This window comes from Pristis pectinata, chromosome 37, assembly GCF_009764475.1.
Source record: "Pristis pectinata isolate sPriPec2 chromosome 37, sPriPec2.1.pri, whole genome shotgun sequence".
Taxonomy (NCBI): domain Eukaryota; kingdom Metazoa; phylum Chordata; class Chondrichthyes; order Rhinopristiformes; family Pristidae; genus Pristis; species Pristis pectinata.
This window is the reverse complement of record NC_067440.1, coordinates 2,582,984-2,655,072: the sequence shown is the minus strand read 5'-3', so window position 1 is coordinate 2,655,072 and position 72,089 is coordinate 2,582,984.

Below are 72,089 nucleotides of genomic sequence, written 5' to 3'. Positions count from 1 at the left end.
TTGGATTACTAAAGATGGAGTCTGGCCATTTAACTGCTTCCGCTTACCGTATGATTGCCTCTGTCACATTAATGGCCAAATGATCCATTTAGCTTAAATGAAAGGATCCAATAACCCCAAATAACTTTTCAATGGTTGCTCAAACTATGTCATCTTGCAGCTGGGAAAAAATTAGGAGTGGTACTGTTGATCGGCTTAAATTTGAAAATATTTAGAGTCAATTTATTCAATATTTTCAGATGATATAGATCCCTTTTCAAGAACTTTCCAATTTAGAGAAACTGAGTTTTGACATAATATTGCTCTGTTTCTATTGAGAAATTTCAGTCCGCTTTTTTTTTCTTTTTTTTGTCTTTTTTTTCTGTAATATGCTTCGGGTTTGGTTTGGTATATTATTTATGTTTTTAAGTCATTTATTTTTTTTCTTTTCTTTTTATATACAGTAAATCCTTTTCATTCCTTTCTTTTATATTACATTCATTTACTAAGAGATCGTGCGATATATATATATTTTTATTATTTTATTAATTCGTTTATGATCATCTATGACATGATGGTTCTCTTGATCTCTTTGTATTTCGTACAACATCGATGTTATACATTCATCGGTACTAATTTGGAAACTAATAAAAAGACTGAAAAAGAAAGAACAATGTTTAATCTCCAGATCGTAAGAGAAAAAGTGAGCTGCAAATTGCAGGCCCGGCACCGTCAGCTGAGAGTGTAGTTCGCGCACACTGTGAGCAGTTGGGTGAAAGAAATAGTCATCGATTAATATCGCACGAAATCAGACCATACGGCCCAATTCTTCCGTACCGACGAATTTGCTGAACTGAGTTCGATTCATTTGCCGGTGTTTGTCCCATAGCCCTCAAAACCTCCGATTTATGCAACGTTCCTAATGTCTTTTCAATTCCGTAATTGTGTCTACCTCTGCCATGTTCTCTGGCAGCTCGGTCTGCACATTCACCACCCTCGGTGTTAAATCGCTCAGGAATCCGTCAGAGCAACAGAATTTCACGAACACAGACCACTGCATATACAGAACATAATGTTTATTACATGTGGGCACTTGCGGAGGGAAGGTCATATCTTAATACCCATACTGGTAATGAATGCAGGACACGATGATCTGCGATGTAAACGCCACAAAAATTCAATGTGATAGTTAGTTCGGAACATAACAAGAAAACACCAGATTTAGTAACTAGATACAGAGTCTCACCAGGAACGCTCACAACTGAGAGAACCGGGTAATAAATCTCCTGCATATTCAGAATGACCCGAAGTGTCAGGTGCTCAACTGAATGAGCTCTGTCCATCCTCTCAGCTCAAGTCTGGTGCTTACTCCTGGAGACCGCGGGCATCTGCGGCTGGGGCTGAAGTGAAGGTACTTATGTAACTCTGGAAAAATCTCTGCTGGCATCATTCGTGTATCACGAGGGTTTGATTAATTGCAGTGACTGAAGAGATATATTCGGTTAATTCCTGTGCACAGCCCAGTGTTGTAACAGCCCAGGTTATATTTAGCCAGGGATTGCACAATGGAAAGGAATGCTTCCCAAACCCAGGGTAGATCTGGAGTTCGGCTCCATTGAACCATAGAACCATAGAACCATACAGCACAAAACAGGCCCTTCGGCCCACCGTGTTGTGCCGTCCATCAGACCACCCTCACACTACCTAACCCATCCTCCCGAATTCCCTCCATATGCCTATCCAACAAGCTCTTGAACCTGTTCAATGTATCTGCCTCCACCACCACCCCAGGCAGTGCATTCCATGCACCAACCACTCTTTGGGTGAGAAACATCCCTCTGACATCTCCCCTGAACCTCCCACCCATAACCTTAAAGCCATGACCTCTCGTCTTGAGCATTGGTGCCCTGGGAAGGAGGCGCTGACTGTCTACTCTATCTATTCCTCTCCATATTTTATATACCTCTATCATGTCTCATCTCATCATCCTCCTTTCCAGTGAATAAAGCCCTAGCACATTAAGCCTCTCCTCATATTCAATACACTCGAATCCAGGCAGCATCCTGGTAAATCTCCTCTGCACCCTCTCCAATGCCTCCACATCCTTCCTATAATGAGGCGAGCAGAACTGAACACAGTACTCTAAGTATGGCCTAACTAGAGTTTTGTAAAGCTGAATCATAACCTCGCGGCACTTAAACTCAATCCCGCGATTTATGAAAGCCAACATCCCATCGGCTTCTTAACTGCTATTTCCACCTGTGAGGCAACTTTCAATGAACTGTGAATATGAACCCCCAGATTCTTCTGCTCCTCCACACTGCCAAGAACCTGCCGTTTACACTGTACTCTGCCCTGGAGTTTGTCAATCCGAAGTGTACCACCTCACACTTCTCCGGATTGAACTCCATCTGCCACTTGTCAGCCCAGGTCTACATCCTATCAATATCCCTCTGTAAGCTCCGACATCCCTCCACACCATCCACAACACCGCCTATCTTAGTGTCGTCCGCAAACTTACTAACCCAACCCTCCACCCCCTCATCTAAGTCATCCATAAATATCACAAAAAGTAGAGGTCCTAGAAACGATCCCTGCGGGACAGCACTAGTCACTGCCTTCCAATCCTAGCGCACTCCTTCCACCACAACCCTCTGCTTTCTACATGCAATCCAATTCCTAATCCACACAGCGAAGCTTCCTTGGATACCTTGGCCTCTGACCTTCTGAAGAAGCCTACCATGAGGAACCTTATCAAATGCCTTACTAAAATTCATGTAAACCATATCCACCACACTGCCCTCATCAATCTTCCTGGTCACCTCCTGTTAGGGACGCAGTGAAAGTCCCTTTAAGATAGAGAGTGTGTGTGTATGTGTGTGTGGGGCGTGCTTACGTCAATAGAAGATAAAGGACGTAATGACGTTGTTGAAGAAGAAGAAGCAGAAGAAGGAGAGAGAGAGAAGGGAGAGAGACACCAGCCTGCTTGTTTTCTCTATCGATGGATGAGAAACAATAACTGTGTTTGCCACTGAAATCCATGTATGGAAGTTGGAAGTAATCCGGTGGAGTTCACTTTGTTGCTGACCTGTAGAAGGAAACAGGTATTTGTGTGTGGACGACCACGGTTCGGATGCTTTTCGGGGTGAGGAAAGTCACTACGAGTAAACACTGAAGTGTCGTTTGGGTTCCATCGTGGAACATTTGGATTTCGTATGTACTCTCTCTATGTTTTTCTACATCTACATCTTATCTTCAGACAACGGTGGTGTTGAAGAAGCCCTTGCTCATGTTTCACCTTATGGCTTGCGGAACTGAACTTTAAGAAACCATTCAGGAACTGGGAGTTTTGGACTTTGTCACACACACAACGAAGAGTTTAGTTTTGGGTTAACGTTCGAGGTTTAACATTCCTTGAATTCTAACATACTAACACTTTTACTTTTATTTACGTATTATCATAAGTAGTGATTAATAAATAGTTTTTAACACTGAATCATGCTCAGTGTGTTTCTTTTGTTGCTGGTTCGTGACAAAATTTGGGGCTCGTCCGTGATAGTTCCCAAGGTTAACGAGATTCGTACGGGATAGTTCCCAAGGTAACGAGTGTCGTCGGGATTGTACCCCAGATTGACGAGATTTATTCGGGATTCAATCCAAAGATTTTTGAGGGAGGTCTGATAAATTCTTTTTAATTGGCTTGTGTGTGTGGAAACCAGCAGCAATGGATATTAAGGCATTTTTGGAGGTCACCAACCAAAAGGGATTGGAGGGTGGCGCGAAACAAGGATGATTTGATAAAGATTGCTACAAGGCTAAACCTTACAGAAGTAAAGCAGTCTATGAGAAAGGCAGATATTCAGGAGACTGATAGCTGGCCCATTATGTGGAAAAGAAGGTGTTTTGAGAAGGAAGTGTTAAAACAGTTTCCTGGCAGTGAAATAGCAATTTCTGAGGCACAGGTGCAGCTGGCAAAGATAGAGGCTGAACGAGAGCAAAACTCAGTTAAAGATAGAGGCCGAACGAGAGAAATTAGAGGCCGAACAAAAGATAACTCAGATGAGATAGAGGCTGATCTAGCAATGAAGAGGATGGAGCTGGATAACGAGGAGAAAAGAGGCAGCATGAGTTACAAATGGAAGCGTAGGAGTTCGGAATCTGATTCTGATCATGGTTTTTCAGCCAGCAGGGAGGTTCGATTAGTCCCTCCGTTGGAAGAGATCAGGTTGATCAGTATTTCCAACATTTTGAAAAGGTTGCTGTGAGTTCAAACTGGCCAAGGAAAGGATGGCTCTTATGGTACAGAGTGTGATTAAAGGTAAAGCTCAAAAAGCTTATTCTGCTTGTCTGTTGAGGATGCAGCTGATTATACCAAGGTAAAACAAGCTATTTTGAAGGCTTATGAATTGGTCCCTGAGGCTTATAGACAAAAATTCCAGAGACTTGAGAAATCTTCAGATCAGACTTATATGGAATTTGCCAATGGAAAGAGAATATGTTTTGAACGATGGTGCCTGGCTAAAAATGTAGATGGGGATTATGATAAATTGACAGAATTGATACTAGTGGAAGACTTTAAAAGATGTGTTCCCAGCTGAATTAACAACATATTTAAATGAAAAGGCAGTGGAAACTTTACAAGAAACTGCTAGGATGGCAGATGATTATGCTTTAACCCATAAATCCAAATGGGGACAACCTAAAACCTTTCAAAAGAGTTACAAAGACAATCCAGGTAAACCGGAGATTAAATTGGGAGGTAATCAAAAAGGAAAAGATGAAAACAAGCCAGGGCTGGAGAAACCTGTTGAGCGTACTTGTTATTACTGTAGGAATCCTGGCCACGTGATATCTAATTGTGCCCTTTTGAAGAAAAAGAAGGAAGCTGGGCCCAATGCTTGCTTTCAGGCAATTAAAAATCAAAAAGGTTCAGGAGATGCTCTTAAAGACCAGTCCTTGCAAGAGGGAAAAGCGGAAAAGTTGGAGGAGGTGAGAAAGGAATTCCGTTCGTATGTATCAGAGGGTTTTGTTTCACTGAATGATGAGTCACCCCAGGTGCCAGTGAAAATTCTTAGAGATACTGGGGCTAGTCAATCTCTCTTGCTGGACAGTGTTTTAAATTTTGGTGAAGAAAGTGACACTGGTGAGGTAAATCTAGTGCGACGCGTTACAGGTGAGACCATGTCAATCCCTTTTCGCAGGGTGATTTTAAAGTCAAAGTTCGTAGAAGGACCAGTCGAGATAGGGATAAGACCTAGTTTGCCAGTGGAAGGAGTTTCTTTGTTATGGGAAATGATCTTGCAAATGGAGAAAGTGATCCTGTGGTACGGTTAACAACCAAACCAAGTATTGATGAGTCTGAGAATGATCCAGATGTTTACCCATCATGTGCGGTGACTCGAGCTAGAGCTAGAGAATTAGCCAATACAGACAGTCCGGTGCAGTCTGATGTGGTTCCTTGTGACAGTCCTAAACAGGAAGAAAATTATGATTCCTTATCTGAGACTTTTCTGTCTTCACTGGAGGATCAACATCCTTATAGTGAGCCTGAATTTAAAGATTTGTCTTTGTCGAGGAAGGATTTTATGGTGGAACGGACAAAGGACCCTGAGTTGACAGAATTGAAAGAAAAAGCTCTCTCATGTGAGGAGATTGAAAAAGTGCCAACTGGATACTATGTCAAAAATGGAGTGTTAATGAGGAAATGGAGACCTCCTCATGTTCCTGTTACTGAGGAATGGGAAGTTATTCATCAGGTTGTTGTTCCAAAAGTTTATAGGGATGAGATTTTAAACCTGGCCCACAGTATGCCTTTGGGTGGTCATTTTGGTGTGAATAAAACTGTAGGGAAGATCTTGAAACAATTCTATTGGCCTGGTTTGAGAAAAGATGTGGTGATGTTTTGTCGAACCTGCCACACATGTCAGATGGTAGGTAAACCAAATCAAAAAACCCCTGTGGCTCCTTTGAAACCAATTCCTGCTTTTGGTGAACCCTTTTCGAAGGTGATTGTGGACCGTGTTGGTCCATTACCAAAGTCTAAGACTGGAAATCAGTATTGTTAACCATCATGTGTGTCACTTTCTAGATTTCCAGAGGCAATACCCCTTAGAAATATTAAGGCCAAGACGGTGTCAAAGGCTCTTGTAAAATTTTTTACCTTGTTTGGTTTGCCAAAAGAAATCCAATCTGATCAAGGTAGTAATTTTATGTCAAAAATTTTTCAAAAAATAGTCTATGAGCTGGGAGCAAAGCAGATTGTATCATCTGCATATCACCCAGAATCTCAAGGAGCTCTGGAGAGATTCATTCTACTCTCAAAAATATGCTGAAGACTTATTGCTTTGAAAACACCAAGGATTGGGACGAAGGTATCCATTTACTTTTGTTTGCCGTTAGAGAATCGATCCAGGAGTCAATTGAATTTAGTCCGTTTGAGCTTGTGTTTGGACATCGGGTGAGAGGACCTTTGGAGTTGTTAAGAGAGCAATGGGTTAATGAGGAAGTTCACTTGAGTCTGTTGGACTATGTCCAAAAATTTAAAACTCGGTTGGAGAGAGTCTGCCAGCTAGCGAGAGAGAATTTGAAAAGAATCCAGATAAGAATGAAGACATATTTTGATAGATGTGCTCGGCCTAGGACATTCGCAGTGGGGCAAAAGGTGTTGGTATTTTTCCCTAGCCAAAATAATCCCTTGCAAGCTCGTTTTTCTGGACCCTATGTTATTGAATCTCGAGTGACTGATCTAACATATATAATCAAAACACCAGATAGACGCAAGAAAACACAACTCTGTCATGTAAACATGCTAAAACCTTATTATGAGAGGGATTCAGTTGTGGCCTTGGTGGATGGTGTAAAGGTTGTTTCTAGAATGCCTGATGTTGATGTTGAGAAGGCCAATTTAGACATAATATTGTTCCATCGAAACTAAAAACCAAAATATCCTGGAGAACCTTGAAACGAAGTTGGACCATTTACAAGTTTCACAAAAACAACAGACGAGAGAATTAATTTTAAAATTTAAAAATCTGTTCCCAGATGTTCCAAACAGAACATCGATAATTACCCATGATGTTGATGTTGGGGATGCAAAACCAATCAAACAACACCCATATCGAATGAATGTGGAAAAAAGTAAACTTGTTGATCAGGAAATAAAATACATGTTGGAAAATGATATTATTAGACATTCTACTTCAAATTGGAGTTCGCCCTGTGTTATTGTACCTAAACCTGATGGAACTGTTAGATTTTGCACAGATTACAGGAAAGTGAATGCTGTAACAAAGTCAGATGCTTACCCTATTCCTAGGGTGGATATTTGCATAGACAGAGTGGGAAAGGAAAAATTTCTTACAAAGATTGACCTATTAAAAGGGTACTTGTGTGTTCCATTAACAGAAAGAGGAAGGGAAATTTCAGCCTTTGTAACCCCTTCTGGATTGTATGAATACAATGTTTTGCCATTTGGAATGAAAAATGCTCCGGCAACATTTCAAAGAATGATTAATTCAGTGATTCATCGGTTAAAACATACAGATGCCTACATTGACGACTTAGTGACTGGGAATGATACATAGGAGGATCACATCTCTGCGTTAGAAAGGTTGTTTGAAAGACTTTCCAAGGCTAACCTTACAGTTAACTTGGCTAAAAGTGAATTTGGCCATGCCACTGTGACGTATCTTGGTTATGTTGTAGGTCAAGACAAGCACGCTCCTGTTCAGGCAAATGTTCAAGCAATATCTGAGTTCCCTATTCCCACAGGTACGAGGACTGTTAGAAGATTTTTGGGAATGGTTGGATATTATCGAAAATTTTGTAAAAATTTTGCTGATATTGCTCTTCCCCTAACTAATCTTCTGAAGAAGGGAGTAAAGTTTGTTTGGACAGATTCTTGTCAAGAAGCATTTAAGAAGATGAAAGCCATTTTATGCTACCATCCTGTGCTCAGAACACCTGACTTTGAAAAGCCATTTTCATTAGCAGTAGATGCCAGTGATGAAGCTGCAGGAGCTGTGTTGTTGCAGAAGGGTGACCTTGATGATATTGACCATCCTGTAGCTTACTTTTCAAAGAAATTTAATGAGCATCAAAAGAATTATTCCACCATAGAGAAAGAATTACTGTCGCTTGTTTTAGCCTTGCAACATTTCAGTGTATATGTTTGCACCGCTCAGAAACCATTGACTGTATATACCGATCATAACCCATTGGTGTTTCTGAGCCGAGTCAAAAACAAAAACAGAAGGCTGTTAAACTGGAGTTTAATTTTGAAAGAGTTTGATCTTATGATAACTCACATTAAAGGCAAAGATAATGTGATTGCTGATTGTCTTTCTCGATGTTAAATGGGAAACATGTATCTGTACTAATCTGATAGTCTGTAGTTGTATAGCATGATAATTATTAACATTACTAACTGTATGCGCGGTTGAAATTTTCTTGGGAAAATTTTTTTTAGGTGGGAGGTGTTATGGACTCAGTGAAAGTCCCTTTAAGATAGAGAGTGTGTGTGTATGTGTGTGTGGGGCGTGCTTACGTCAATAGAAGATAAAGGACGTAATGACGTTGTTGAAGAAGAAGAAGCAGAAGAAGGAGAGAGAGAGAAGGGAGAGAGACACCAGCCTGCTTGTTTTCTCTATCGATGGATGAGAAACAATAACTATGTTTGCCACTGAAATCCATGTATGGAAGTTGGAAGTAATCCGGTGGAGTTCACTTTGTTGCTGACCTGTAGAAGGAAACAGGTATTTGTGTGTGGACGACCACGGTTCGGATGCTTTTCGGGGTGAGGAAGTCACTACCGAGTAAACACTGAAGTGTCGTTTGGGTTCCATCGTGGAACATTTGGATTTCTTATGTACTCTCTCTATGTTTTTCTACATCTACATCTTATCTTCAGACAACGGTGGTTGTTGAAGAAGCCCTTGCTCATGTTTCACCTTATGGCTTGCGGAACTGAACTTTAAGAACCATTCAGGAACTGGGAGTTTTGGACTTTGTCACACACACACACGAAGAGTTTAGTTTTGGGTTAACGTTCGAGGTTAACATTTTTGAATTCTAACATACTAACATTTTTACTTTTATTTTACGTATTATCATAAGTAGTGATTAATAAAATAGTTTTTAACACTGAATCATGCTCAGTGTGTTTCTTTTGTTGCTGGTTCGTGACACCTCCTCAAAGAACTCTATCAGGCTTGTGAGGCAAGATCTTCCCTTCACAAAGCCGTGCTGGCTGTCCCTAAGCAGTCCATGATTCTCCAGGTGTTCTTAAATCCTATCCTCGAGAATCCTTCCTAACAGGTTACCCACCACAGACGTTAGACTTACCGGTCTATAATTTCCTGCCCTATCCCTATTAACTTTTTTGAACAGGGGGACCACATTCGCAACCCTCCAATCCTCCGGCACCGCCCCCGTATACAACGAGGACTCAAAGATCCTTACCAGCGGTTCAGCAATCTCCTCCCTAGCCTCTCGAAGCAGCCTGGGGAAAATCCCGTCAGGCCCCGGAGATTTATCTGTCTTAATATTATTTAACAATTTCAACACATCCTCTCTCTTGATATCCACAACCTCGAGAACATTACCCCTACCAGCACTCCCTTTTTGCATCATCAAGACCCCTCTCCCTGGTGAATACCGAAGAGAAGTACGCATTCAGAACTTCTCCCACTTCTGCCGCCTCCAGGCAAATTCTCCCACCTTTGTCCTTAATCGGACCTACCTTCACCCTCGCCATCCTCCTACCCTTCACGTACTTGAAAAAGGGGTTGGGATTTTCCTTAACCCTACTAGCGAAAGCCTTTTCATGTCCCCTTTTTGCTCTCATCAGCCCTTTCTTAAGTTCCTTCCTCTCTACCCTATATTCCTCACGGGCCCTGTCTGAGCCTTGCTGCTTATACCTCACGTATGCTACCTTCTTCTCCCTAACAAGTCGTTCCACCTCTCTCGTCACCCACGTTTCCTTCACCCTGCCATTCCTTCTCTGCCTCACCGGGACATATTTATCCCTAACATCCTGCATAAGATCCCTGAATATCGACCACATCCCCATGAAACATTTTCCGTCAAAAAGGACATCCCAATTTACACTCCCAAGTTCTCTCCTTATAGCCTCGTAGTTAGCCCTTCCCCAATTGAAAAAACCTCTTGTCCTCTCTGCACCTTCCCTGTCCATGACAATTTTAAAGGTAATGGAACAATGGTCACTGTCCCCCAAATGCTCACCCACCAATACATCCTTCACCTGTCCCGGGTTATTTCCTAAAACTAGATCTAACATGGCATTCCCTCTAGTCGGCCTGTCAACATACTGCGTCAGGAATCCCTCCTGGACACACTTAACAAATTCCGTCCCATCTAAACCTTTGGCACTGAGCAGGTTCCAGTCTATATTTGGGAAGTTGAAGTCTCCCATTATAATAACCCTCTTATTTCTTCTCCTCTCCAAACACTGCCTGCCAATCTGCTCCTCTATATCTGTACTGCTACCGGGGGGCCCATAGAATTCTCCTAGTAGAGTAACTGCTTCTTTCTTGTTCCTTAACTCCACCCATACGGACTCTAGAGTTGATCCTTCTTCAACATCCATCTTTTCCACAGCCGTAACAGTGTCCCTGAGCAGTATCGATATAAAAACATATTTATTTGAGGATTCCCATTTGTTGTGAGATGCCTTGGGCTTCGACTATACCAAAGAATTCCTCTGCAATACTCCAAGAGGATGTAAACATCAGTTCGATAAAATTTAATGTATGTATTTAGAATATCATAACATTTACAGTAAATACCGTCTGGCACATCTATCTCTGCGTTCATTGTGATATCAATTGGATGCATTCTCTTACACTGCATCAATACCACTCCCGATCCCTCCTGGAACAATGCACCCGCTATGTGTTTGAGAGGCTGTTACACATTGCCTAACCCCTCAGTGTCCATTGTAAACAGAACCCTACGCTGTGTTCCTTTCCATGAAGCCCTTGCGGTGTGTGCACCAAGTATCCCTCAGCATGTACTCCTGCAGTCTGGCAAGAGCCTGTTGGCAGCTTTCCCTTACGGGCATCTCCCGACACTGGAAGGCCAACCAGTTTTTGGCAACTCTCACTGCCATCCCAGCGAGTACTTGGTGATTGTTGGTGAGCTTTAGAAATAGGACATTCTGCCAAATGGTTTGTACAGTCCGCTAGGGGAACCACTCGAGGATTCATAGTGTCATCCTCACACCGGCCCTGCAGGACGTTCGCTGCGGACAACTGCACGATGGGTATGGCCGGGAGAAACATTTCCATTGAAGACAGGTAGTGCATCAAAGTCCATCTGAGTGGGACATTGCATGACGACGAATCCAGGCCCGTCCTTCACAACCCCGGGGACAGGGAGAACCTTAGTACCAAGTTACACTTGGTGTTTGCATTCTCTGGCTTTACACACCCTGATGCAGCCACAAAGCGGATCATCACGATAATGGTGTTGTTGGGTCCCCCATTCCCTGGTGACTTGTCCGTAGTTACCATCAGAACCTCTCCACCTTGGATCCCCATGGGAACCAGAAGATGGTTGAGGTGAATACCACGGAAGAGGAGCATGGAGTGGGCCACACCTGTACCAAGTGCAGCAGCACCCAGAGCACCTCACAAATGATGACTAGGTTCTTGCCCAACATCGAGAGGGAAGGTTGCTACCACGTTGCTGTATTTGTTTTACCCTGGCTATCCACTCCAGCTGATGCTTGCATCTCCAAACCAGATCCCCAGCACCTTCAGGTATTCGGGAGGTGGTGACGGTGAAAGGAGTAGAGGATCAGTGGGTGCATTTGCCAAAGTGCAGGGCCTCTCTCCTTATGCGGTTGATACAATCGCATGGTAGGCTGGTTCAGAGGTTGAGGCACATGGGGTCCAAGGCGAGCTAGTTAATTCCATCTCAGATTGACTGGGTGAAAGGAACCAATGGGTATGTGTGGAGGGACACTTTTCTGGTAGGCAGTCCCCTACCAGTGCTGGACTTCAGGGATCGGTGCTGGGATCTTTGTTGTTTGTGATATATGTTAACAATTTGTATGTGAAGTACGGAGCTATGAATGATAATTTTGTAGATGACATTTAAATTGGTGGGTAGTGGACAGCGAGGATTTGTCTAAGGTTACAGCCGCATATAGATCACATGGAACGTTGGTCGGAGCCCTGGAAGATGGAATTTAATACAGACGTGTGAAATGATGCGCTTTCAGAAGTCAAATGTGGGTAGGACAAATAAAATAAATGGGAGAGTGATGACCAGAGACATCTGTATCAAGTCCATAGTTCCCTGAAAGTGGAAACACAGATCGATAGGGTGGTGAATAAGGAATGTGGCCTGCCTGCCTTCATAGGTCGGCGCATAGAATAGTTGTGATGTTACCTTGTTGCTTCAAAACACTGATTAGTCCTGATTCGTGCAGTTCGGGTCACCACACGATAGTAAGTATGTAATTACTATGGAGTGAGTGCAGAGGAGATCCACTGGGATGTTTCCTGGAATGGAGGCATCTGGTTCTCTGGAGAGATTAGATCGGCAGTGCTTGCTTTCCCTCGGTTGGGCTGTCAAAACCCAGAGGGCTTAATTTTACGATAAGAGGAAGAAGTTTTAAAGGGTATCTGAGTGGTTGGTTAATCAAACAGGAGGCTGTGAATATCGGGAACGTGCTGCCAGAGGAGACGACAGAGTCAAATACAATCGCTGTGTTTAGAAGGCATTTAAGACAGGCATTTGAACAGGCAAGGCGTTAAAGGGTAGTCAGAGACAAACGAGACTGCAGATGGTGGAATCTTGAACCCGGAGTCCAGATGAAGGGTCTCGACCAAAATGTCGACTGATGAGGCTTTGCAGGTTAATCTGAGAACTAAGAAGGGGATGATCATCTTCTTGAGATTGCACCTTCGGCCCCCAAGTAGTTCTGGGGATTAGTGGAACAAATGATCAAGTAGATTAGGGAGAGTTGTAAAAATATTAGGGTTGTCCTTGCAGGAGATTTTAATCTTCCCAACATTTACTGGGATTGCCGTTGAGTTAAAGGTCCAGATGGAGTGCGATTTATTCAGTGTGTTCAAGAAAGTTTCCTCAGGCAGTACATGGAGGGCCCTGCCAGGGAGGGTGCAAAGCTTGATCTACTCATCGGTGATAAAAGTTCAACCTGGAACAGTATGATGTGTTACACTTTGGAATATCGTATTTGATGGCAGAATACAAGGTCAATTGCGGGACTCTTAGCAGTGTGGAGGAACAGATGAATCTTTGGGTCCACGCCCATGGATACCTCAAGGTTGATGCTCAGTTCAGTAGGGTTGTTAAGAAAGCTTATGTTGTGTTCGCCTTCATTAGTCGGGGTATTGAGTTCAAGAGCCACCAAGTAAAGTTCCAGGTCTGATAGAACTCTTGTTGGACCACACTTGGAATATCATGTTTATGCGGGAGGAAAGGGTTAGATAGTGTGAGGTTGGCTTGATGGACGGCACAGCATGGTGGGCCGAAGGGCCTGTTTTGTGCTGCTTAGTTCTATGGTTCTATGGTTCTATGCTATTTCTGGTTGTCTCATTAGAGGAAAGATATGGAAGCTTTAGAAGGGGTGCAGAGGAGATTTACCAGGATGTTGCCTGAATTGGAGAGCATGTCTTATGAGGATAGTTTGAGTGAGTTAGGGTTTTTTCTTTGCAGAGAAGGAGGATGAGAAGTTGCATGATAAAGATCTACAAGATGAAAGGAGGCACAGATCGAGTGGACAGTCAGAGACTTTTTCCCAGGAAGAAAATGGTTCACAGGAGGGGGCATAATTTTAAGGTGATTGGAGCAAGGTATAAGGGAGATGTCAGGGGTAAGTTATTTGCACCGGGATTGGTTACGCGTGGAACGGGCTGTCGACCGACGTTGGTGAGGGCAAATACATTAGGGACATTTAAGAGACTCTCAGACACATGAGTGACAGGAAAAATAGGGAGCTATGTGGGAGCAAGGGTCTGATAGATCTTAGATCAGGACAAATTTCGCCACAACATCGTGGGCCGAAGGGCCTGTACTGTACTGTAATGTTCTATGTTCCATGTATTCCTGGGAAAAAAAAGGAAAGGCAAGCGACTGAGTTCACGATAGGGGAGCACAGTAGTCCAGTGACCGTAGTGCCATTGGTTAAACTAGTTATGGTAAGGGACAGAACTGTCGGCCGGTTCAAGTTCTGAATTGGGGCTAGTTATGAGACAGAAGCTTGCAAAAGTTTATTGAGTTAGGTTGTTTGCAGATAGAGGGATGTCTGGTAAGTGGGAGGCTTTTAAAATTGAGATAGCAAGAGTTCAAGAACTACGTGTTCCTGTTAAAATAAAAGGCAGACCTGCTAGGAGTTGGGAACCCTGGTGGGCAAGGGATATTGTAACTCTGGTCAAGAAAAAGATGGAGGCTTGTGTCAGACGCAGGAAACTGGCGTCAAGTGAATCACTGGAGGATGCTGGAGTGTACTGAAGAAGGAAATTAGGAGGAAAAAGATGGGACATGAGATGGCTTTGGCAGAAAATATTAAGAAGAATCCTAAGAGACTTTAAGGGAAAATGAATGATTAGGGAGAAAATCGGGTCCAAGACAGAAATCTATGTGCGGAACCACTGGAAATGGGCAGATTATTTCTCCTTTGTTTCTACCTTGGAGAAAGATGTGATGGTTGGGAACGTGGCAAAGTTAATGGAGATCTATTGGGAACAGTCCATAGAAGAGGTGTTGTATGTGTTTCGATGTATGAAGGTTGACATATCTCCAAGTCAGGACGAGGTATATCTAGAACACTATGGGAACCTAGAGAAGAAATTGCAGGAGCCCTGGCTGAGGTATTTTCAACATCGCTATCCTATGGTCAGGTGCCAGAAGATTGGAGGATTGGAGCACTGAAGAGGAAGGGTTGTGAGGATAGACCTGGTTTTTACAGACCCCTTAGCCTAACATCCATAGCAGGTAAGATGCTGGAAACCATTCTGAGGCATAAGATATCCTTACATTAGGAAAGACTGGGGTTGATTATGAGTAGCCAGCATGGCTTTGTGTACGGGAGATGTTGTCTTATGAATCTGAGTAAGTTTTGTGATGATGAAAAAGGTCAAAGAGGGAAGGGTGGTAGATGTAGTATATATGGATTTCAATCAGGCTTTTAACAAGGTTCCGCATGGTGGGCTGCTCAGGAATGTTGGGTCGTATGGCATACAAAGAGAGCTAGCAAACTGGATACAAAATTGGCTGGATAGTGGGAAACAGAGTGTCTTGATGGAAGGATGTTTCTCAGACTGGAGGGCTGTGATTTCTGTTGTGCCCCAGGGGTCGGTGCTGGTACCAGTTTTAGTTGTCATCTATATTAATGACTTGGATGAGAATATATGAGGAATAATTAGTAAGTTTGCAGATGGCACTAAAACAGGTGGTGTCACAGACAGTGAAGAGGAGTATGAAGAATTGCTGCAGGATCTTGATCGGCTGGGTAGGTGGGCTGAGGAACGGCAAATGGAATTTACTTCAGATAAGCGTGAGGTGTTGCATTTAGAAGGACAAGTCAAGGTAGAGTTTTAAATTGAATGGAAGAGCCCTGTACACTGTTGTAGAACAAGTAGCCTTGGAGAACAGGTGCATAGTTCCCTTAAAGTGGAACTGTGCTTTTATTGCCAGGTCACTAAAGAAATCTTTTGACACGCTGACCTCATCAGTCAGAGCACTGAACATAGAAGTTGGGAGGTTACGTTTCAATTGTGCATGATGTTGGTGAGACTGCACTTGGAGTTTTGTGTTTAGTTTTGATCATCCTGTTGTCGGAAGGATGTGATTAAACTGGAAATAGTGCAAAAAATATTTACAAGGATATTGCCAGTCCTCAAAGGACTGAGTTATAGGGAGATGTTAGATAGGCTCGGCCTTTACTCCTCGGAGCATGGGAGACTGAGGTGAGATCTCATAGAGCTATATAAAATCAAAAGCAGCATAGATAGGGTGAGAAATCGTATATCCAGGCTTGGGGAATTGAAAAAAGAGAGGACAGAGTTTTCAGAGTAGAGGTGAAAGGTTTAATAAGAACATGAGGAGGGTGGTAGATATATGGAACCAGCTGCCAGAAGAAGTGGGTGAAGCAGGTAACTCAGAAACATTGAACAAGTTTGTGGACAGGTATATGGAGGCCAAGAGTGCAGAGGGATATGGGCCAAGTGCTGGGGATTTGGATTCGCTTGATTCTACATCTTAGTCAGCATGGACAGGTATGGGCCGTAGGGTCTTTTTCCGTGCTTTACAACTCTATGACTCTATTAATGACCCCACTAAAGACAGCAGATCCAGATCCTGTAACTTAGACAATGCTGCTCCTTCCTCTGCTGGTGAAGGGGTGGGGTTGGGTCGGGACTAGTGGGGGTAAGCCGCAGCCCAATTACAGTTAATTCTCCCGGGAGGGAAACTGTGGTTTCCATCCCTATCATCCTTCCAACGAGTTTCGATATGGTTCCATCCCTTACGCCATGGTTCCATCCCTTATGCCATGGAAAGAAGCAATGCAGCCCATAGACTTATCCTATTCTCCCTCCCTTCTAATCAATTCCCCCAGATTCTCTCCTTCACACTGGGTAATTTACAGCGACCGATTAACTCACTGACCTCGAACGTCGTTGGGATGTTGGAGGGAACCGGATCACCCGCGGGAAACCCATGGGGAGAACGTGCAAACTCCACACAGACAGCGCCGGAGGTCGGGATTGAACCTGGGACTCGAGATCTGTGAGGCAGCTGTGCCACTGAACTGTCCATGGTGCACAAGTTTTGAGGGAGGTGCTTCGGAATGTCATTCCCAACAGACAGAGTTGGGATGACCTTCCTGTCAACAGACAGGGTTGAACTGACGCTCCACAGAGCAGCTGATAGGAGACCTCTCCAGGAGCAACTCACTGGGGGAGGACAGTTGAACGATGCTGTCCCTCAGGGCTGTCCTTGGTGTTCGGGAGATCATCTCCATGCAGATCTTGCTCGAATGTCTGCTGAGCATGGAAGTGTCCCTCTCATGAAACAGCAGGTACCCTGTGGCCTAAGAAAGGTAGTAGGCTGGTTCCCCAACTGACCACGGGTCCAGGTCTTTTTTTCCGGGCCTCGGCACCAAATTGGCCCAACCTGACTGAACTTCCGCCGTCCTGAGATGGTCCATTCTATAAAATTCCTGAACCTAATCCATCATTACCAGAGGCAAGATCCAACAGTACTTCTGTTGGATTTGGAGGTCAGTATGAACAATGTGGGCCGAAGGGCCTGATTCTGTGCTGTCTGACTGTATGAAATGCCATACCAGGACACTGCAAACCGTTCTGGGACCTGGGACTGACTTGTGTGCACCACTGCCAAATGAGTCATTCTGGCAAAAGCACGCCGTGCTGTCCCAACTCTACACAGGGGGTTCCTGCATGGATTGTTCCTGTCAACCCTCGGCTTCCTCGCCCTCATCTCCCACCCGCACAAGCTATGGCAGGCTGAATCACCATCAGAAGGTGAGGGATTCCCTGGTGAGGATCTCTGAACGTGGGTGTCCTTTGCACTGTGATCTAAGGTGGAGAGCTTTGCACAGAGCTGTCTCAGACAGGTCCACGGACTCGCAACGTTCCTGGGCGAGGCCGTGTCCCACTTATAGCAGGATCCCGGGAAGTGGCAGGACCTCTTACACACCGTGGACAGCTGGTACAATGGTCAGGGATGGTGTATGTACGGATAATCAGAGGACCCCGCGCCGCTCCTGAGACTACGCTCGGTGACCAAACTTGGCTCCCGTTGGTGGGTCGTTGCGAGTTCCAGCCCGAATAACCGCTTGCCTTGGTTCCCTTGCCTGAGTACAGAGGTGTCCAGGATCCTTGGGGGAGTCGGGGTGATCGGAGAGGATGGGGGCTGGACTGCATCCTGTACACTTGTGAAGAACATTTAAGTTTAGTTTGTCCTGTGTTGTATTTAAATAAAGGCGTGCTGAGTTATTCATAAAAAGGAACTGGATTTGACATAGTAAAATTGTCCACACTGTTCCACCAAAAAACACCAGTGCTTTAAGTCATCTTTTCTGTGTGCATTTCTATACAACTGTGCATGATGTGGGTGTATGACTTTGTGTACGAGTATACTGGTATGTGTGTGTGAACAGGGTTATAGCTGGGTATTTGCATGTAGAGGTGTGTGTCACTGCACGTTTGTCTGTATAGATGTGTTCTCCTGTATGCAAGTGTGTCTGGTGTGCACATACAGGTGCGTATGTTTACAGGTGCATGTGTGTCCCTCTACAGGCGTGTGCCTGTCCATGTATCAACGTATTCATGCATGAGTATTGTGCGCATGTGAGCACTGCTGTCTGTGTGCCTGCATGAATATTCACACAAGGTGGTAGGTCATTTGGTTCCACTGTGAATTTAGATACAACCAATGAAATTGGATACAACCAGATGCAGGAAGATCTGAGCCACAGCTTCACGGAAGTGCATAGGACGAGATGTTTTGCCCCGTTGTCCACACCGGCCAGTAACAAGGAACTAAGGGCACACTCCCTCCAAACTTGCTTTCAGTCTGCAGCCCTGCAGGTTTCAATATGTCAAGCGTTCACCCAGTGTGAGCCTTTCTTCAGAGTGCTGAGGGCTTCTGCCCGACTGACCTTCCCGACTGAGCTCCAGACTCCTATCATCCTCTGGTGAAAAGCCTCACTTGATCCCCATTGAATCTGTGCCCAAATATTGACCTCTCTGCTAATGGAAGCAGCTCCCACCTGTTCACCCTGCTCTATACTTTATACACTTGAATTCAATCTCCCATTAGCCTCTCTTTCGATTGGAGGGCTTGAGTTATAAGGACAGATTGGATAGGCTAGACTTTTTGCCCAGGAGTGAAAGAGGCCGAGAGGGGTCATGATAGGTGCACAGGTACATAAACGTATGAGGCATAGATAGAGTAAAAAAAAACATATGTCCATTGCCTATGGTAAGCGTGTCTTAAAACAATAGGGCAAAGGCTTAAGTTGAAAATAGGGGCGGTTTAAAGGGGATATGAGGGGTAAATTTTTCACACGAAGGGTCGTCAATATCTGGAATGAGCTGTCAGAGGAGGTGGTGGATGCCGGAAGAGTAACAACACTTGAGAGGCGTCTGGACAGGTACTTGAATAAGCAGGGCATAGGGGGAAGTGAAACTAATTCAGGCAAGTGGGATTAGAATAGGTAGGCATGATAGTTGGCATAGACACAATGGGCCGAAGGGCCTGTTTTTATGCTGTATAAAAACTATGACTTTATGCCTTTGGAAGAAAAGCCTAGTGTGTCTTCCCTCAGAAATACCCACTCCCGGTATATTCTCGTGAAGCTTCTTCGTTGGAGATGGTGAATCCTCCCATGGTGCGCTGATCAGAGGCACGGTACTCTAAGCAGGGCATGAATCGTGCCTTACACATAGAACAGTACAGCAGAACAGGTGCTTCGGCCCACAATGTCTGTGCCGACCATATGCCAATTTAAACTAATAACTATCTGTCTGCACCCGGTATTTATTCCTCCTGCGTCTGCCTAAATGTTTCCTAAACATCACCGTCATATCTGCTTCAATCATCTTGGTGTTGCAGGCACCCACCACTCTCTGTGTAAATAACTTGCCCCACAGATCTGCTCCAAACCCCCTTCCCTCACATCTTACACCTATGCCCTTGATTAGTGCACGGACTGTGCAGGACCTCCCTGTCCTCGTGTCCCATGTCTTGATCAATAAAGAGAAGTTTTCCACGTGTTCTTCTCAACCACCTCAGCTAACCCTCCTAGCACCTTCAGGGATGTGCGGGTAAGTACGCCCTGAGTAACAACACTGTGGGATTGTGCTCAAATGCCCTCAGGGAGAAGTGTTTTTAATTTCTGATGAACCAACTTCGACCAGGATTGATGAAAAATTCTATCCCAGCATACCTCGAGAAACCTTGAGACCTTATTTTCTTTCAAAGGAACATCAACAAAACACAGTCTGTGAAATGAAGAATCTCCAGAAAAACTTGTTTCCTTTCGGAAATAGATTATCCCAAAGACACAATTTACGTTTACTCCATGGAGACTGTCCCTAGATAAAAGCACTCCAAGTGCTGTTAAACCCAAAGCTCTTCTTCATGGAACTTAGTACAGTGCAACACAGCAGCAGGTCCTTCAGCCCACAATGTTGAGCCGAACTAATTAAATTAGTAATTAAAATGTTTAACTAATCACTTCTGCCTGCACAAGGTCCATATCCATCTATTCTCTGCACATGTGCCTCTCTAAGAGCCTCTTAAATACCTCTTATCGTATCTTCCTCCACTACCAACGCTGACAGTGCATACCAGGAACCATCCGCTCTCTCTGTAAAAAGATTGCGCCGCACACCTTCTCTGAACTTTCACCTATCTCATCTTAAATGCATGCCCTCTAGTATTAGATATTTTGACCCTGGGAAAAAGATATTGGCAGTCTACACCTCTCATAATCTTATAAACCTCTATCAGGTCTCCCCTCAGCCTTCGCCGCTCCAGAGATGACAACCCAAGCAACCTCATAGAAACAATTTTGCAGTTCAGGAATAATTGCATTAACATGCATGGACTAAGAAGTTAATGAACTGAGTACAGATTGGAGAATCAAACATCAATTGTTACAGGTGTGATTACTTTGGATAAACAAGGGGTGAGCGGTGGTTCTGGACCAGGACCCTGGACTCAGGTTTGATCACCCTTTTTGGATGGACGACTTCACCGGATGACCAGGGTGCATTAGGTCCAGATTAGTGATTAAATACATGGGAACTGTTAGAATTAAGAGTTAAAAGCTGTGCTAAGGTTGATAGAATACAAAGGGTTGGATCCTGCATGCTACTTCATGATGGTTTGTGGCATTTCCTCTCATCATCCTGTATCATTTAATTATTTTGTAATATTTATGTGTTTCATGGATTATAGTAAAAGGGCAATACAGCACAGATACAGGCTCTTCGGCCCAATCAGTCCATTCCGACCACGGTACCGAACCAGCTATTCCCAATTTCCTGCCTTCGGCCAATATCCCTACAAGACCCGCCTCTCCATCTTCCTATCCAAGTGTTTCTTAAATGATACTCTTGTTCCTGCCTCACCCACTTCCTCTGGCAGCTCGTTCCATACACTCACCACCCTCTGCGTGAAGAAGTTACCCCTCAGGTCCCTTTTTATAGCTTTTCCCTCTCACCCTAAAACTATGCCCTATAGTTTTGGACGCCTCTACTCTGTCAATTGAGACGGTTACCATCTGCCGTATCTGTGCCTCTCATAACTTCAAACACTTCGAGGGTCGCCCCTCTTCCTCCTATGTTCCAAAGAATAAAGACCTAGCCGGACCAACCTCTCCTTATAACTCAGTCCCTCCAGTCCTGGCAACATCCTTACAAATCTTCTCTGCACTCTTGCGAAATTAACCACGTCTTTCCTATAACAAGGTGACCAAAACTGTACACTGATGTTAAAGTTCGGCCTCACCAACGACTTATACAACTGCAACATACTGACCTAACGTATTGGTCAGTCATATTGTTACTTAGTTTCAATGATTTTTAAGAGATCTGGTAACCCCATTCCCCAAATAATTTTCCCTGTCAGCTCCCCTCCCCACGTTCCGATATATTCCTCCAGACTCTATCGTTCACCAAACGGGAGGTGGTTCAGTGGCCAGTTAGCCCAGCGACACTGCACGCCGTTGGAATGTGGGAGGAAACTGGAGCAGCCGGGAGAAACCCTCAGGGTCACAGGGAGAACGTGCAAACGCCACACACTCATACAGCACCGGAGATCGGGATCAAACCGTGGCCACTGGAGCTTTGAGGCAGCAATGCTAATAACTGTGCCACTGTGCTTTCTGAGGGTTTACCTACAGATTTATACCAATTATCTTTGATGCCTTCTACGAATGCATTACCTCTCAACAGAATCCATTTCCCATTTTTATCCAGGTTAAACCTATTCATGACCAGCTTTCAACCTGTTGCATCAATATAAATGTTTGGACGTTATGCTGTAACTTTACAAAACACTAGCTGGACTGCACATGGCGTATTGTGTGCAGTTCTGGTTGCCACAAAGTGGAATGCGGTTGCCCAAAGAGAACACAAAGGAGATCTACCAGAATTTTTCCGGATTGTAAGACGTTAGTTATGGGGAGAGATTGGACAGGCTGGAGTGAATGCAGCTGAGGAATGTCCTGATATGGGAATACAAAACAATAAGAGGCATATATAGGGTAGATATAATCTTTTTCTCATTGTGGAATCAAAATAAGAAGTCACAGAAGTCAAAGAAGCTTTGATGGGCATCTGAGGGGTAGGTTTTTTTTACACAGAGTATACTTTATATCTTGAACTCGCTGCTAGAGGACGTCGTGGAATCAGATCCAATCACAATGTCAAAGAGGCATTTTGACAGATACATAAATAGTCATGGTTTGGAATTTATGGACCTAATGTGGGCATGCGGGATGTGTCGAAGGGCAAACAGGGCGGCATAAATATGATGGGCTGAAGGTCCTGTTTCTCTGCCTCTATGATTCGGTGAACAATGGTCTTCTTTACTTCATAGAAAACAGACATCAATACGTTCAACAGGGTCAGTAGTTCCACTGGAGAAGATATTCAAAGGGGGATGCAAGAAATGTGGGCTAATCGCCATCAGTCCAAGCACGATTTCAGGAAAGGACATTTACCCAGTTTGCAGAGAGAATGTGGAATTTCCTTGGGAAGGAGTTGCCGTGACATGAAGACAGATGGGAGGAAAGGCTGGATAAACATGCGGAACAAAGGGATATATAGATGTAGTGGATAGAGTAAAGGTTAGAGAAGGCCAGTAAGAGCATGAACTGGCACCGTGCAACAGTAATGTCTCTTGTACACACTTAGGCCATTGTACATACAGCACAGGACAGTCCCTTTGCCCTATTAATTAAACCAATGACTCCCAATTAATCTAATCTTTCAATTCCACACCTTGACCAAATCCCTTATTTCCTTGTATGTTCATGTACCTCCAATGCTGTCTGCCTTCACCATCGCGTCTGGAAGTGCATTCCAGACACCCACCACTCTCTTGTGTCAAAAACAACTTGTCTCGCACATCTCCTCTGTCCTCTCCCCCTCTCATATCCAAGGTGAAACACTCCAAGGCTCTTCACGGGTGCAAAACCTGGCTAAGAGTGTCGTTTCAGCTCTCAGCGCAGGTGCGCAACACTTGTTGATGTTTGGAGTTGCTGCCTATCAACAGTAGAGAGGGGTAGAGAGGCAGAGAGGCTTCCGGAGGGAATTCCAAGCTCTGCCCTCGGACGCCGCTAAGTAAATTCTGGGATGATTTGGATCCGTTAACTGTTTGAGTACTGAAATCTCCGAGAGTAGAAGAGATCACAGATAAAGGGAGGGGATTGCTTTGAAAAGAAAGATGAGCACTTGAAAACTGAAGCATTCCTCTACCAAATGCACAGTGTTGAATGGTTAGCTTCTGTGTAGGCCTTTGCATTTAAATAGACCAGCCGGTGACATGAACTGAGAAAGTATTGGGACACAATGTCGGAGCTGCTGAATCTCACAATGGCCTTTATTGCCCCATGACTTGATCGAGGTATACAAGATGACAAGAGGCATAGATCAAGAGGACGGTCAGAGACTTTTCCCAGGGCGAGAACGGCTAACGCGAGGGGGCATAATTTTAAGGTATAAGGGGGATGTCAGAGGTAAGATTTTTTTACACAGAAGGTTGGGTGCGTGGAAAGCACTGCCTGCAGACGTTGTGGGGGCAGATACATCAGGGATATTTAAGAGACTCTTAGATAGATACATGAATAATAGAGAAATGGAGGGCAATGTGGAAGGGTGAGATAGATCTTAGAACAGGATAAAATGTCGACACAACATCGCAGGCCGAAGGGACTGTGCTATGCTGCAATATTATATGTTCTATGTCGGCAGTTCCAGTGACTTGAATGAACCATTCCCCAAATATTTGCTCCTGGAAATGTAACCCATTCGGGAACTCAAAGCTTTCACCCGGTCGTCTCACCGTCCACAATTGTGGAATCACGACGGCTGCTGACCTGGAACTCCACCTCCCATACACACAGCGCCAAAACATTGTAAAGATATCACTGGGTGCTTATCAGAGTGCATAATCAGGAGGAGATATCGGGCGGGGCAGCACGGTTACTGAGAGAGAGTCGAAGCAGCATTTTAAACGAAAGAATTAAGGTTGGGGCAGGCTGACGAGCTTGGATTCCTTTAGTATCAGTCACATTTCATGCACCTGGGTTAAATATAAACACTCTTCCAGCTTGTTCTGTGTTACTTGACTCTCCATTCTCACTGTATCATAGTGATTTCTGAAATCGCCTCGTGGATCATCAGCCATAATATATTTAGGGGGTGGGAGAACGTGGCATCAGCTGGCACTCACTGCCAACCTTCCCATTTGCCACAAGAATATGAACCCGTCCGTGCTCCCAGTGCCCCAAGGGATGGCTTTCCAACCTGTCCCGGCGACATCAAGCCAGGCCAGGGTAAGGAAGGTGAGGTCCCTTCCCTACGGAGTTAGTTTTTCCCACACCTCGCTTCAGTGATGTTTTGTTGGCCGAAGAGCATCCCCGTTCCCTTCCCTTTGCCTTCGTAAAGTTGCCCTCATCGTCAGTATCCGCATGCCCTTTGCTTTGACTTTAGAATTGGGAATATCTAATGGATTTGACCACAGGATCTTGGATTCCTCCCACACGGACCTTTGACCGAATGTTACTTATCGCCCAGTCAGACTTTGACGTGATATAAATAATTAGGAGACATCGTTCTTGGAATAACGGAGGCTTGACTCAGCCGTGTTGTCTCAAAGATGCAGCGGAGGTGCCTGCAGAAGTTTTCTACTGGTGACCGAGGGGAAGAGCTTGGCGCCCAACAGGTCATTTTTACTGCAGCTCGGATATCACCATGCGAAGACTTTTCTCCCTCGTGCTGTTGCCAAGGTTTGAGTTGAGGTTGTAAGCCATGATCCGAGCTCGGCCGTACTGCAAGGGCTTGATATTCCAATCCTGTGTCAGACCTACGTCTACAGGGCTTCTCCCGTCGAGGCACAGGTCCATCAGCTTTTTCCGTTTGTTCTGCAGGATCTGGACGTCCTTCCGGATTCTCTGCCGGATGTATTGTTCCATCTTCTTCCGGAACGACTTGTTTACGTGCGAGTAGAGTCTCCAGTCCAGCGAGTTCCAAGCTTTGCCTCGATCAGCGACTTGATCGGACAGTTTCTTTACCGGGACATTGCTCCTTAAGTTCAGCTTGAAGGAAACAACGTCATCAAATTCCCAGCAAAGCGCGTCTTTCAATAAGATCTCCGACTCGTCAAAGTACTCAGAGATGAGGATGAGATGGAAAGTGTTCCCGATCTCATTCAAGACTAGATCCACCTACTGCTTGGAGCCTTTCACGTTGTGATCGAAGCCAAAGTCAAACCACATGAGGTTCCTGGCGTAGTGACTGCCTCGATCCTTGGCGGAGTAGTACATCCAGGGCTCGCTCAGGAACTGCTCCAGCGACTCCACCTTCTTAAAGGTCATGCTCGACCCTTCGTAATAGGTGAAGGACGACTCCACAAGGTCACCGGGTTCTGCAAGATGGAGAAATAAAAGGTCCCCTTTGCCATAATCACCTCAACCTGGAACAACAAACAGACATTAAGTTAGCGATCCACTTCCTCAAGCAGAGGACGATACAGAAGAAAATAAAACGTCCAGAACCATAAGCACACCCGTTACCTTGTTGTCCTCTCTGGCCTGTTTTCGTCATGTAGTTCCATGCAAGAACAAAGATAAACACACAGGAAATACTACAGATGCTGTAATACGGAGCAACATACGCACCAAATGCTGGAGGAACTCAGCAGGTCAGGCAGCGTCTACGGAAGGGAATGTGTGTGTGTTTTGTGTGTGTTTTTGCGTGTTTTTTTGTATGGGCATGTGTACGTGTTTTGTGTGTGTGTTTGTGTTTTGTACGGGCATGTGTTGTGTGTGTATTCTGTGTGTGCTCATGCATGTGTGTGTTTTGTGTGTGCGCACATGTGTGTGTTTTGTTTGCACATGTGTATGCGTGTACGCATTTGTGTGCGCGCATGTGCACGTGGATGTGTGCATGCATGTATGTTTACGTGTGTGCACCTGTGTGCGTATGTACACGTGTGTGTGTATTATGGGTGTACAGATTCATGAACACAGGAGAATGAGATCCTGTGTAGCAGTGAAACAAAGAGGAACAAGAGTGTGAGGGGAGAGGAGAGGAAAAACGCGAGAAAAACAAAGGGAGATAACGACTTGGTGGAACAGGCAAAAAGTAAGAGACAGAGCATCTCACAGTAGTTACAGCTCAGGCCATTTGTTCCATCGAATCTATACTGACTAGGTAAGAGCAATCCAGATCGTCCCATTCCCCGCCCTCTCCTCACACCCTCCCTACGCTCCTGTAAATTCCTTCCTGGCAGATCCTCGTCCAACTCCCTTTCAAACACTACAGTTGAATCCACCTTCAGTTCCAACCCCCTACCCCCCCCCCCCCCCCCGCCAACTGTGCATCGCAGACCCCACCGTGGACCTCTCTCCTAGGGTCACCGTTGATGTTCACTTTCGTCCCCCTCCCCAACAGGAAGACGTCCTGCTGTTCCGCTTTGAAATCGTTCACGCTTTTAAATAATTCCAACTGACCCCATCACAACTTCTTCTGTTCCCAGGAGAAGCAAATCACCTTCTGCTAAACTCTCCACATAATAACTCAAGTCTCTCACCACTGGCATCTCTCCAACATCTTTCCATCTTTCCTCATATCCGGTCTCAGAACTGGACACAATCCTCCACTTGTGGCTGAAGCCGTGCTCTCCAACGCCCCATCGTCTCTTCCTTGCTTTTAGACTCTGCCTGTACAAGGCCCAGGTTTCTCTGCTTTCCACATGACTTATGCAGCTTTTAATAAACTCTGCACAATTAACCTACAATCTCCCTGCTCCAGCATCCCGTATACAATCGTACCCTCTAGCTCATTTTGCACTGACTAATTCTTCTGACCAAAATGTAATGATTTTCACTCATCAACATTAAACGTCGTCCATCTTCTTCCCCATCAGCCCATGCACACTTCACTCGGGTCTCTCACTATCCTTCCCACAGTTCACTGTGCATGAAGTTTTTCCGAGCTGTACTGCAGCCTTCTCCTTTCTCTTTAAGGATAAGGCTGCAATAACAGGTCGGCAAAACAATAGCCAGACTGAAACGTTGACCCTGTATCCCTTTTCGCAGATGTTGCCTGACCTGAGAATTTCCAACACTCCCTGTTTCTATTTATCCCTGAGGAAGGAACAGTGATGTGTGCGTGGAAAATGCTGCCGGCAGGAATGGTGGAACCAGATACCAAGATGCTGTTAGACAGACGTGCGAATACCCAGGGAATGGAGGGATATGGATTATGTACAGGCAGATGGGATGATTTTCATTTGTCATCAGACCATGGGAAAAAGGGCCTATTCTTATGCTGTACTATTCTATGAGAAACAAAGACAGGGTAGACGATCAGAATCTTTTCCCCAGGGTAGAAATATCGAGTGCTAGAGGACGTGCATTTAAGGTGAAAAGGGTAAAGTTTAATGGAGATGTGTGAGGCAAGTATATTTTTCACACAGAGAGTAGTGGGTCCCTGGAACGGGCTGCAACGGGTGGTGGTGGAAGTAGATATACGTGGAGTTTAAGACACTGTTAGATAGACATGAATATAGGGGCAGGCACGGTTTTGCAGTAGTTTGTGCGACGCTATTTTAGCGCCAGCACCCTGGGTTCAATTCTGGCCACTGCCTGTAAGGAGTTGGTACGCTCTCCCCGTGTCTGCATTTGTTTCCTCCGGGTGCTCCGGTTTCCTCCCACATTCCAAAGACATACAGGTTAATAAGTCGTGAGCTTGCTATGTTGGCGCCGGCAGCGTAGCGACAATTGAGGGCTGCCACCACTCCCCACCCAGAACACTCCACGCTAAAAAGATGCATTTGACTGTGTGTATCGATGTATATGTGACTAACAAATATATATGTCTTATATGCAGGGAATGGAGGGATATGGACCATCTGCAGGCAGAAGGGATTCAGGTTAATTCAGCACCATGATCAGTACAGACATGGTGGGCCAAAGGGCCTGTTCCTGTGCTGTACTGCTGTATGTACGATGTTCCATGTCCAGTCAGGGGTCTGCACCATATTAGAGAACCCACGGTTGGTTCAGCCTTACCTGCAGCCGGCAGAATCTCATGTGGTTGCAAATGACGTGGTATTCCTGTACCTTGAGGGGACTGTAAAATTTAATCTTTCTCGCACTGAAGTGGAGGTGGTATCCGAACTGGTAGGAGGTGGACAACGCGAAGGTTAAGTTCCTCGCCTCACCGAAGCGGTACAGCATGTCCAGGATAGTGCTGCCAGCTGTCCTGTGCGTCTTGAGGAACATCACGTGCGTCTTCGGCTGACAGGTGTCCTCCAGCGCCCTGACCTCGCGGCTGGTCACTAGTACAACCCGGGGCAGCTCCACGTCCTGGGTTCCTATCCTGGAGAGCAAGGGGAAAAGGTCGCAGTCGTTACTTTGGCCGCTTCTCCGCCTCGTTCTTCTTCTGGCCCTCACTCCCTCGCATGTCGATGGAATCGGCCTTCATCCCGTCAACTGATTCACATTCGCTGGATTCACAGCGCACAGAGTGGAGAACCTCCAACACCTGGTCAGCACTCCCACGGCTCTGGAGACCCAGTTCGATCCCGACCTCCGGCACTCTGTGTGTGTGTGTGTGTGTGTGTGTGTGTGTGTGTGTGTGTGTGTGTGTGTGTGTGTGTGTGTGTGTGTGTGTGTATTCATGTGCATGAGTGTATGTATGTGTACGTGTGTGCATGTGCGTGCGTGTGTGTGCACCTATGTGTGTGCGCATGTGTGCGCGTGGTGTTTGCACCTTCTCTCTGCGACCGGATCCTCCAGTTCCTTCCCACATCCCAACGACATGCGGTGTCTGTGTGTTAATCGGCCCCCAGTGTGTGGGTGAGGGGGAGAATATCGGGGGGGGGGGGGGAAGGTGGAGTTGAGAGGAATGTGGGGAGAATTAAATTTGAAGGATAGGATTAGTGTAAAAATAGGTATTTGATGGTTCACATCAACAATGGACTGAAGAGCCTGTGTCCGTGCTGCATTTCTCTGTGACTCTAATTCCCTCCCCTGTCCCTCCGAAGCATTTGAAAGTCTACCCAGCAAATTGGACACCTGGTGTCCAGTACAGTTGAGGGGGTTACTTTTCTCTCACTGAGAGTAGTCATTGGCCAGCCCTTGAAAGGGACCATTCCAGAGTTGGCCACGTTAGCTGGTTAGGGAGCCTTACCACACCAGACCTCAAGAGAACCAATTTCCTGAGGCACACGAACAAAGCAAATGAACAAGTCTCACCTTTGTTGACAATAAAACTTAACTTAACGATGGACCGCTGGAATCTAGAAACCCCAGGTTCAAACATCAACCTCTGGAGCATCTCTCAGGCAGAGCTCTGTACCCTTGGAGCATGTCGTGGATGGAGGTGGGATCCCTGTGCTGACGGACTTGGACGATTTTGTTAGATTCTTCTCTAAATCCATCTACAAATTTGCAGGTGATACCACCGTAGTGGGCCGAATCTCAAATAACGATGAATCGGAGTACAGGAAGGAGATAGAGAGCTAAGTGACATTGTGTCATGACAACCGCTCCCTTAATGCCAGCAAAACAAGAGTGCTTGTAATTGACTTCAGGAAGGGAGCAGGGTACATGCTCCTGTTTAAATCAACGGTGCTGAGGTCGAGAGGGTTGAGAGTTTCTAGTTCCAAGGCGTGAGCATCACCAATAGACTGTCCTGGTCCAACCACGTAGACATCACAGCCAAGAAAGCTCACTAGGATCTCTACTTCGAGAGGCTAAAGAAATACAACATGTCCCCTTTGACCTCACCAATTTTAATAAATGCACCATAAAAAACATCCTATCTGGATGCATCACGGCTTGGTACGGCAACTGCTCTGTCCGTGACTGCAAGAAACTGCAGAGTCATGGGCACAGCTCAGCACATCACAGAAACCAACCTCCCCTCCATGGACTCTGTTTCTACCTCTCTCTGCATTGGTAAAGTAACCGGCATAATCCAAGACCCCTCTCACCCCAAACTCTCTCTTCTCCCCTCTCCCATCGGGCAGATGATACAAAAGCCTGAAAGCACATACCACCAGTCTCAAGGATAGCTTCTATCCTACTGTTGTAAGACTATTGAATGATTCCCTAGTACAATAAGTTAGACTCTTAACCTCACAATCTACCTCATTCTGGCCTTGCACATTATTGTCTTCCTGAACTGCACTTTCTCTATAACTGTGTTTTATTCTACACTCTGTTATTGATTTAATTTGTATTTTCTCAATGCGCCGTTGAAATGAATTGATCTGTACAAAAGGTATGCAAGACAAGTTTTTTTCACTGTACCTCAGCGCATGTGACAATAATAAACCAAATTTCAAATTTGAGCAGGAACGGCCAATTTATGAGAAAGCTTAGCACAGGGGCAGGACAGGTGTGAGGAAGGTCTGATAGACTAGACTGTGAGTATAATTCTTTTAGTTTTCAAATAGTTATGGAAAAACATCCACAGGTTAAAATCCAAAATTGAGGCAAGGCTAACTTGGATGGCATTAGACAGGAACTTGCAAATGCTGTTTGGGAAAGAGGCTGCCCACAGGTAATGGGACGTCTGGCAAATGCGAGGCTATTGAAAGTGAGATCGGGATATCCTGTTCCCATTAGAGTGAAGGGCAAGGCTGGCAGTGTTAGGGAACCCAGGTTGACTCTGGATATTGCAGCTCTGGTCCGGAAAAAGAATGAGGCATATGTCGGGTATAGGCTGATGAGGAGGGTGAGAGATATTGGAGTATACTTGGCAGATAAAATAAAGCAGAATCTTAAAAGATTCTGTATGTTTAACAAGAGCAAAAGAATAGCTAGATACAGGAAAGGTCCCATAAGGATCAGCGTGGTGTTAATATGTGGAGCCACAAGAGATGGGCAAAGTCTTAAATGAATATTTCTCATCTTTATTTACAATGGTAAAGGTAATGGAAGCTGGGGAATTCAGGGAGGAGAACAGTGTTGTCCTGAAACATCTTGATACTACAAAGGAGGAGGTTGTGATTGTCTTGCGGAGGCTAAGTCACTGGGGACTGACTATTTGATTTCTGGAATGTTGTGGGAAGCAAGGAAAGAAATTGCTGGAGCCCCGGCAGGGATTTTTGTTTCTTCCTTAGTCACGGGTGGGGTAACAGAAGACTAGAGAGCGATTAAAGCCTTTATTTAAGCAGGGCTGCAAGGACAAGCCAGGGAACTACAGCCCAGTGAGCCAAACATCAGTGGTGGGAAAGTTACTGGAGGGAATTCTGAAAAACAGGATATACCTGCACTTTGTAAAGGCGAGCGCTGATTAGGGCCAGTCAGCAATGCTTTGTGCGTCTGAGATAGCGTCTCACAAATGTGATTGAGGCTTTTCAAGAGGTGACCAAGAGGGTTGACGAGGGCAGGGTGACAAATGTTGTCCACATGGACTTCAGCAAGGCATTTGACAAGGTCCCGCATAGTAGGCTGACCTGGAAGGTTAGAACACGTGGGATTTGGGTGAGCTAGCCAGTTGGATAGAAAAGTTTTCCTGGTGGTAGGTGTCAGAAGGAGGTAGTGGAGAGGTGTTTTTCAGATTGCAGGCCAGTGACCAGTGGTGTCCCGCAGGGATCGGTGCTGGGTCCCCTGTTGTTTGTCATCTATGTTAATAATTTGGATGAGTATGAAGGTGGCATGATTTGTAAGTTTGCAGATGGCACCAAAGTTGGTGGTGTGTTGGCCCGTCTCAGGTTACAACAGGATATTGATCAACCTGGAAAGTGGGCCAGAGAATGTCAGCTGGAATTTAACTCAGACAAGAGTGAAGTGATGCACTTTGGGAAGTTAAACCTGGGCAGGACATACACAGTAAAATAACAGGGCCCTGGAGAGTGTTGTCGAACAGAGAACTAGGGGTCCAGGTTTTGGTTCTGGTATTGGTTTATTATTGTCACCTGTACCGGGATGCAGTGAAAAACTTCTCAAGCATATCGTTCATACAAATCAATTCATTACACAGTGTATTGAGGTAGTACAGGGTAAAAACAATAACAGAATACAGAGTAAAGTGTCACAGCTACAGGGAAGTCCATTGCAGGTAGGCAGTAAATTGCAAGATCAAACAAGTCCATCTCATCGTATAAGGGAAACGTACGTAGTAACCTGAAGGTGGTGACACAGGCAGAAAGGCTGGTGAAGAAGGCGTCTGGCACGCTGGCCTTCATCAGTCAGAGCACTGAGTACAGGAGTTCGGACATAGTTTTACAGCAGTATAAGATGTTGGTGAGACCTCGCCTGGAGTATTGTGTGCAGTTCTGGTTGCCACAGTATCGGGAGGAAGTGATTAAACTAGAGGGGGTGCAGAAAAAAAATCACAAGGATGTTGCCGAGGCTGGAGGGTTTGAGTTATAAAGATCACTGGATAGGCCGGGACTGTTTTCCTGGAGCGAAGGAGGCTGAGGGGTGACCTGACAGAGGTTTATAAAATCATCAGAGGCATAGGTAAGGTGATTGTTTACAGTCTTTTCCCCAGGGTCGGGAAGTCTAAAACTAAAGGACATAGGTCGAAGGTGAGAAGGGAAAGATTTAAAAGGGGCCTGAGGGGGCAACTTTTTCACACAGGAAGTGGCTGGGATATGGAAAAATCTACCAGAGGAAGTGGTAGAGGCGTGTACAATTAAAACATTTAAAAGTCACTTGGACAGGTACACGGACAGGAAAGATTTCAAGGGATTTGGGCAAATGGGATTAGCATGGATGGGAACTTGGTTGCCATGGACGAGTTGGGCCCAAGGGCCTGTTTCCGTGCTGTCTTACTCTGTGACTCTATGAACCTGCCAGCCCAGAAAGGAGTGCTCGGACCCTTCCAGCCCAGCCAAAACCCCTCATCCCAAATCTCATGTCCTTACAGCCCTTGGGTCTGGGTCTGTATACTTTGTAGTTTAGAAGCATGAGAGGTGGCCTCACTGAAACACGGAAGATCCAAAAGGGCGTGGCAAGGTCGACATGGAGATGTTTTGATCGGTGGGAGAGTCCAAGGAAATTAATGTTGCAATAAACACAAGGAAACAGGAATAGGAGTCAGCCACTGGGTCCCTCAAGCCTGCCTACCATTCTTGGCTGATCTACCCAAGGCATCATTTCTTCTGTACCAGTTACCCACAGCCCATCTTTCAGAAAAGTATCCCCCTTCACTTTAAATTCTTCCAACGATCCGGCCTCCACAACCCTCTGGGGCAGAGAATTGGTATTGGTATTGGTTTATTCTTATCACTTGTCCCGAGGTACAGTGAAAAACTTGTCTTGCGTACCAAGCGTACAGGTTAATTCATTCCACATTGAGTAGGTAGAGAGCATTGAGATAAAAGCATACAGGTAAAAACAATAACAGTACAGAGTAAAGTTTCACAGCTGCAGAGAAAGTGCAGCGCAACAACGAGCAAGGGATCGTGAGATCCTAGTCCATCTCATCATATCAGGTAACCGTTCTATAGTCTTATCACAGTGGAATAGAAGCTGTCCTTAAGTCTGGTGGTACGTGCACTCAGGCTCCTCTGTCTTCTACCTGATGGAAGAGGAGAGAAGAGAGAATACCCAAGTGGGTGGGGTCCTTGATTATGCTGGCTGCTTCGCCAAAGCAGCGAGAGGTAAAGACTCTAAGGAGGGGAGGCTGGAATTCCAGTGATTCACCAGCAGGTGAGAAGAACTTTCTAACGCCTCAGATTTCAATCAGCAGACCCTCATCCTGACACTATGTCCCCTCCTTCCAGATCCTCCCCCTCGTCAAAATATCCCGAGTAAATCTTGGGTATTACAGACATGGGGTCTCTCGTTTATAATGGTGGACTGAGGGGTGAGTGTTGGAGACAAGGGCACCGTGGAGAGTGGCCTTATGCTTCCAATGAAAGGATTCCCCAAATTGAATGAGGGAACAGCCAGAGGATCTGTTAAAGTTGTATAGGTGTTTCAGGAATGACATGGGGGGGAGGGGTGCAAATGATATCCTGGAGGGATTGCCTAATGAGGCTACATGAGCAGAACAAAGGAATAAGAAAATAATGATTACTTTGATGGGGTTATAAGATGGGCCTCCCTATAGGATGATACAGCACAGAACCCCAACTGGTCCATGCCATCCAAGATGCCCATCCAAATTAGTCCCATTCTCCAGTGTTTGGTATTGGTATTGGTTTATTATTGTCACTTCTACCGAGGTACAGTGAAAAACTTGTCTTGCATACCGATCGTACAGGTCAATTCATTACACAGTGCAGTTACATTGAGTTAGTACAGAGTTCATTGATGTGGTACAGATAAAAACAATAACAGTACAGAGTAAAGTGTCACTGCTATGTTTGACCCTCGAAATATCCCTCGAAACTTGTCCCATCCATGTACCTGTCCAAATGTCTTTTAAATGTTGTTAAGGTACCTGCCTCGAACACTTCCTCTGGCAGCTCGTTCCTTATACGGACCACCGTTTGGGTGAAAAGGTAGCCCCTCAGGTTCCTTTATTCAATCTCTTCTATCTCACCTTAAACCTATGCCCTCTAGTTTTAGATTCCCTTTCCCTGCGAAGAAGACTGTGTGCATTCCCCCCATCTATGACCCTGATGATGTTATTTTAATAGTAGTCAGGAATTAGGAGAACAGATAGTTCGGCCGATCGCAGAAGGGTGTAAAATCAATAGATTCATAATGTCTCAGAGCAACACAGCACGGATACAGGCCCTACGACCCAACCAGTCCATGCCGACCATGGTGCCCACCCAGTTAGTCCCAATTGCCTGCCTTCCGCCCATATCCCTCCAAGTCCCGACCCTCCATGTACCTATCCAAGTGTTTCTTAAATGATACTGTTGTACCCGCTTCACCCACTTCCTCTGGCAGCTCGTTCCATACACTCACCAGCCTTTCCGTGGAAAAAGTTGCCTCTCAGCTCCCCTTTAAAACCTTTCCCCCTCACCCTAAACCCATGCCTGTTACCGTCGACCTTATCTATGCCCCTCGTAATTTTCAGCACTTATATAAGGTCGCCCCTCGTCTCCCACGTTCCAAGGAATAAAGACCCAGCCTTCCCCACCTCTCAGTATAACTCAGGCCCTCTTGTCCTGGCAACATCCTCGTAAATCTTTTCTGTGCTCTTTCCAGTTTAACCACATCTTTCCTACTACAACATGTAGCAATGGGGGATTTTAACTTTCCCAATATTTACTGGGATTGGCTTAGTGCGAGAGGTTTAGATGGGGTTAAATTTGTAAAAGAATCCAAGAGGGTTTTATGAAGCAGTATGTCGAAAGTCCTAACCGGGAGGGGGCTGTGCTCCACCTTATCTTGTGAAAACGAGGATTGTCAAGTGATGGAATAGTTCTTGCAGAAACCCTTTGCGGTCTGTAACCATTCAGCGAGCTTGAAAGTAGCAGTGGAACAAGGTAAGGATGGTCCTCGAGAGTGTAACCCAAAATGGGGTAAGGCAGGTTTCAATGGGCAGGACCTGGAAGAAGTAGATTAGCAGCTGCGGAAGGGGTAAACAACATCCGATAAGTGGGATGCATTTAAAAGTGAGATAGTAAGAGTTCAGAGTTAACATGTCCCTGTAAGGGTAAGAAGCAAAGATGGCAAGTTTAGGGACATCTGTTAATAAAGGAAATTGATCAGGAAAAATGAAAGCTTGATCAGGGAAAAGAAGGAAGAATATGTCCTTCATGGGAAGCTGGTATTTCAGAAGTCACTTGAGGTTTACAGGCGATATGAGAGACAAATTGGCAAGTAGGATGAAGGTGACACTTCACCTCTGTTTTGTACTGTTATTGTTTTTACCTGTACCACATCAATGGACTCTGTACTAACTCAACGTTACTGCACTGTGTAATGTATTGACCTGTACGACCGGTATGCAAGAAAGGTTTTTCACTGTACCTCGGTACAAGTGACAATAATAAACATATACAAATACCGAAATGTTAAAATCTTTTATAAGTGTGTTAGCTGCAAGAAGATCACTGAGGAAAGAGTCAGTGCCTTGAGGGACCAGAGGGGAGCCAAGGGATATGAGTGAGGTACGAAATGAACACTTCTCATGGGTATTCACTAGTGTGACGGATGGGATGGCAATTTAGGAGAGGAATACACTGATAGTCTGGAACATGTCTGTGTCAGGAAGGAGGATGTGTTGGAAATACTGGAGCACTTAGAGTGGATAAATCCCCAGGATTTACTGGGATCTCTCCCAAGATGCTAACGGAAGCAAGGGAGGAGATTTCTGGTGCTCTGTAAGAGATTCTTGCATCTTGGTAGCCACGGGTGATGTACCAGAAGGCTGGAGAATAGCCAATGTTCTTAATCAAATAGGGCAGTAGGGATAAGCCTGGGAACTACAGGCCAGTGCCTCTTAATCAGTGGTAGAGAAGGTTGGAGAAGATTCTGCGGGACAGGATTTATGTTTACTTGATTTTAAGTCAGCACGGTTTTGTGCAGGGAAGATTATGTCTCACAAATATGATTGAGTTCTTTGAGGTGTAAACTAAGAAAAGCTAGGAGTGAACATCACCAATAGTCTGTCCTGGTCCAACCATGTAGACATCACGGCGAAGAAAGCTAACCAGCGCCTCTACTTCTTCAGAAGGCTAAAGAAATACAATATGTCCCCATTGACACTCACCAATTTCTATCAATGAATCAGAGAAAGCATACTGTCCAGATGCATAACAGCTTGGTACAACAACTGCTCTGCCCGTGACCGCAAGAAACTGCAGGGAGTTGTGGACACAGCCCAGCGCATCAGGGAAACCAACTTCCCCTCCATGGACTCTGTCTACACTCCTCGCCGCCTCAGTACACCAGCCAAAATAATCAAAGACCCCTCCCAACCCGGACCCCTTCTCCCCCCTCCCATCGGGCAGGAGATACAAAAGCCTGAAACCACGTACCACCAGGCTCAATGACAGCATCTATCCTACCGTTATAAGACTATTGAACAGTCCCCTAGTATGATAAGATAGACTATTGATTTCACAATCTACCTCGTTATGACCTGGCACCTTATTGTCTGCCTGCACTGCACTTTCTCTGTAGCTGTAACACTATATTCTGCATATTGTTATTCTTTTCCTTTGTACTACCTCGACGCACTGTGTAATGAGCTGATCTGCATGGATGGTATGCAAAACAAAGTTTTTCACTGTCCGTCAGTACACGTGACAATAATAAACAAATTTACCAAGTTATTTACCAATTTGTGTGGAGTTTGCACCTTCTCCCTGTGACTGTGTGGGTCTCCCCCGGGTGCTCCGGTTTCCTCCCACATCCCAACGACATGCGGGTCAGTAAGTAAACCAGTTGTTGAATAAATTGTCCCTTTTATGTGGATCAGGGGTAGAATTTGGGGTGGGGGTGGGTGGAGTTGATGGGAATATTGGGTGAATAGGTGACAGGGAAATGTGGAATGGGACTGATGGGAGCAGGTAATGGGGCAGATAGTAGGAAATGGATGAATAGACCCTGTCAGCTGGATTTCAAGCAGAGGCTGTGACATGATGTGACTCAGTCAGTTGGCCTTCTGTCCGAATGGAGTCAACCTCATCAGTTTGACAACAGTCGCCGTAATTCTCCTAGTCAGCCGGACTGCAGTCGGAGGTACTGACACGGTCAGCCAGGCGTCAGAGGGGGTTTTGCACCACGACAGTTAAACTGTTGCTGGAGCAACTGACCTCTCAGTTGGACTGCGGTCAGGGGTACTCTTGCAGTCAGACGGACTGCAGTCAGGGGTACTGTTGCAGTCAGTCGGACTGCAATCGGGGTACCGGTGCAGTGAGTCGGACTGCAATCGGGGTACCGATGCAGTCAGTCGGACTGCAATCAGGGGTACCGATGCAGTCAGTCGGACTACCGTCGGAGGCACTGATGCTATCAGTCAGAATGCAATCACAGGCACTCCCGAAGAGGGCAGTCGGAGCTACTGGCACAGTCAGTTGGACTGCAATAACAGGAACTCTCCCACAGTCAGACTTCCAAGTTGGATACTCTGACACAGTCAGTCGGATACTGACCAAGACAGTTGGCCGTCAGTTCTTGGAACTGACTCAGTCGTTGGACTACAAGCAGAGGAAGCGTCAAACTTAGTCAAATTTAAGTAACCACATGAGCACGCACTGACTGTCTCAGGAACAGAACAGCTACAGCTGCATTAGCGAAATAATTTAAATGATTTGTAATTGTGGAGAAATTGTTGATATTGTGTAGGTGCAGGACTGAGCTTTTTAATGATGTAATTCTCATTCTGTGCCTTGTAAATTGGAAATTCGAACTTGTGTAAGGGGCAGAGTTATTGGGAACGTGAAATGATCCACCTTAGAACAGAAAATTGAAAGGCGGACCATTACGTAAATGGGGAGAGATCCGGAAATGTTGTGGGAGAGCGAGAACACCCTATTGAGACAAAAGGATCAGCCGGGATCAGACTGATTCGTGGAGCAAGCACAAGGTTCCAAACTCTGCTAAATTTTCTGAAGGACAAGCTGACAGCGTTGGAGGTGATACATTGGAAAGGACAGTGGATCGGTTTACCAACGAAAAATAACTTGTCATTTTCGGATTGCAGCCTTACAACCATTTTGCAATCTACATTAACAATGCAAACCCAAGGACCTTGTGCAACACACAAAAACACTGGAGGAACTCAGCGGTCAGGCAGCATCCGCGGAGGGAAATGGATAGTCGGCGTATCGGGTCGAGACCCTTCTCCTGGACTCAGCAATAACCCAGTGTGCTGTAGACCAAATTCCCGAAGATGCATCGAGAGAAATCAGACAGAAGGAGTAGGATAACCGTTCTATGTTCCATTTGATATGTGTCCTTTCACACAGGGGTCAGAGCACATCCGTCGGTTTATTCTGGTGAAGGAACTGCCACGCAACAGGGCTGCAAGAGCAGACTAATCTTTTCTTGTCAGTCATGCCCAGGGTCTGGATGGCAAGCCCGACAACCATGAGGATAGTTACAACCATCCACAGGATGTTCAACGTGCACCATTGGAATATTCTCGGCTTCCTGCAGGAAAGAAACGCAGCGTGAGAAACCTCCAAAGCAGACCAAATGCCAGCGTCACTCCCGACTGAAAAGAGGAAGCTCTATGTATCGATGTGTTCATTGACAAGGCCCAGCATTTCGAAACATAGAAACCCTACACCATAATACAGGTTCTTCGGCCCACATAGCTGTGCCGAACACGTCCCTTACTTAAAAATTACTAGGCTTACCTAGAGCCCTCAATTTTTCTGAGCTCCATGTACCTATCCAAAAGTCTCTTAAACGACCCCACCATATCCGCCTCCACCAACGTTGCCGGCTGCCAATTCCACGCACTCACTACTGAGTAAAAATCTTACCCCTGACATCTCCTCTGTACGTGCTCCTCAGCACCAGAAACCTGTGTCCTCTTGTGGCAACCATTTCAGTCCTGTTAAAATGCCTCTGACCATCGACACGATAAATGCCTCTCATCATCTGATACATATCTATCAGGTCACCTCTCATCCTCCGTCAATCCAAGGAGAAAAGACCGAGTTCACTCAACCTGTTTTCATAACGTATGATTCCCAATCAAGGCAACAACCTTGTTGATCTCTTCATCACTTCTGCACCTTTTATGTGGCTTCCACATGCTTCCTGTAGTGAGGTGACCAGAACTGAGCAGGTACAGGGCAAAGAGCCGCAGATAAAAAAGAAAGGTTAACAAACAAAGAAAGGACAACAGTGAAACAGATGGGATTTCACTGCAGTAGAACAGATAATAGGAGGAATGAGGCCATTCGGCCCCTCCAGCCCAGTCAGCCATTCAACAAGTTCATGGCTGATCTTCCCCCTCAGGTCCATGCTCCACACAGATTATAAATAGACAATAACTGCGGTCTTACATTGACTATGGCGATTTGTTTCAGTCAGCATTCGGTACAATTCCTTTCACCTAAATTGTAATGCGCACAAGGAAAATAGCTTCATGCCCACAATCATTCGGGGAAATTGGATCAAAACTCGAGGGCTCAGGTTTCAAGTGAGAGGGGAAATATTTAAAAAGGGAGCTGATTGGCAAGTTTCTCACACAGAGGGTGGTGCGTAAATGGAACGAGATGCCAGAGGATGTGGTAGGTGCCGGATAATTACACCATTTAAAGGACATATGGACAGGCACAAAGATAGGAAAGATTTAGAGCGATACGTGCCAAACACAGGTAAATGGGACGAGCTCAGTCAGGAACTTGATCAGAATGTGGAGCTGGCCGAAGGGCCTGTGTAACTGCTTTGTTACTTTCCATGACTCTATGAACTCTCAATGCTTAAGTTTTTGGATGTGGGAGGATACTGGAGCACCTGGGGGAAATGCACACAGTCACAGGGAGAAGGTGCAAAGTCCACACAGACAACGCCGTTGGTCATAAACGAACCTGGATCGCTGGGGCTGAAAGGCAGCACCTGCACCAGCTGCGCCATTGTGCTCCCCTGAATTCGACACAGTGTTTGTCACCCTGACGTGATTTGAACTCGCCACCATCAAGTACCCATCTGAACTTATCCCATTTATCCAGCACATGGTCCGCAGCCTTCTACACCTTGGCCATTCAAATACTCGTCCATATGCCTTTCAAATGTTGCCTCTACCTTTCAAGATTCCTTTATAGTGGCTCTGCCTCCACCACCCCCTCAAGCATTGTGTTCCAGATTTCAACCACCCTCTGGATGAAGAACATCCTCCTTAAGACCTCCTCTGAACCTCACCTAAAACCCATGTCCTCTAGACTTCCACGCCTCAGCCCACGAACAATGTTCTTACTGTCTAATCCAACTGTGCCTCTCATAATTCTCTATACTTCTCTCAGGTTTCCTCTGCCTCCTCGCTCCAAAGAAATCAAACCTAGACTGTCCTGTTGTTGTAAGACAAGTTCGTAAGGGCAAGGACTCTGGTACAGTCTTTAGAGTTAAAATGATTTATTTATAAAAGACAAACGCGGGACAGGATAACGGCAGCAATACACACACGCACATGGGTGATCGCGAACGTGGGGGGGGGCGGGGAATCGAAACAAGGGTGATATGCACGCACGCACACACAACAAACTGGGTACAAACAAATCAAGGAAGAAACAATACCGCACCTGCCACACTCCTTGACTTAGTGCAAACATCGGCTCTATATTAGAGGGATATTCTAACTCACTACTCTTAAGCAGTGCACAGCTTACCTCAGCGTCCCTCGGAGACAACAAAAAGGGATAATCAAGCACATGCCGCACACCTTATAGTGCTGGAGGGCTGGGGGTTCCGGCCCATGTCGTTCAAAAGGACAAATGGCCCGGTGCCAGCAAGGACAAGGGTGCTTAAAAGGACCAATGATTCAGCTGTGCACTTGATACGTGGGATGGGGACAAACCTTGATTGACAGTGGCGTACTTCCGAACAACTAGGCGCAGTGCTATCATCCGACAGGTGGGGGCAGTGTTGTTATGGCGTAGTGTTGTCTCGTGACAGCAACGACCTCCACAATCACGGGACAGCCACTACCCCCATAAACCAAACCACCCCTCGGAAATCACAGCACCGGCCTATTAGTACATGGAAATAATTATTTCTAAGCCTAAAACTACATGTTAGTATATACAGTACCAGTTAAGGCAGACATGCTCTGAACAGCTTGGCAAGCACAACATAAAATACAGATGGCAATGACAATGAGGACGAAAACAGTTGCCCCGTGATTTACAGTTGCCCACCATCCCCCCAGAGAGCCAAATATCCACCAGTTTCCCCATTATGTATCGTGGTGGAGGACCTGGTCCCTTGCTTTTTGAATTTTGGCCACCAAGTCCCCAATGTGAACAGAAAAGTGCGTGATGTTGCTGGACTCATCACGGATAAAGGTGCAGCACTCCTTACCAATCACTGCACAGTTACCACCATCTGCAGCAAGTAGGTAGTGCTGGGCCATTCGATTCTGTAGGGCGACCATCCTGACGGCCGTCATCTCGGTTGCCGTCCGTGTCAGGGCAGCTTCGATATGGTGCAGTGTCACTGCCGTGTCGTTGGCCAGCGTCTCGAGCACGCTGGTCATGCCGATGACTCCACGGGACAATCGGGCCCTGCCATACTTGGGAAAGGCTATCATCCGGTGGGTCCCGTTCAAAGTCCAGGGAGCCCCCAGCTTGGTGGCACCATCGGCAGTGGTCACTGAGGCACCCGGATACCAGTTTCGCTCGCAGTTGATGTGGCCAACTGAAAGGGTGGAACCTTGTTCATTCGGGAGCCTGCACCAGCATTCTTTAGGCTTGCTCACCGGTTGTGGAACGACCCTGCGAGTCGGGACTCGGGTGGAAGTCAAAATGTAAGAAAATACCAGTTCCTAAAACACCCTCCCCATCGGTGATCGCTGGAAGAAATGTTATGTAGTGGTGAAGGGGACTGCCACACCCGCCCCCCCCCCCCCGCCCACTAAGCAGATATACCAAACCCGACAGGTGCGGAAATTCTATGTAAACAGTTCATTTGGAAGTCATCCAACGGGAACGTTGTAAGCGGTAGAGCTTGACTGGTGTGTGATGGGGTTCGGACATAAATCCAGTCGTCGGATTTATTAATGGTGCTGGCAAATTCATACGCGACTCTGCACCCTTGGAGACACCTAGCTGGCGGCGAGCAAGTGCCAGTGCTCGTTCCACAGCTTGCTTCGAAAGCACCCTGTTGTTCGTGTCCCCATAAGATGTGGCTTCCTTAATAGAGATCAATCCATTGCATATAGTAGGGCTATGAATATCTAAATCCACCCCTGCATGCCAAGTCCTGTCAGGGCGCCCCGCAATGTCCTCCACTAAGGTTACTATTTCGGGCGGCAGCGAGTGGGGGCAGACCAGTTGTGGTGTCTGTAGTCAAACATCATGCGCCACTTCCCATTATTTGTGCGAACGGGCCAGACGGGACTGTTGAAGTGAGAGGCTGTTGGTCTAATGATGCCCTCTCGCAGAAGGGCTTAGACGGCCTCAGTGGTACCTCGTTGTCCCACCGGCCCTCTGAACTGTCGGCTACAGACGACCTTTAAGGGAGGGAGAACAAGAACTGGCTCCCATTTGTCTTCCCCAACGACGAATGTAGCCCTTGCTATCCTGAACGTAGCTTATACCGGTTAGTATGAAGGGACTGTCCCAGTCGGACCTGTCCCTAGGACGCACTCAGGCGAGGCTTCTATTAAAACCGTTACGGCTCGAGGAGGTTGGTTCCCGATGGGCACGCGGACTGTGACCTTCCTCGCAGGTTAAAAGGAGCTACCCTATCCCTTTATCTGCATCTGTGCCCCGTCCACGCCGCGGTTTTTACCAGGGATGATGATGCGTTAGGCACCCGTGTCGATGAGTGCCATTCACCTCTGTATGTCCCTCCTTCCCCAATGTACAGCGACAGGTATATGTGGCCTCAGGTCTCCCGGGAAGGAGAAGGCGGTGGACAAATGCGCCGGGACTCCTGGTCTTCATCTTGTGGCAGGGAGATGGGGGTCTGCCACTCCGCGGCTGAAGGTTCCTGCTGGCTGAGATGGGCTATTTCCTGTCTCGGCCGTTCCCGGAGCTCAGCCTTGAAGGCAGGAGAGACTGTTTTGAGTGTGGGAAGGGACAGAGGTAGTGTCGGCGGGAGCAGCCCGCCTTTTCCGGAGGTTGGGGTCGCCTCCTGTGTCGGGCTTGATCCCAGCGTAGTTGTGGGTTTTCCCCTGGCCAGATGGCCCTCCGCAACGCTCTTTCCCAGAGTACGTAAATGGTGGAGGTCGGTATTCCATCCGTGCTGGCACGGTCCATCCCTGCGCGCAGCGTCCAAAAATAGCCTTTTGCATGTAAAACGAGGGGTTGTTTCTCCAGCCCTCGTCTTTGCCCTACGGACCTATGTGGGCTTTCCCGCTTCAAGAAATCTAGCCCTTCTAGGAGGGTGATAGCGTACCGCAAAGTCTTCCCATTAGCCGGTCTTATGAGGGGCAGGACCACGGGCCTGAAATCGGGGTGCGCGGTGGTGAACAGGAATTCCGTCAGCGTGCTGGTCACTCTGGTGTTTTCAAAAACTCGCGATCGCCGGGCCTCTCATAGATGCTTGTCACCAACGCCCATTTCCTGACGACTCTTGTGTCCTCACTGACTGTGCTCCACTGTGGTTCCGTATAAGTCTTATTCGAAGGTAGGGTACAGGACACTCGCTGCGGTCACCACCCGATCCCATAAGGTGGTGTCGTTCCCATTCCTTACCGGTGGCGCCCGCAGGGCGTTGTTAACGCTCTGTTAGTCAGACAAACTCACTAAGCGATCGCTTCCTAGTGAGAGAGGCTCACGTTTGGAGTCCTCTCATACCACAGTCGCAGCAGCCATGTGGCCAGATGTTCGCCCGACAGCTGGCGGTACCTATCCGCCAGCTGGGTGAGTTCCTTGACAGAGAAACCTAGGGTCTCCGTAGTCTCGGAGGGCCCATGGGCACTTCTGCATGTTGGGGGCCTCATCCTGAATCCTATCCCAACCACGGCGGACCTGGGACCGCATGGTGACGGGTCGATCACGCAGGTGTACGGGTGGGTAGGGGTGCGGGTGAGAGTGATGGGGTCTCGGCTCGCAGGCACCCCCTCCTCGTCAGTATCCATCCATATATCCCAACACCCAGCCATGCGTCCAGATTAACGCCGTGCCGGATCAGGGCTCGAATTTTAATGGTCTGGCTACGAGCCAGACCGGCGGGATGCCGACTCCACCTTTAGCTGAATCAGCCTGCAGGCGACCTCAGTACCTCTGGCCTTGAGATTATTAGCTCGGGTCTCGGCAGCCTGGACTGCCTCCTGCAGCGGGCAGCATCTCTTCTGGAGCTCCTTTATCTTTCTGGAGACATGTATTCTCTGTCTGGCTAGCCATCCTGACCTGGCGTCTGTGGAAGGACGCAAACAGCCAGAAGGCACCCCTTTTACTCACTTTGGCCCTGGGGAACCCCGACCTCTGGAGGAGGGCAACCACGTGGTGCCCCAGTTTCTCACCACAGGGGTCTAACTGCTTAGCCCAGTCCACTGGCATAACGTAGTCTGCCAGCATGATGGCCAAGCTCCCAAATCCCTCACTCTCATCAGTCCACCCGGGGATCCTATGCTCAAGTGTCTGTGCTGGCTTTCTTTCCCCTGTTCCGAAACATCCTTCCCCGCGTCTCTGTTCAGCCAAGACCTTCAAGACCCTATCGCAGCGCCAAATGTTGTAAGACAAGTTCGTAATGTCTTAAATGGCATGGACTGTAGACACAGTGTTTGGAGTTAAAATGATTTATTAATAAAAGCCAAATGCGGGAGAGTATAACGGGGGCAACACACACACACACGCACACGGGTGACCGCGAACGTGTTGGGGCACGGGGGATCGCAACAAGGGTGAGATACACACACACACACACACACACACACACACACACACACACACACACACACACACACACACACACACACACACACACACTGCATTCAGGTTGATTTGTTTGATACACCAGAGCTCACATTCAATAAGGCACGTCAGATTGTTACTGTGATGAAAACCACTAAAAATATGAGGGAAATCAGTGCATTTGATGTGTGTGTGTGGCATCATGGTTCAAGCGGCTTGGATCATGCGGTGAGAAAAGGTGGGAACACGGTGAACATTGTGAGACCAACCATTCAGTACGGGAGGCTGTTTCAATATTAGCAAAATAGGACACAGTGCGAAAATCTGCAAAATCCCACAAAACGCAAAGGAGGCATAAGTTGCATTGCTTATAAATAGCTGCAGGCTTGAATTTGGATCATGCGACAGGTTCCAGCCCGTCTCCTGGCACTTCAGTAAATGGACAGGCTCGGCGCATCCAACCAACTGCATTCACACAACAGCTTTCACAAGTGATGGGAATCTGGTCCCCGCTACATCACCTGTCAGTGAGATTTGGGGACTGGGAAACAATCCGCATTCATCAACTCCTGCATAAAAAGAATAAAAATTATAGCTAACATTACAAAGATCTTCAATAATTTACTGTCAATAGTTGAAAGCATGGTCATGCACTAAAGCAATTTCTAACCATTGAAGTAACTTCAATCAACAAGCCATACACTTACATTTCTCCCATACTGAGACGCAGAGCCATCCCAGATCCTGATAAATGTTTTCGTTATGTGTAATTGATGTGGAATCAATATGCAAAGACGAAGTTGTGAACCGAGGGCTTAGAATAAGTGGGAATTGTCAATCTGGGAGAGAAGATCAGATACTAAAAGCCCAAAGATCCAAAACATCAGATTGCTCCAACCTTTCCTGCCAACAACACAATGGTTTTCTGGGAACCTTCTAAATTTGACGCAATTTGAACAACTACTGTCACAAACCAGCAACAAAAGAAACACACTGAGCATGATTCAGTGTTAAAAACTATTTTATTAATCACTACTTATGATAATACGTAAAATAAAAGTAAAAATGTTAGTATGTTAGAAATCAAGAATGTTAAACCTCGAACGTTAACCCCAAAACTAAACTCTTCGTGTGTGTGTGTGTGACAAAGTCCAAAACTCCCAGTTCCTGAATGGTTCTTAAAGTTCAGTTCCGCAAGCCATAAGGTGAAACATGAGCAAGGGCTTCTTCTACAACCACCGTTGTCTGAAGATAAGATGTAGATGTAGAAAAACATAGAGAGAGTACATACGAAATCCAAATGTTCCACGATGGAACCCAAACGACACTTCAGTGTTTACTCGGTAGTGACTTCCTCACCTCGAAAGCATCCGAACCGTGGTCGTCCACACACAAATACCTGTTTCCTTCTACAGGTCAGCAACAAAGTGAACTCCACCGGATTACTTCCAACTTCCATACATGGATTTCAGTGTCAAACACAGTTATTGTTTCTCATCCATCGATAGAGAAAACAAGCAGGCTGGTGTCTCTCTCCCTTCTCTCTCTCTCTCCTTCTTCTTTTGCCTTCTTCAACAACGTCATTACGTCCTTTATCCTCTATTGACGTAAGCACGCCCCACACACACATACACACACTCTATCTTAAAGGGACTTTCACTGAGTCCGTAACACCTTCCACCTAAAAAAAAATTTCCCAAGAAATATTTAACCGCACATACAATTAGTAATATTAATGATTATCATGCTACACAACTACAGACTATCAGATTAGTACAGATACATGTTTCCCATTTAACATCGAGAAAGACAATCAGCAATCACATTATCCTTGCCTTTAATGTGAGTTATCATGAGATCAAACTCTTGCAAAATTAAACTCCAGTTTAACAGCCTTCTGTTCTTGTTTTTGACTCGGCTCAGAAACACCAATGGGTTATGATCTGTAGACACAGTCAATGGTTTCTGAGCGGTGCAAACATATACACTGAAATGTTGCAAGGCTAAAACAAGCGACAGTAATTCTTTCTCTATGGTGGAATAATTCTTTTGATGCTCATTAAATTTCTTTGAAAAGTAAGCTACAGGATGGTCAATATCATCAAGGTCACCCTTCTGCAACAACACAGCTCCTGCAGCTTCATCACTGGCATCTACTGCTAATTAAAATGGCCTTTCAAAGTCAGGTGTTTTCAACACAGGATGGTAGCATAAAATGGCTTTCAGCTTCTCAAATGTTTCTTGACAAGAATCTGTCCAAACAAACTTAACTCCCTTCTTCAGAAGATTAGTTAGGGGAAGAGCAATATCAGCAAAATTTTTACAAAATTTTCAGTAATATCCAACCATTCCCAAAAATCTTCTAACAGTCCTCGTACCTGTGGGAATAGGGAACTCAGATATTGCTTGAACTTTTGCCTGAACAGGAGCTTGCTTGCCTTGACCTACAACATAACCAAGATACGTCACAGTGGCATGGCCAAATTCACTTTTAGCCAAGTTAACTGTAAGGTTAGCCTTGGAAAGTCTTTCAAACAACCTTTCTAACGCAGAGATGTGATCCTCCCATGTATCATTCCCAGTCTAAGTCGTCAATGTAGGCATCTGTATTTTTTAACCCATCAATCACTGAATTAATCATTCTTTGAAATGTTGCCGGAGCATTTTTCATTCTAAATGGCAAAACATTGTATTCATACAATCCAGAAGGGGTTACAAAGGCTGAAATTTCCCTTCCTCTATCTGTTAATGGAACACACAAGTACCCTTTTAATAGGTCAATCTTTGTAAGACATTTTGCCTTTCCCACTCTGTCTATGCAATCATCCACCCTAGGAATAGGGTAAGCATCTGACTTTGTTACAGCATTCACCTTCCTGCAATCTATGCAAAATCTAACAGTTCCATCAGGTTTAGGTACAATAACACAGAGCGAACTCCAATTTGAAGTAGAATGTCTAATAATATCATTTTCCAACATGTATTTTATTTCATGATCAACAAGTTTACTTTTTTCCACATTCATTCGATATGGGTGTTGTTTGATTGGTTTTGCATCCCCAACATCAACATCATGGGTAATTATCGATGTTCTGTTTGGAACATCTGGGATCACATTTTTAAATTTTAAAATTAATTCTCTCATCTGTTGTTTTTGTGAAAATTGTAAATGGTCCAACTTCGTTTCAAGGTTCTCCAGGATATTTTGGTTTTTTTAGTTTCGATGGAACAATATTTGGTCTAAATTGGCCTTCCTCAACATCAACATCAGGCATTCTAGAAACAATCTTTACACCATCCACCAAGGCCACAACTGAATCCCTCTCATAATAAGGTTTTAGCATGTTTACATGACATAGTTGTGTTTTCTTGCGTCTATCTGGTGTTTTGATTATATATGTTAGATCAGTCACTCGAGATTCAATAACATAGGGTCCAGAAAAACGAGCTTGCAAGGGATTATTTTGGCTAGGGAAAAATACCAACACCTTTTGCCCCACTGCGAATGTCCTAGGCCGAGCACGTCTATCGAAATATGTCTTCATTCTTATCTGAATTGTTTTCAAATTCTCTCTCGCTAGCTGGCAGAATCTCTCCAACCGAGTTTTAAATTTTTGGACATAGTCCAACAGACTCAAGTGCACTTCCTTATTAACCCATTGCTCTCTTAACAACTCCAAAGGTCCTCTCACCCTATGTCCAAATACAGGCTCAAACGGACTAAATCCTATTGACTCCTGGATGGATTCTCTAACGGCAAACAAAAGTAAATGGATACCTTCGTCCCAATCCTTGGTGTTTTCAAAGCAATAAGTCTTCAGCATATTTTTGAGAGTAGAATGAAATCTCTCCAGAGCTCCTTGAAATTCTGGGTGATATGCAGATGATACAATCTGCTTTGCTTCCAGCTCATAGACTATTTGTTGAAAAATTTTTGACATAAAATTACTACCTTGATCAGATTGGATTTCTTTTGGCAAACCGAACAAGGTAAAAAATTTTACAAGAGCCTTTGACACCGTCTTGGCCTTAATATTTCTAAGGGGTATTGCCTCTGGAAATCTAGAAGTGGCACACATGATGGTTAACAAATACTGATTTCCAGTCTTAGACTTTGGTAATGGGCCAACACAGTCCACGATCACCTTCGAAAAGGGCTCCCCAAAAGCAGGAATTGGTTTCAATGGAGCCACAGGGGGTTTTTGATTTGGTTTACCTACCATCTGAGATGTGTGGCAGGTTCGACAAAACATCACCACATCTTTTCTCATACCAGGCCAATAGAATTGTTTCAAGATCTTCCCTACAGTTTTATTCACCCCAAAATGACCACCCAAAGGCATACTGTGGGCCAGGTTTAAAATCTCATCCCTATAAACTTTTGGAACAACAACCTGATGAATAACTTCCCATTCCGCATTAACAGGAACATGAGGAGGTCTCCATTTCCTCATTAACACTCCATTTTTGACATAGTATCCAGTTGTCACTTTTTCAATCTCCTCACATGAGTGCTTTCTCTTTCAATTCTCTAAATTCAGGGTCCTTTGTCTGTTCCACCATACAATCCTTCCTCGACAAAGACAAATATTTAAATTCAGGCTCACTATAAGGATGTTGATCCTCCAGTGAAGACAGAAAAGTCTCAGATAAGGCATCATAATTTTCTTCCTGTTTAGGACTGTCACAAGGATCTACATCAGACTGCACCGGACTGTCTGTCTTGGCTAATCCTCTAGCTCTATCTCGAGTCACCGCACATGATGGGTAAACATCTGGATCATTCTCAGACTCATCAATCCTTGGTTTGGTTGTTAACCGTACCACAGGATCACTTTATCCATCTGCAAGGTCATTTCCCAATAACAAAGAAACTCCTTCCACTGGCAAACTAGGTCTTATCCCTATCTCGACTGGTCGCTCTACGAACTTTGACTTTAAAATCACCCTGTGAAAAGGGACAGACATGGTCTCACCTGTAACGCCTCGTATTAGATTTACTTCACCAGTGTCACTTTCTTCACCAAAATTTAAAACACTGTCCAGCAAGAGATATTGACTAGCCCCAGTATCTCTAAGAATTTTCAGTGGCACCTGGGGTGACTCATCATTCAGTGAAACAAAACCCTCTGATACATACGAACGGAATTCTTTTCTCACCTCCTCCAACTTTTCCGCTTTTCCCTCTTGCAAGGACTGGTCTTTAACAGCATCTCCTAAACCTTTTTGATTTTTAATTACCTGAAAGCAAGCATTGGGCCCAGCTTCCTTCTTTTTCTTGAAAAGGGCACAATTAGATATCACGTGGCCAGGTTTCTTACAGTAATAACAAGTACGCTCAACAGGTTTCTCCAGCCCTGGCTTCTTTTCATCTTTTCCTTTTTGATTACCTCCCAATTTAATCTCCGGTTTACCTGGATTGTCTTTGTAACTCTTTTGAAAGGTTTTAGGTTGTCCCCATTTGGATTTATGGGTTAAAGCATAATCATCTGCCAACCTAGCAGTTTCTTGTAAAGTTTCCACTGCCTTTTCATTTAAATATGTTGTTAATTCAGCTGGAACACATCTTTTAAAATCTTCCACCAGTATCAATTCTGTCAATTTATCATAATCCCCATCTACATTTTTATCCAGGCACCATCGTTCAAAACATATTCTCTTTCCATTGGCAAATTCCATATAAGTCTGATCTGAAGATTTCCTCAAGTCTCTGAATTTTTGTCTATAAGCCTCGGGGACCAATTCATAGGCCTTCAAAATAGCTTGTTTTACCTTGGTATAATCAGATGCATCCTCAGCAGACAAAGCAGAATAAGCTTTTTGAGCTTTACCTTTAATCACACTCTGTACCATAAGAGCCCATCCTTTCCAAGGCCAGTTTGAACTCACAGCAACCTTTTCAAAATGTTGGAAATACTGATCAACCTGATCTTCCTCAAACGGAGGGACTAATCGAACCTCCCTGCTGGCTGAAAAACCATCATCATAATCAGATTCCGAACTCCTGCGCTTCATTTGTAACTCATGCTGCCTCTGTTTTTCCTTCTCCTCTGCCTCAAACTTTAACCGAATTAGTTCCCGTTCCGCCTCTAACTTCATCTGAGTTATCTTTTGTTCAGTCTCTAATCTCTTTTGTTCGGCCTCTAATCTCTTTTCCTCTTGTTCGGCCTCCAATTTCTTTTGTTCTCGTTCAGCCTCTATCTTTAACTGGGTTTGCTCTCGTTCGGCCTCTAATCTCTTTTGTTCTCGTTCAGCTTCTAATTTATTTTGGTCTCGTTCATCCTCTATCTTTGCCAGCTGCACCTGTGCCTCAGAAATTGCTATTTCACTGCCAGGAAACTGTTTTAACACTTCGTTCTCAAACACCTTCTTTTCCACATAATGGCCAGCTATCAGTCTCTGAATATCTGCCTTTCTCATAGACTGCTTACTTCTGTAAGGTTTAGACTTGTAGCAATCTTTATCAGATCATCCTTTTTCGCCACCTCCAATCCCTTTTGGGTTGGTGACTCCAAAAATGCCTTAATATCCATTGCTGCTGGTTTCCACACACACAAGCCAATTAAAAAGAATTTATCAGACCTCCCTCAAAAATCTTTGGATTGAATCCCGAACAAATCTCGTCAATCTGGGGTACAATCCCAGACGACACTCGTTAACCTTGGGAACTATCCCGGACGAATCTCGTTAACCTTGGGAACTATCCCGGACGAGCCCCCAATTTTGTCACAAACCAGCAACAAAAGAAAGACACTGAGCATGATTCAGTGTTAAAAACTATTTTATTAATCACTACTTATGATAATACGTAAAATAAAAGTAAAAATGTTAGTATTTTAGAATTCAAGAATGTTAAACCTCGAACGTTAACCCCAAAACTAAACTCTTCGTGTGTGTGTGTGACAAAGTCCCAAACTCCCAGTTCCTGAATGGTTCTTAAAGTTCAGTTCCGCAAGCCATAAGGTGAAACATGAGCAAGGGCTTCTTCAACAACCACCGTTGTCTGAAGATAAGATGTAGATGTAGAAAAACATAGAGAGAGTACATACGAAATCCAAATGTTCCACGATGGAACCCAAACGACACTTCAGTGTTTACTCGGTAGTGACTTCCTCACCTCGAAAGCATCCGAACCGTGGTCGTCCACACACAAATACCTGTTTCCTTCTACAGGTCAGCAACAAAGTGAACTCCACCGGATTACTTCCAACTTCCATACATGGATTTCAGTGGCAAACACAGTTATTGTTTCTCATCCATCGATAGAGAAAACAAGTAGGCTGGTGTCTCTCTCCCTTCTCTCTCTCTCTCCTTCTTCTTCTGCCTTCTTCAACAACGTCATTACGTCCTTTATCCTCTATTGACGTAAGCACGCCCCACACACACATACACACACACTCTCTATCTTAAAGGGACTTTCACTGAGTCCGTAACACTACCCATTGGTTACTGAGAAAGGATGGACCTTGGGTTTGGGTGAAATGCAAAGAGCTAATGATCATTGTAGGGAGTCCCTTAGCAAATCCCTTATTGTCCATCATGAACCCAAAAACACTGAGACTTTCCTTTGGAGTCTCTAATTATGATATTGGAATTGTCTGCACTCATGTTGTCCAGGCCACGGGTAACCTACAGTATTTTCTGCTCACTCGTTGACATCAAAAACATAAGGAATAAGACACAGGAAACACAAGAACTACAGACGCTGCAATCTGGAGCAAATTCACTAAGTGTTAGAGGAACTCGGCGTGTCAGGCTGTATCTGTGGAGGGAAATTGGCATTCGATTTGTCGGGTCCAGGTCCTTCACGTGAAGTGAAATATAGAGCGGAGAGTGCCAGTGTAAAGTGGTGATGTGAAGGGCCGGGGAAGGAACTGGGAGGCGAAAATTGGATCCCGGTACTTGGAAGCTGGAGGAGGGAAGGGTGGAAATAACGATAGAGGCTGCTAGGTGACAGATGGAGGCAACAAAATCTGCAGATAATGGAATCTGATGGGAGGGGAATGTAGAGCATTGGACCAAATAAGGGAGGTAGGGAGGGCAGATGAGAATGGGGTGGGTAGAATTGACCAGTGGTAGGAGTGTGTGGCTGATGGACAGATGGAGTGTGTGGAGGAGGGGAAAGAAAGTGAGTGATCATTGGTTGGGGGCGGTGTGCAGGAGGAACTGTGTAGAAGGAAGTAATCTTTTCCACATAGCATCATCGAGACCACATCGATTTGCCGGGATTTTCCCTTATTATGATCCTCACACTGATCATCACACTTCAGAACAAAACCACCCGAGAGGTGCACTCTCGTCCTCGCAAACAAACAGCTCAGAGTGAATTCAGAAGGTGAAATCTTCGTACGACAAGTTGTTGACAAGTTGTCCCAGAACAGATGAAGGAAAAATGCTGCTCAATAATATGTTTCCAAATATTTATGTATACATCCAAACTGGGTGGTTCGAATCTGAAGCCCAGTTCACAGAGAACATCCTCAGCGGCGATATTAGGCCGGCGTGGTGGCGCCGCTGGTACAACCGCTGAACTACGGCGCCAGAGACCCGGGTTCCATCCTGACCTGCGGTGATATCTGTGTGGAGTTTGCACTTTCTACCTGAGACCGTGTGTGTTTCCTTCCAGTGCCCAGGTTTTCTTCCACATCCCAATGTCATGCGGGTCGGTGGGCTAAATGACCCTCAGGAATGATGAGTGTGAGAATCTGAAGTGAGTTTTTGATAAAATGTGGGAGGAATAGAAATGGGATGATTAGAGAATCAGTGAAAATGAACGGATGGAGGTCAGCACAGACTCGGTGGGCAGAAGGGAGTATTTCCCGACTGGAAGACGCTCTGACTCTATCCGCAAGAGATGTTCATCACCTACAAATCAAGTGTGGAGCCTGGGTGATTATTCATTCTGCTGACCTATTCCAGAGCAAAATAAAACAAACTTTTGGAGGACATCAGCGAGTCAGGCAGCATCAGTGGGATGCGGATGTACAGTTATAGTTCGTCGGTCTATTGGTGGCGCTTAATGGAGTGAGACAAATATTGACTTTGCTCCATCTAACTATCATGTAACACCTTATAATAAGACTATTACAATACTATTACAAGATTAATTTTGATTTTTAACTGTCCTAATGAATACCAGATCCAAAGCTGGAGTTAATGGAAAGAATAATGGGGACCCTCAACCAATTTTGGAAGCTATTTTTAAAATAGATAAAAAGCTGTATAAGAGATTTGACGATTTGGAAACACTTTGAAAGGACATTGAATACAGACAAAATACACTCATCCAGGAACAACGCTAAACAGAAGCAATTAATTGCTGAGCTGGATCAAGCCGGTAAAAAGAGAAACTCCAGAGTGAATTCACTTGAAAAAGATTTTATTATGATCAAACAAAAGCTGGAACAGCAAACACAGAGGATTATTGATTTAGAGAGCCGTAGTAGGAGCAGGAACGCAAGGAACATCGCATTTCCCGAATATGCTGAAACAGGCAACACTATTGAATTCTTTTCTAAACTTCTGGTCGATGTGTTTGGCTCTGAAGTGTTTTCTGCTGAGCCTATTCTTGATCGTGCTAATCTAGCAATAAGAACGAAGCCTCCGCCAGGCAAAATCCACGGCCAGGGATACTGAGGTTTCATTTCGTGAGTATGAGAAAAAATTGATTCGAATTTCTCGTAGTCGTGGAATGATTCCATATAAACAGTGGAAGTTTCGTTTGAAGATTACACTCCAGAAGTTATGAAAGAAGGATTCAGTTACACACCAGTTATGTCACTTCTTTATCAAAGCAATGATCATCCAGCATTATTATTTCCAACACGGCTGAGAATTACATTATCCGATAAATCTCGTAAATTGTTTAATTCTGTCAAGGATGCCGAAGATTTTCTAATGGACTAGCCTTCAGTTTTACATGGTTAAAAAATCGTTCTTCCTTGATTTAATACTTAGTTGTTCTATTGAGTAATAATTAATTTCAGATTTAACTCTTCCTAACTTTGGAGATTGTTTTCTCTCTTTGCTTAACGATCTGGTTTTGGAACATGGACACTTATGATACTTAATGATTCCCCTTTTCCTTTTCCTATTATCTCTTTCAGTTGAATATTTTTAATTCTCTGTTTTAATACTAATCAAGAACTTGACTGTGATTGATCTTTTTTTCTTTGAAATTGTGATAAAACTGTATTTTTTTAAAAAAATGTGGATTGTTAATATCCTTTGCTTTTGCTTTTTTTAACACCTTTGCTTATAGTTCTATAGATTTGTTTTGGGTTTCACGATAATTTGTTTTGAATGAAAGGTGGTTTACATTCTTTTCAATATTGGAGTTTTGCACCAATAGTGTTGAGGGTATTCAAATTAGTAGGTAGCTTTCTGGCTGCCTATTGGCCAGTTTACGGGCTTTTGTGTGTGTGGGGTGGGCCTGATGAACTGCAAATATGTCTAAATTCTCGTCATATCCGGCTCCTCGTTGAACTCTTTTTCCTCTTCCTGTCAATGAGCTTCCTGTACAGTAAGATTAACCCTTTACATACCATCTGATTTTAGTCTATTAAAATGGATAAGATAATTAATTTTGTTGCCTGGAATACATCGCTTTAAACAATCCAATTCAGTGCAACAAGGTCTTTAAAGTTTTTCATAGGCTGAATGCTCAGATTATTTTTGTGCAGGAGACGTGTATGAGGAGAGAAGATAATCAACGTTTTTTTTAATATTTGGGGGGGGGGTCAACAGTTCCATTCAAATGCACAAGCAAAGGTGAAAAGAGTCTCCATTTTCGCAGACTCCTCACTTTCATTTGTTCATCATGAGATAATTTCAGACACGAATTGTAGGTATTTATTAATTACTGGCTCACTTCATAACAAAAATTTGTTATGTTTAATGTATATGCACCTAATGTTGATCATGCCGGATTTTTAAAATCATTTATTTGCATCTTTTCCTAATTTAAACGAATATACTTTGATTATGGGTGGAAATTTCAACTACTGTTTAAACCCTCCGATGGATAGATCTGTGTCGAATCCTGCACTTCCAAATAAATCTGCTGTTTTTATTAATTCATTTTATTTGATTCCGGAATTTTAGATGTTTGGAGATTTCTACAGCCATATGATAAATAATTTTGATTTTTATCTCATGTTTATCATAATTAATTGAGCATTTTTTAACTGATGCTAGATTAGCTCCATTTATTATTGACTGTAAGTATGATGCAACTGCCATTTCTAATTATGCGCGGTTGGAATTATCAATTAAATTAGCAGATGCAACCTCTGGCTTCAGACAATGGCGATTCAATCCTTCTCTGTTGCAAGATTCAGACTTTGTCCAATTTATTAAAGACATATTTCATTTTTCTTTTTAACTAATTTCACTGAAGAAATTTCCAGTGGGATATTATGGGATACTTTGAAAGCATACATTCTCGGTCAAATTATTTCATATTCTGCTGGATCAAAAGAAACCGAGGCCATCTATCTGCCTCCGCTAACCATACGATTGCCTTTGTTACCTTAATGGCCTGACGATACATTTTGCTTAAATGGAAGGATCCAATAGCCCCTATTACTTGTCAATGGTTCTCTCAAACTATATCGTTTTTAAACTTGGAAAAAAAATAGGAGTGGTAGTTTTGATCCTTCGTTTAAATTTCAGGAAGTTTGGAGTCCATGTATTCAATATTTTCACATGATATAGATCCCCTTTTAATAACCTTTCAACTTAGAGGAATGAAGTTGACGACATAATATTGCTCTGTTTCTACTCAGAAATTTAAGTCCAGCTTTTTTCTGTTCGTGTTTTTATTATTTTTTTTTTCTTTAGCTTAATTCGGTTTGATATACTGCTTATACATTTTGTTATTGATTTGGGGATTTTTTTCTTTCTTTTATATTTTATAATAAATCTTTTTCTTTCCTTTCTTTTATATTATAGCCATTCATTAAGATCGTTGGATCCACAGATTTTTATATATACTTTATTTTTTTTATGATTATGCATGCCATGATTGTTCTTCCGATCTCTTTGTATTATATGTACAAACAATGATGTTATATATTAATCTGTATTAATTTGAAACCTAATAACAGGATTGAAATCGAAAGAAAAAAAAACGAACTAATAATGAAATACGTATATAGGCTGATAAGATTTTAAAAATCGATAAAAAGTATTCTGATGCTCCAATTTGGAGCTTCATGAAAAGAGAACAGAACTTCAATCACAACATAGATTATTATCAACATCTCCATTGCAAAATCAATTACTTAAAACAAGAAGTCAGTTTTATATACATGGTGACAAATCTGGTAGATTGCTTGCCAATCAACTGAAAACTATTTCAACTAAACGTCAGATTATTAAAATTCGTAAATTAGATAGTAATTACACGGTGGACCATGAACAAATTAACAAATCCTTTCAAGTATTTTATGCTTCTTTATACCAATCAGAATCTCCTGAGTATTCTACATTATTGCATGAATTTTTAAGCGACCTCAAGATTACGGAATTATCATGCAATGAAGGTTGAATATTAGATGCACCCATTTCCGAGGAAGAAATAAAGAAAGCACATAGTTCAATGAATTCGGGTAAAACACCTGGTCCTTGTGGGTATTCAGTCGAATTTTGTAATTCCTTTCCTGATCTTCTTTCTCCATGGTTAGGAAAAAATAATTAAATTTGATCTATCAGCGGGTGAACTACCACAATCCTTTTATGAAGCTACTATATCTTTAATTGTTTAAAAGGCAAGAGATCCCACTGAATGTGCATCTTATAGACCCACTTCTTTATTAAATGAGGATTGCAAAATATTTTCGAAAATATTGGCTTCGAGATCGGTAAAGGTTCTTCCAAGAATTATCTCTGATGACCAGACAGGATTTATCCAGAATCGTTATTTGCATTTTAACATTAGGAGGTTAATGAATATTATATATACCCACTCATCTAAAAATCCACAATGTATTATCTCTTAAGATGTTGAAAAGGTGTTTGATGGAGTTGAATGGGAATATTTATTTAATGCACTTTAGAATTTAATTTTAGTCACAATTTTATATCTGCGATCAAATTGATTTATCCAATACTTATTAATAATCAGAGATCCCCTCTGTTCAGGCTATCGAGGTACAAGACAGGGTTGCCTTCTAAGTGATTTATTATTTGATATTGCTTTGCAACATTTGGCAATTGCCCTTCGGGATTCTTTTAACATATCTGGTATCACTCGTGAACAGGGGATACGCAAGGTATCTCTGGATGCAAATGACTTATTACTTCATATTTCTCACCCGGAGGAATCCATCCCTGCAGTATTCTCACTGCTTTCTCAATTTGATGTTTTATTCTGGTTATAGATTCAATCTGAAGAAGAGTGGACTCTTTACATTAAACATGCAAACCCCAATTTATAGGCGATTCCGATTTAGATTAGTCGCAGATCATTTTATGTATTTAGGCGTTCAAATTACCAAGAAGGGTAAGGACCTGTTTAAGGTTAACTTGTTGCCGTTAATTGATCCCGTTAAACAATTATTTACGAAATGGTCCCCATTATCTCGAACGTTGATAGGCCTAATTAATGCCGTTAAGATGAGTATTTTACCAAAATTTTGGTATCTATTTCAGGCGATTCCATCTTTAATCCCGAAATCTTTTTTTGACACTATTGATTCAAAATTATTTCTTATATCTGGCAGAATAACAACGAAAGGTTAAGTAAGAAATATTTACTAAAATTAAAAAAGGATGGTGGCATGGCTTTGCCGATCATTGGATTATATTACTGGGCAATCAATATTAGATATTTAATTTTTCGGGCACAAGATTTAGATGTAGTTCATGGATTTTCATTAGTTTCTGTTTTAGGAGTCCCATTCCCTTTTGGACTGATTCAATTGAGTAAACATATGATTAAACCAATAGTTAAACATAGAATACGAATGTGGTTTCAATTCTTTAAATTATTTGGATTGAATAGATTTAACTGATCAAGCCCCATTAAATCTATTTTTTTCTATCAACCATCCGGAATCGACTCAGCTTTGTCTCTATGGAAAAGTAAGGGAATAACATGTTTCCGTGATTTATTCATTGATATCTGTTTTTTTTATCTTTCGAACAGTTGTTTAATAAATGAAGTTTGCCTAGATCACATTTCTTCGATATTTACAGATTAGAAACTTTTTAAAAGTTACTATGCCTTCTTTTCCGCCTACATATAAAATCGAAATTACGGGAAAAATAGGTTTTTAATCCCTATCAGAAGGGTTTGATAGCAATAATGTATGATGTAATTATGAAAATATGTCCAGAGATATTTGATAAAAATTAAGAACGAATGGGAAAGAGAAATCCAGGTACTTTTTCCCACAGAGATATGGAGGAATATTCTTCAATTAGTTAATGCATCTTCAATGTGTGCCAGACACTCTTTAACACAATTTAAGGTGGTTCACAGGACCCACATGTCGAAGGATAAGTTACAGTTTTTATCACGAGATAAATCCTATATGTGATAGATGTAATTCGGATGTGGATTCCCTGACACGTATGTTTTGGTTCTGTTCTCTTCTATAAAAATATTTGAAAGACATTGTTAATATTATTTCAACTGTGTTGAATACTGATTTAAAACCTCACCTAATCACTGCAATTTTTGGGTTACCAATGATGGAATCTGGCCACTTATTTCCTGCTGCTTCTCGTATGATTTCCTTTGTTATATTAATGGCAAAGCGATCCATTTTGTTTAAATGGAAGATCCAATATTTCCCACTACTTTTCAATGGTTCTCTCAAACTATATCATATTTACACTTAGAAAAAAATTAGAAGTGGCACTGTGGGTTCTTTGCTTATATTTGAGGAAGTTTGGAGTCCATTCATTCAATATTTTCATCTGATGTAGATCCCTTTTCAATAATCTTTGAACTTAGTGGAGAGGAGTTGACGACATAATAATGCTCTTTGTTGATCGAGAAATGTCAGTCTTGTTTTTCGTTCTTCTGAAATTTATTTCTAGTGTGTTTCGTTTTGTTACTTATATTTTTCAATTTGTTTTTTTATATAATAAATCTTTTTCTTTCTCGTTTTGATTTTTTTGTAATATATTCGTTTATTAAGAAACCGTTGGACTTAGAATATCTCTCTTTTATTCTTTATGATTACATACGTCATGATTGACCTCCCGATATCTTTAAATAACGTGTATAATTACCGATGTTATATGTATTATTCTGTATTAATTTGAAAACTAATAAAATGATTGAAAAAGAAAGAGTCCTCTTTCGGGCCGAGGCTCTGTCTGAGGATTGCTATTTGATAATGGGAAATAATCAATATAAAAAGGAGAGAGTGTGCGGTGTAGCTGTAATTCAACCACGGCCCAGCCCAGTGAACAAGATACCAGACAAAATGAGTACAGAACACACAACAGTGACGTTAACTTACTTTTAATTTCGGACCGGATAATTTTAAAATGAAATACAACTCACACGAATTCTACGTGGCTTAATTTTTTTTAAAACATGTCATAAATTGTCCGGTTGTCTCACGGAAATAATTTGATGGCCAAAGTCAGGGGATATTTCAGTCCTTTCTTCAGTTCCTCTCTGAACTTCCTCTGAGTCACTGCATAAATGAAAGTGTTCGTGCAGCAGCTCAGGAGTTGAAGCATTAGTCCGATTTCTGAAACAAATGTGGGCAAGGGAACGGGGTAGCCCAGATAATCCAATCGCCGCAATATCGAGCAAACCATGAACACCGCCCATAAGGTCATGAAATTGCCCGATATTACGAAGAGTAATAGCATGGATTTTCTTCGATTTTCCATTTCTTGGTCACAGGAAGCCGCACCTGTGTTTCCCTTCTGCAACCTAATGCGGGCTCTGCTGGCCACAAGAATGTTCCTGACAGTCAATGCATTCAGCAGGAGGATCAGGCAAAAGGGGACAAATGGCGTGAGAATGTAATGTGCTAATTCAACCAGGGCCCAGGCAACCGAACGGGATACAGCAGGTAAGACGCGGCAAAACCAGGGATTGTTCGATAACCAATACTTATAAGTATACAGGAAGTACCAGAAGATATTCTTCAGACAGCTCACCACGGTCACTGTTCCAAGAACTATATCGGCCGTTCTTGCTGTGCAATACTTCAATTTCAGCTTCTGGCAACAGATGGCCACAAATCGATCGAAGGTGAAAGTGACTGTGAACCAGACCGAGCAGTCTGTGGCTGCATAAAGCACGATGGCGTGGATATTGCAGATGGGAATCAGCCATACAAAGCTGAACTTTGTCTTATAAACAATGGGAATCTGTTTTAATATCAGATCTATAATCACGACCAGGAGGTCCGCTGCTGCCATAGCGACCAGGTAACGAGTGACACACTTGGAAAGGCCACATCTTCCCCGACATAGGATCACAATCGTCACCACATTAACTGTTCTCAGCAGAAAAAAAACAAGGAAAAACAATCAAACAAACCTCACCAAAAATACTAGATTCTAAAAGGACAATATGTATATATGTACCTGAATGCCCGTAATGTTCAAAACAATGTCAGTCAACTTGTGGCACAAACCAGTACAATTAGTTATGACTTAGTGACCATTACAGAAACGTAGTTGCAGTGTGGCGATGAGTGGGAATTAAATATCCAAGGGTATCAGGTAAAACGGAAGTACAGACAGAAAGGTAACGGCGGTGCATGAGATCAGGGTAATAGCGAGAGACGATGTAGATCTGAGAAGCAGAGTGTTGAGCTCATCTGGTGGAGATGAGCAATAGTAAAGGGAAAACAATATCTGGTTGGAGTTACCCGCGGGTCGCCGAATAATAACATCAGTGGCACAGGCAATAATCCAAGAAATATTTGATGCATGTAACAATGGAACAGCAGTTGTCATGGGGTCTTTAAGTTCCACATAGATTGGGCGAATCAAATTGGTCGAGGCACTCTTGAGGAGTAATTTATGGTGTGCATCCGTGATCGCTTTCTTGAACGCATGTTAGTGAACCTGCAAGGGAAAATGTTATCTTCGATCTGGGCCTGTGCAATGAGTCAGGTAAAATTAACGATCTATTTTCTTGGGATCCTCTTGCACAGTGAACCGAGTATGGCTGAATTTCTCATACAAATGAAGAGGGCAATAGTTCATTCCAAAGCCAGTGTTGTGTTTAAACAAGGGAGACAGCAACGGGACCAGGTAGGAGCTGGCGAGGGTAGACTGGAAGCGTGAACTATATGTTGGGACAGTGCAAGTCTTTCAAAGAGATTTTTCACCGGGTCCAATAAAGGTCTATTCCAGCTAAAAACAAGGACAGTAAGGGTGGGGAGAGCCAGCCTTGCAAAGCTAAGGCAATAAAATAATGCTACAAGCTAAAAGCTCATGCGTACAAAGTCGCCAATAGTAGAAGGAACTGGAAGATTGGGAAAACTTTAAAAAGCAACAAAGAATCAATGAACAAACAATAAGGAAATGGAAGATAGATTGTGAAAGTAAACTAGTAAAAAATCTCAAAATGGATAGTGAATGTTTTTATTATTATACAAAGAGGAGAAGTTTGACTGAAGTGAACGTAGGTCACTTGAAAGTTGAGAAACGGGAATTAATATACAATAATGTGGAAATGGCCGAGGCCTTGCACGAATATTTTGTCAGTCTTCACGGTGGAGGACAGGTCTCACATGCCAAGGAGACATATTATGGATGCAGTGGGAGGTGTGCACCTCCATACATTCTGTCACTAACGAGGTAGTGATGAGCAGAATAGTGGGTCTAAAAGTAGACAAGTTCCCTGGTCCCCATGGCATGTATGCCAGAGTACTGAAAGAAATGAGGAAGTTGCAGTCGAGACGTTTATCACAGTTTACCAAAAGTCTCTGGATTCTCGGTAGGTCCCGGCAGACTGGAAGACAGCTATTGTCACATCAATGTTCAGAAAAGGATGTTGGCAAAAAACAGCAACTTTAGGCCAGTTACCTTAATGTCTGTAGTCAGGTAAAAATGCATGAATCTATCATAAAGGAAGAAATAGGGAGACATCTGGATAGAAGTGGTTCCATTAGGCAGATACGGCATGAATTCTGAAAGGGCAGGTCATGTTTGACAAACTTACTGGAGTTCTTTGAAGATATCATCAGTGTAGTGAATAGAGGGGGACAGGTGGCTGTTGTATACTTGCCTTTCCAGAAGTCATTCAATAAGGTGCCACACAGAAGAATTGTCAATAAGATAAGGATACATGGAGTTGAGGTGAACATGGACAGAGAATTGGTTAACCAATGGAAGGCAAAGTTGGGACAAACGGGTGTTTCTCCCGTTGGAAATTCGGGGTGAGCCGAGGGCAGCAGGGTCGGTGCTGGGCCCACAAATGTTCTCGGTATACATTAACAGTTTTGAAGAAGGGACTGAGTGTTGTCTACCAAGTTTGCTGATCACAATAAATTGAGTGGAAAAGCAAATAGTGCAGAGGTTGCGGAGAGTCCACAGAGAGATATAGATAGGTTAAGTGAGTGGGCAAGGGTCTGCCAGATAGAGTACAATGTTGGTTAATGCGAGGTCATCCACCTTGTAAGGAAAAATAGAAGATTAGATCATTTAAATGGTGAAATATTGCAGCATGCTGTTGTGCAGAGAGACTTGGGAGTGTTAATGCATGAATGGCAAAAGGCTGGTTTGCAGGTGAAACAGGTTTTCAAGAAAGAAAACGGAAGAAAGCAAATCGTCATTGCTGGAGGGATTGAATTTAAGAGCATTAAGGTTATCCTGTAACTGTACAGGGTGCTGGGGATGCCGCACCTGGAGTACCGCATGCAGTTCTGTTCTCCGTATTTGAGGAAAGATGTACTGGCTTTGGAGGCGTTGAATGGGAAGTTCAGCAGGTTTATTCTGGAGATTAGGGGTTTAGCCTATGAGGACTGACGGGAGCTGCCTGGGACTATACTCGCTGGAATTCAGAAGAATGATCAACGTATAAAATAAAGAAAAGGATCGATAAGAGAGGCAGGAAGGTTGTTTCCACTGGTTGGTGAGACTAGAAGTCGCGAACATGGCCTCAAGACTCTGGTAAATATATTTAGGACGGAGCTGAGGAGAAATTTATTTTACCATAATGGTGAATCTGTGGAATTCTCTGTCCACGGAAGCAGTAGAGGCTACCCCATTAAATGTATTTAAGACAGATAGGTTTTTGCATTGTCGGTGAATTACGGGTTATGAGGGAAAGGCAAGTCGGTGGATCAGAGTCCACGGCAGATCAGCCATAATATTGATCAGGCTCGACGGACCAATATTGTCTCCTTCTACTATTTCTTGTGGTCTAGTATAACACAATTAGGCCCTTCGACCCAGCATGTACGTCAAGTACCCATCTCTACTCATCGCATTTACCAGCACTTGATCGGTAGTGTTCTAAATCTTGGCGATTCAATTACTCATCCAGATGCCTCTTAATTGTTGTGGGCGTCTCTGTCTGCACACCCCCTCAGGCAGTGTGTTCCATATTCAATGCACCCTGTGGGTGATAATATCTCCTTCAGATCTCCTCTAAAACTCTTACTCTTCACCTAAAATGCATGCACGCCAGACTTGGACGCCACGGCTGGGGAAACGTTTCTTACTGTCTAATCCGTCTGTGCCTTCCATAATGTTGTATATCGCTGTCAGATTCCCTCAGTCTCTCCTGCTCCAAGAAAAACAAACCCAGACTATCTGTGAGTCTGGATTCAGCCCTCTTATTCTCCAGTTATGATGAAGGGTCTTGGTCCAAAAGGTCGATTGTTTATTTCCCTCCATAAATGATGCCTGACCTGCTGAATTATTCAAACATTTTGTTTTCCTATCCCCGGACTATCCAGTTTCCCTTCAGAACTGAAACGTTCCGCCGCAGGCAACATCATGCTGAATCTCTTCTGCACCTTTTTTAGTGCAATTACCTTCTTGCTATCGCGTGGCGACCAGACATACAGACAATTTTCCAGCTGTCTCCAAACCAATGCTTATAACATGCAAACAAGACCGCTCTGCACTTATGTTCCGTGCCCTGGCTATTGAAGGTAAGCATTCAGAATGCAGTTTCTCCCTTATATCGACCTGCACGCAATGTGAAGTCTTTATCATGGACAAAAGAATGGCTTCTGAACTCCAGGTAATTCCTTGCTGGAATTTTTTTTCTCATGAAATAATCATTCTCAGATTATAAATTTGGTGACGATAATCTTCGCGCATTATGTTGGAAAGTTCACAAATGAGGATCTTTATTTGCATAACGACCGCATTAAGAATTGCTTTAAAAATGGAAGAATGTTAATGTTCCCAAAGTAAATTAGAATTGCAAATAACATGGCCGGCGACTGCTTGCCAGTTATCATGTGATCCTGATTTACGAATTGATGGGTGACCACGGAGTTTCTGTCAAACGGTGAAAAAAAACCTCTGACTGCCAGCAAAGAGACACCTGCAGCTTTGCCGACGGTGAAAAAATCAAGGAACTTGGTGTTCACGGAAGCATTCCAAAATTAATGAAAAACAATGAATGGTTGGCAATATTTTAAACAGTATTAAGAATTGTAAGTGACTTAAACAGTGTCAATTCAAGTAATTTATTATAGTAAAGCAAGCTCCATTGACTAAAATAGTATTTTCTCTGTTTTCCCATACAACTACTCCTCACCATTCAAGGGTCTGAGTTTGTTTTCAAATGTTTGGAAAATGTTAACTGCTGGAAGGTTTTAGTGCCGCAGAATGCAGCGAGCCCACCGTTGCATTTCTGGGGCATTCAACGTCAAAGTACAGCTGAGGACCACTGTCGGATAGGATTCAGATTTGGATTTGAGCAGTTCCCCACCGCCACCTCCACACCATAGATGTTGAGGTATAGAAAGAGAAATAGCCATTCGGTGTATATTCTGCTCCGCCATTCAATGATGGTTGATTTTTTAGCCATTGTCCAGCCTTCTCCCTGTTACCCTTAACCTGTTGCCAATGAAGAATCTCTCTCTGCCGTAAGTAAACCCAATGACCTGGCCTCCACAGCCCTCCGTAACAACGAATTCTGCAGATTAATCAACCTCTGGTTGACGAAATTCCTGCTCATCTCAGTTGTAATGGGACGTCACTAGATTTTGAGACTGTTCCCTCTGATCCTCGATTTCTTAAAGGAACAAACGCCACCAATTCAGATTCTTTGCTTTCGTAATGCTTCCAGCTCCGTGATAATTTGATCGTATTCCAGTGGCATTAGCTGAATATTTGCAATTCATATAATGGATCAAACACAACTTAGTGTGTGCATATCACCTCAAACTATTAGCTTGAAATGATCGTGTATCACTATCAGAACCCATGAAGAGCAGCCCAGTTCTCAGACACGGGTCAACATGATCAATTCAAATAATTACCGGAAATAAACAGATGAAATGAACATGAGAACAACAAGAGGCAGCTGAAACGCCAATTACTGGCAGAACCTCTCTAACCAAACCCATTCTGGAACAAAGGAGATACCAAGCGAGTTATTTAACAAGGATTCACATCGTCACATTTGTCTGACGAAGCGTCTGCAACCTGAAACACAACTGTCTCTCTATCTACAGATGCAATCTGAATTATTGAGTGTTTTCAGCATTTTCTTTTCTCCATCCGCCTTTTATTCTTAAAATATTCAATGTCCTGAACGAATAACATGCAATCAGTATTTAGAGCAGAGGGAACCCGGTAAACGATAAGGATCCAGTAATAGTTACACTAACACTGGAGAGAGGAGGGAGATAGGGAGACAGATGGAGACGGTGAATTATATCTGGAGAGGGATGGGGAGAGGGAGAGAACGGGGAGATGGGGGAAAGGAAAGGGAAGAAGAACAGAGGAACGAGTGCGAACAAGAGAAACAACTTCGTTTTTTCTTGTAAATATATAACATATGACATTGCAAAACAGATATTCTTGAGATATATTCACTGTTTCAGAATCACTTTTCGTTAACCTCAAAGAACTGAGGTGCCAGATGGAGACAGTGACTTACCTGAGACACCAACTGCAGCCAAGATGGGGTAATAAATTGTTTGTACATCGTACAGAACAAGTAGAATCTTGAGCCTGAGCAGGTAACTCAGAACCATCTTTACTGTTCCGTCAATACCGATGGTGTGATATTGCTTCAGGTACCAGGATCAATTCTCTGACTGACACGTCTGGAGTCTTCCCTTTACTTATAGCCAAGAAAACCCAATCAAACAGAGAATGGAGTCCCATGGTAAATGGATTAACTACGATCACTGAACAAACATTTCACGACCAGCCTTTTGTTCTTTATCTTAGAATGGTGGCATTTCTATTCAGGTAATGTCTTCAACAATTATTTTCACAACATTACATGGTTCCAACTCAATTGAATGACATCAAGGCTTCTAATTCCGCGACATTCCAAGGTTTCTGCCCGACCTGTGTGTTTCCAGAAGCTGTGATTTTATTTCAGATTTGCATCTGCTCAGCATTTTCTATTTGCTTCACCCTTTACAAAGTAGAGTGTAACTAATTAATTTCGATAGCTTCATTCCAATTGTCATCAATTTTAAGTCAATTATGATTGCTAACGTCGTTTGGAATTTCTGGAGAAGTGCCTGAAATCAACCACAGGAGAGAGAAGGCTAAGGTTCCTGCAAGGTTTAATTTTATGTAGCTTTCTGGAACAGAATGCCTCATCACAAGGACAGATGCAGCAGAAACGGAAAAAAACTGGGAGAAAGGGATGACGTCCTTACAAGAGACTGGGTGGGAGGAGGTGTAGTCTTGGTGGCTGTGGGCATCCGTGGCATTACTTTAAATGTATGAGGATAGTTTGTCTCCTAAGATAAGAGAATAGATAAGACACCTAGAAGGGTGAGAAAGCTACCATAAATAGCACGTTAATTGAAAGCAAGTTAGAAGTTGATACAGTTTATGTGCAGGATGCAGCACAAGTTCAGTCGTCAATGTAGCACAGAAAAAGTTAAGAGGTGGTGCCAGATTCGGTTTGGAACAAGGATAGTTGCAGGCAGCAAGCGGAATGTCTATCGTAGCTCGAGCCCGTGGTTACAAATATCATTTTTGGAAAGGGAGGAATCGAAATAAAAGTGTTCAGGGTAAGCAGATGTCCAGTAATGCAAGTGAGAGTGTTGCTTGAGGGCAGGTAAATGGATTTATACACCAGAAAGAAGCGGGTGTCCAAGATCTGCCTGATGGGGGAATAAAGGTGTAACGGTTTTGTCGTCAATGATGTAAATGAGGCCCTGGATTTCTGTTTCTATTAAATACCGGTCGATAATTTGTCTACCGAGATGGAGACGGAATTGGAAGTTGTAAAATGGTGGCGGTTATTCTAGCTGTGTTCACATGGCGATATGGACACTATAGGAGTCTTTGGTGGCGCTCGATGGAGTCAGTCACAACATGGCTTTTCTCCAGTCACTTTTTCATCTTTCATATACCACCTTTTAATAAGTCTTTTATAATACTGGCACGTTTAGTTTTGATTTTTAACTCTTGAAATGTACACCAGAGATACATCGTCATCTAATGGCAAAGGTCATGGAGACCAACCTACTTTGGAAGCTATTTCTAATCTGAATAAAACGTTTTACCGGAGATTTGCCGAACTGAAAGCCCTTTTAAAGGACTTTGAAGACAGACAAAATATACTTATCCAGGAAAACGGTAAACGCTGAACAATAGCAATTAATTGCTGAACACGACCGAGCTGGTAAAGAGAGAGATGCCAAACTCCACTCACTTGAAAAAAACTTAATTATGACCAAGGAAAACCTGGAAAAGCATCAACAGAGGATCATCAACCTGGAAGGGCGCAGCCGGAGAAGAAATGTAGGAATCATCGGTTTTCCAGAGATCACCAAGACTGGATATTTTTTCTAAACTTCTGGTCGATGCGTTTGGTTCCGAAATGTTTCCTGTTAAGACTATTCTTGATAGAGCTCATCGAGCAACAAGATCCAAACCGTCTCCGGACGAAAACCACGGCCAGTAATATAGAGATTTCATAATGTTAATATCAAGGAACTCTTGATTCTTACCGCTCGTGGACATCGAATGATTCAATTTAAACAATGGAAGTTTCGAGGAGTTGAAGATTACACGCCAGAAGTTATGAAAGAATGGCTGACCTACAAACCAATTATGGCTCGTCTCTATCAAAGAAGTTAACATCCTGCATTACTATTCCCCGCAACGTTGAGAATTACACTACCTCAAAAACGTCGCAAATAAGTTAAATCCGTCAAAGATAATTTCTCATGAACTGGCTTTCAACTTTAGAAGCTTAAGAAATTTGGAAGAGACATAGTGTTTTCCTTTAATTTACTACCTACTTGGTTTATTAACCAATTCATTTTTAAATCTAAACCTTTTCTTTTCTTTCTTTTTATTATTTTTCATGGTTTGTTTTAATGATTAAGAATTTAACAAAATAATGGATCGTTTACATTCTTTTCGAAATAATTATAAAACTGTATTTTTTATATGTCGACTGTTAACGCCCTTTGGCTCCGTCAGGTGGAGGGAGATGTCACGGGGAGGTTTTTCACCCAGAGAGTGGTTGGTACATGGAATGCGTTGCCTGGGATGGTGGTGGAGGCTGATACGTTGGACAAGTTCGAGAGATTGTTAGATAAGCACATGGAGGAATTTCAGATAGAAGTATATGTGGGTGCAAAGGGTTAGATAGTATTAGGTGTGGATTGAAGGGCGGCACAACATGGTGGGCCGACGGGACTGTATTGTGGCTTATTTTTCTATGGTTCCATGATTCTTTGGTTCAATTTCACAACTATTGTTGATAGTTTGGTAACATTGTTTCGACTACGTCGATAGCCTGTTTGGACTAACCAAGGCTGGCTTACATAACTTTCCAACTTGGACATCTGCCACCAGTAGAACTGGAGTTATTTCAATTAGAGGTTAGCTTTCTGGCTGCGTACGGGCCAGTTTTCTGGTTTTTGGGGGAGGGGTGGGGCTGTTAATAGTTTTTTTTTGTCTGAACTGGTCAACTACAAATATGTCTATATTGCCGTAATATCCGCCTCCACTTTGATTTTTTTTTACTTCTTCCTGCCAACGGGCACCTTGGAGAGCAAGATTAACCCTTTCCACACCATGTGTTTTTCATCTGTTCAAATGGATAAGACTATAAATTTTATCTCATGGAATACGAACGGTTTAAACAATCCGATCAAGCGCAAGAAGATCTTTAAAGTTTTTCACAGATTAAAAGCTCAGGTAATTTTTGCCTAAGAGATTCATATTAGGAGGAAAGATAATGAATGTGTTTTCAGATTTTGAAGGGGTCCACAGTTTCATTCAAATTCACAAGCAAAGGTGAAAGGAGTCTCTATTTTTATAAACTCCTCAATTTCGTTTGTTCATCATGAGACAATATCAGACCCAAATGGTAGATTTTTATTAATTACCGGTTTACTTCATAATAAAAAAATTGTTATCGTTAATGTTTATGCACCCGATGTAGATCACCCCGGAATTTTTTAAAGATCTGTTTGCAATTTGTCCTAATTGAAATGAATACACTTTGATTGTGGGTGGAGATTTCAACTGCTGTTTAAATCCTGCGATGGATAGATCTGTATCAAATCCTGCACTTCCAAACACATCCTCTGCCTTTATTCACCGCCTTCCTAGTTAAATCAGGAATTTTAGATGTTTGGAGATTTCTACACCCACATGTCTACCATAATTACTCCAAGACTGATTTTGTTTTATTGATGCTAGACCAGCTCCAGTCATTATGGACTGTAAATACAACGCAATTGCCATTTCTGATCATGCACCATTGAAATTATCAATTAAATTAGCAGATGTATCGTTTGATGTCAGACAATGGCGTTTTAACTATTCTCTATCACAAGAATTAGATTTTGTCCAGTTTATTAAAGAATAGATTTCATTTTTCTTTTTACTTATTTTACTGAAGAAATCTCCAGTGGGACAATATGGGATACTTTTAAAGCCAATATCCGTGGTCAAATTATGTCATCTTCCGCTGGCTTGAAAAAAAAAGAACTAATAATGAAATACGTATATTGGCTGATAAGACTAAGGAAATCGAAAAAAATATTCTGATACTCCGAAACGGGAGCTTTATTAAAAGGGAACAGAACTCCAATTACAACACAGTTCAATTGGAAATCTAGTACTTAAAACCAGAAGTCAATTTTATATAACTAGTGACAAATCTGGTAAATTATTGGCCAACCAATTGAAAGCTACTTTAACTAAACGTCAGATTAATAAAATTCTTAAACAAGATGGTACCTACGTGACAGATCATGTTCAAATTAATAAATCCTCTCAAGAATTTTATACTTCTTTATAACAATCAGAATCCCATGAGAACTCTACATCCAGCCATG